At 36.1% G+C, this 72,089-nt stretch overlaps 1 long non-coding RNA gene across 1 annotated transcript; it reads right to left on the bottom strand.

Moving 5' to 3' along the window:
• Positions 1-14,458: 14,458 nt before the first annotated feature.
• Positions 14,459-60,045, bottom strand: LOC134733683 (uncharacterized). Its single transcript, XR_010117317.1, has 3 exons — positions 59,871-60,045; positions 44,233-44,310; positions 14,459-14,674 (listed from the first exon to the last, which is right to left on the bottom strand). It is a non-coding gene; the product is annotated as an uncharacterized lncRNA (long non-coding RNA).
• Positions 60,046-72,089: the final 12,044 nt, after the last annotated feature.

The following is a 72,089-nucleotide window of genomic DNA, read 5'->3' as shown; positions in this document are numbered from 1 at the left end:
CCTTAGGAAACTTACAATCATGACAGAAGGGGAAACAAACATGTCCTTCTTTACATGGTGGCAGGAAGGAGAAAAGTTAGAGCTGAGTGAAGGGGGAAGCCCCTTATAAAACCATGAGTTCTCTTGAGAACTTATTCATTATCACTAGAAGAGCATGGGAAACTGCCCCCATGATTAAATTACCTCCCACCGGGTCCCTTTCACTACCTATGGGGATTATGGGAATTGCAATTCAAGATGAGATTTGGGTGGGAACACAGTCAAACCGTATCACCCCCTTAGTCTCCTTTCATCTATGATAGTTTCTCAGGTTTTCTTTCATTAAATAATATTGATATTTATGATAGTTTGATCTATGATAGTTTTTCAGTTTTTCTTTTATTAAATAATATTGACAGTTTTGAAGAGTAATAATTAGGTATTGTGTACAGTGTTCCTGATTTCAATTTGTCGGATGTTTTCACATGTGTTTTGAGAATGCCATAGAGATTAGTTGCCCTTCTCATCACATTAAGGTACATAATATCAACATGACTGATCACTGTTGGTTAGCGTTGATTGGTCACTTGGTTAGGATGGTGTTTGAAATATTTTTTCACACAAAGTTATTTTTTTCCTTTTCTTTATTTTTGAAAGATAGTCATTAAATGCAATTCACACTTAAAGAGAGAAACATATTCCATTTTGAATATTAGAGAGCCTCGAATGTTACTTCAAGCTTTTGTGAGGTTTTCTCAGAGTTCCTTTGGTTCTCAAGAAAGATACTGTTATAGGTACTTGATAGTGAAAGTGTGTCAGCAAGTTATCATGGAGGCTTTGTAAAGGTTAGGAGGAAATCTTTCCTAGGATACACCTTGTGCATTCCTTCCTGGAGATGGGGTAAGGACATAGTTAAAATACCAGTGGATGGGCCATGGCACAGACAGCCAAGTGAAAGCCAAAGTTAGACCCACAGATTCTTCAGTTATCTCTCTATTACATTGCAAATGACCTGATAACTTAGAAATTGAAAAAAAAAAAATAGAAAGATCAGGACAGAAGTGAGACAGAGGAAGATGAAGATAATACTTCTATATTCAATCAAATTTCTGAAACGGCATCTGCTCAGAATTTCTTCAGGGAGAAAGAGTCATTGAAGATAGAATTTTAACACTTAATGAGACTACGTAGAAAGACTATAATGACCGAGAAATCACTCGATTAGGTCATGAGAATTCAGAATTAAGTAGATAGAAATTTTTTATCATGCAATAACAGCAGCTCATGTTAGAAATTGAGTTGAATTACATAAATATTTTTAAAAACAAGGTTTTTTTTTTTTTAACATCGGAGTTGTTACTATCAGGTTTGTGCTCCTCACACAAATGTGGCAGCTTTATCATAGGATACAAACATGATGTAAGGCTGGCTGGATAATAAGCAAATTAGTACAAGATATTAAAACCATGCTTCTGATCAGGCTAAACAAAATGTATTTGCCATTCGTTTATGATCTGGGAAGACATAAATGACATTTTGTAAGACCCCATGGAGATAAAAGTCAATAAAAGGGGACGAGTATAATTTAGTGTTGATGAGTATAAGTTTTGAAGTCAGAGAGACCAAGGTTTCAATTCTGATTTTATTCTTCAGTAACCCCATGACATTGCTGAATTTACTTAAACCATTTGGACCTCTATTTACTCATTTCTTAAATAGAAACAATAATGCCTGCTTTACGGGATTAATATGAGAACTAAATGAGACCACATACATGGAACATCAAGCACAATATGCCACACTTAATAAGTAATCAATAAATCATAGCTACCTACCACTCTTACTATTGTTGTTCTGAGTGTCTATTTTGATTCCCAAAATGATAAGAAATGAAAACCAAATTTCTGAAGTCTAGCCATGAGGAGAGATGGCAAAGGAGAAACAGAATGAAAATAAGAATAAAAGTTCATAGAGTATTGAGAAAGAAGAGGTCACTTGAGGCATAGAATTTTCATCAGGAAAATCATTTCCAAGGAGAAGACCTAAGTTGTGAGAAGAAAACTGAGTGTAGTTTGACCGAATTGATACTCTGTACAGATATCCAGGCCTGCTCTTCTAAGGAGTAATTCACACTCAAATATAGGACAGCCCTTTATTTAATAGCTAAGGCAATTACAATTTATTTTACCTTACATATTTTAACTTATTAAGCCCTAATTAACATTATTTTACAAATGTAATGAGGTATTGCATGCCAAACATACATTCACATATGTGTTTTTAAGATTTTTTAACATTTTATTTCTCATGACTGACCAAGCATAAAAGATCAGTTGAAGTAAATTTTTAAAAGAATGCTTAGCTATTACTTTTCCAATCTTTATTGTTTCTAGATAAAGAGTTGTCATTGCTATAGGAATGCTGGAAGGTAGTTAGTTTCTCTTTACACTGAGGATTACAGGCTTTTAAATTTGTAGGTCTATTTCAGGCCTTATTTAGCTATTAAGAAATTTACACTATTTTCTTCACTTTTCTAATGGCCAGAGATGCTGCAATATAAACTGAAAAGGGAAGGATAAGAGAAAAAAAAATCCTTAAATTTTCATTACAGTTATACTCTCCTCTCATCAAAGGACCTCAGAGATCCCTCTGCTGTATCAGTATTGCTAGATAGTTAATTTCTCTGCCCAAGCAGGATAAACAGATGTGCTGACATAACAATACCCAATGTTTCAAGATTCTCAAGGATATTAATAAAAAGCTATTTCTTATGGGAACCTTGGATTTTTTTCCTGAGGAAAGATTACAGATCAGGATTTGTTGTCTCCAAATATTAAGGCAATTAGTGCTGAGTGAATTTTTAAAAATGCAACATTCACACTCATCCAGATAAATACTGAAATTTGGAGGATGCTTACTTGAACTTTATTGAAACCATGGAATTTCTGTTGTTTGCAAATTTGAGCTGCATATCTGTGGGGGAAGGATTTATCTTGCAAGATTTTGAGAGCATCATGTTGCTGGTTGAAATGAAAATACTACATGCATGGCCATTCCCTACTTTTTCATCATTCTCTGGGTCAACTTAAAAAGCGATGAAAAAACCCAGAAGTGCAGAGACATTAAAAAGGCAAATGTGAGCGTTCAAAACCTTCATAAGTGAGGCATTTTTTGTTTTAGTTTCATCGAATGTTTCATTGGTCTTTATTTTAGGGAAATGACAGTGAACCAAATACCTTGCTCATCTGTCTAGCCCCTCTCTCTGCTCTACTTTCCATTCTTTAGTCTGTTACAAGCAGGGAGCCCCCTTGGAAGTCCACAGGAACTCCATGCTTGCATCAGCTCAGGGGGGATCCAGAGCAAGGTGAGAAACAGGCCTGGAGACTGCAGTGGCAGATTGAGCAGATTGTGCAGTATCATTTCACATGCTATCGTATCCCCTTATGTCACATTTTTCTGTTGCCGACAAGAAATCAGCTAAGGGCAGAGTGAGAGAAAGCTGTTGTAGCAAATGGTCTTCTTGCTGGTTTTAACAAAACAGTCACACTAGTGAAAAGCTGCCTCCTCTTGCATTCTGCTTCCACTGTCTTGAGTCCATTTCTGAAACCCAGCCAACTCCCAGCTGGTAGTATACTACAATGCTGTCATGTCATCAACCCAGTCAAGATGTTCTAGAGTTTTGTTTTTTTTTTTTTTTTAAATTTGCCAACTTGGCTGTTTCCTCACAAATTGCATGGAATAATAATTTTTTAAAGAAAGCTTAGCTTCTATTACTCATGGGTGAACAGGTTTTTGGAGATTGCTGGGTAAATAGAATTCAGGTCAAAAGAAAGTGACAATGAATAGGCACTCATATTTTGGTATTCAATGAGTCATATTTGCATACCAAAAGTCCAATATAAGGTAGGCCAGAAAGAGAATCTGTTATCACAAGTAAACTTAAATATGCTGTATTTCTTCACTATATAGTAACACCTTACTTTTTGGCAGTTTACTTTTTGTGTATATGTGTATGTGCATGTAAAGTAATTGATAATAAATTGTCCACAAGAAGAAAATCATTTTCTGCCCAACAATACAAGATAGTTTATTTGAGAGAAGCCTGGGTTTGTTAAAAGAAAAACCAAGCGTTTGTGGATATTTTTAATAATTTGAACATATGGTCTGAGCAGAAGCAGAAAAGGCACTTTTAAAACTTGATGTCAGATCATATCACATTATGTTGATTTATACTGTATAATGTGATATGTTACAGATTTTTAATAAATGGGCTTTCTTCATCATCTCAACCAGGAAAGATTTTGGGGGTGCTTGTTCGGTGACGCTCTTTGGGATTATTGAGTAGTACTCAACTAATACCCTTTCAAGATCCTGACAGGTTTCTTGTATTTTACCTACTTCTTTTATCAGGTAAGGCAGCAAACAGATATAAGAAAAATAAAGTTTTAGCAGAAAAAAATATTTTTTATTTTTATTTTTGCATCAACTAGGGGAAATAAAGTTTCTTTATCTAGGTCTGGAGTAGAAATCTGGCAATAGGAAAAGAGTAGTTTTTTTTTTTTTTTTTTTTGATGGAGTTGTTATGAAAGGTGTGAGAAGCTGTGGAATGAAAGGGGAAGGGAAAATAGAAGCATTGCTGTGTTGCAGTCCTGACCTGAATGCCATGTGTACTGAGTGTGTAGTGAGCCAAGGTGCTGATATATCATATCCTTTCTGAGAATTATCTCTGAGACAGAAGCTGCTCAGATTTTTAAAATATTGTTCACCTTTAATATTCAAACTGTTTTTCTAAGAAAAAAATAAACTTTCGAAGTTTATTATTTTTTCAAGGAGAAACAGTAACATAAGTAGATTAAGTCATCAATCTGAGATTTTGCTGGAATCTTCTTGGAAAATTAATATAAAACTACAACTTTCAGATCATTATTCAAACTTTCTCTTTCTTGTATTTATAGATTATCATTCAAATCATCAGATATCTTTAATTAAATGAATATCTTTGAAGCACTATATAGTCACATACATATACCTAGAGAAATGAATTAAAACAAATTAAACAGTGATGCACCATTTACCTAGATGATTACCGTGAGACAGTGTAAAAATATGAAAAGAGACTGAAGAAAAGCACAAATCACTTGAGAGAATATTAAGTCAGTAATGCACATGAATTATTTGGCTAGTAGATTTTATATGCAAACAAGCAAATGAGAGAATATTAAGTCAGTAATGCACCTGAATTATTTGGCTAGTAGATTTTATATGCAAACAAGCAAATGAGAAGGCGTGATGGCGGGGCCAGGTTTGTCTGTTACACAGTACTTCCAGTATCTGGCACAAAAATAAACCAAAAATATTTGTTGAATAAGTGAATTTGTTCATTCTGAAAAGTATATATTCAATGTCATGTGAATAAAAGTAAAGGAACAGAAGATTTTATTATTCTCTTTTAAGAATGCAAGGTGAGAAAGAAAATCTATTACTATCTTTAGTTAGTATATATAGCGCATTTATTCTAGCAGGGCCTCAGCTAATTGCTTTATGTGGGTTATTTAGTGCTATTTGCATTAATGTCTCTATTTTAGAATTAAGAAAAAATAAAGGGAAGTTTTAGAGTTGGCAAGTAATTAATCTAAAGTCAATAATTAGTAAATGGTGAAACTCAGGCAGTAAGACCGCTGAGTCAATTCACTATATTGCCCAAAAGCTTTCGAGAAGACAGCAACATTTTTGTAGTAGTAAAGTATCAATTGTTTCAGATCCCTTGGATGAATGAAAGTGGAAATCTTTGATGGTATAGATTTCAGGGCTTGAGAGAAATGTGAAAAGATCAACCAGTAAAATAGCTAACTATATTAAATATGATTCAGTTTGAGATGGTGTAAGCAAAGACATTGAAGCATGGGAGGGTCCGAACATCCAAGTTCTGATCTACATTTTGTCAGTAACAAAGAACAAGATATCATGGTATGGCACTATGATGCCAAGGGAATCAACAAAAAAATGACCAAAGTAATTCATCAAAGAAATTGACTTAATGACAGAACAAAGAACATGTCTCTGGCAAGGAGGAATGAACATCAGTAGCCTGATATTTTGCTAACATTTAACTCATTTCTACCTACTTTTCCGGCTAGTTTTTCGCTGCAGGCCCAACTTATCCTGAGAAAAGAAACAGTAAATTCATATATCACATAGGATTCAGTTTGGCGATGAGGAACAGACCAAGGAAGAATGCTATTTCTTTTTCACATTAAAGTCCAGAAGAGAGAGTCTAGAGCTGGTATGGTGACTTTGCTCTACAATGTCCTTTGAATACTGATGCCCCTCTATCTTATTCTGTTATGTTCCTCATCCACTCCAAAGGTCAGTTCATAATACCCAAAGAGCAGTCCTTTCCAGCTATTTTGCTTACATTCCAACCAATGGAAAAGAGGAAAGGATGATGAAGAGGAGACAAGTGTACATTCTAGCTGTATTTTAAGGAAGGTAAGCAGGAGAAACACAGACAACTTTTTTTTTTTTACATGTCAATGGCTAATACTCAGTTACATGGCCTGGAATGTTGGGCAATTATAAAATTTTTTTATGGTAGTCAGCTAAAAATAGGCAATTTCATAAATATCATTATAGAAGAAGGGAAGAGTGGTTGTTGAAAGATTATTAGTAGTCTTTGCCAGAGTTAGTAGTTATTTGGAAAATTACATTTCTTCTTTTTTTACTGTCTGTCTCTCTTTTGTTTTTCCAAAATTAACCTAAAGCTCACTTCTTCCAGAGCTACCCCCCATGCATAGGAAACATGGGGAATCTGCTGCTGTTTCCAGTATTTGCTGAGGGTCATGAGAAATATTTGCCTATATGGGCAAGTTTTGCCTCAGAAGCACAAAAAACATGCCACAAGTGACATTTACTATAGAGGTTCATGAAGCCATGTGAAATGACTTCTATATTTTTCTCATACATGATCTTTTTTGTACAATTTGTGAGTTCAGTGATACACTAAATGACAACAAACCCAGGCTGAGTTGTTACTCTTGAAACATTATTATATGTGATCTAGGCCATTTCTTACTTTTCATCCAACATACTCAAATACTGTTGACCAGACTCATTCTTCACAGGACTCTATTTGCATCATACTTATAGTGTAAAATATTTTCCAATTAATTTATATCCACCCTTCACCACTCTGGCTTCAGTTCTTCTCTATCTTGACAAGAACCCTCTCCTCCTCTTAGAAAGCTAAGAAATTTCACCTTTATTGTCCTTAAGATAGGGCTATTACTATAGAAGTTTCAGGAAAATGAGCAACCAGAATATTTAGCTGTGGGGTTCAAAAGCATAGAAGGAAGTAATAATTATTAGTAGGAAAAAAATCTCTGAACATAAGGCATCTGTTTTTTGGAACATCTAATACCCATATCCCAGCCTAAGCAGTAGGTACAGACAAATGGTGATTGTTTACATACTATAAAGGTTGTTTAATCCAGGGAAGGGTAGAGAAAGGTTAAAGAGAGGAGCAATAACGTTAGTCACTATTATGGGTCTCTGAAAACACACTCAGTACTCCTCCAGGAGTCAAATATACAGTATGCTACCATAAAGACATTTGGGGATCCAAAAGCAAAGGGATCTTTTGCATCATTACCTTGTTGTAATCTAGGAAACAAAGACCTTTGAGATTTTTTTTCCCATTACTTTGGTTGTCAAAGAGTAAAACAGAAACAGTGGTCATGGCAAGTCCATATAGATAAGCCCTGAGACAGATCCTGGAATATTCCAATAGTTTAGGTGAGCATGCAAAATTCCCCCTTCTTTACTGAGAACATTATAGAATTAGCCGAATGAGAGAACAATCTTGGAGGCTTTGTAGTTGCACAAGAGGTACTTCTGCTGCTGTATGATTTGACTGTGCTACTACAGAACACAAGGAAATACATCAACAGAGCCCAGTGGAGATAAATGGAGGAACACAGGAGACTCTTGCTGCTCACTTCATCACCTAGTAGCTTTGGAAACCTGGTGAAGGCACAGAGTAGGAAATCAATGGCTGAGCCTGGAGAAAAAGAATGGCTTAGAAAAATAAGGCATTTCTTAGCCCTGAGGTCCCTGTATTTCTTCTTCCTAAATGACTTGCTTTTATGTAAGCACTGATTCCCAGTATGCAGATACAAACCCCAAACCTGGGGTGAAGAGAGAAGGATTAGTTTATACTACCAACCTAGAAAGTTATTTAACATAAAGTTATATTTAAAACATTCAAAAAGTATATAATTATATATATGAGGCGACTTCAAAAGGTTCATGGAAATGCATATTATGAAAAACCTATGCATGAATTTAAGTTTTTTTGGTAACAAAATAAACTCATATTAACTCATTATAACATATCTAAAAAAGACCTAGTTTGAGGCACTAAGCAGGGTAAGACATCAGTTTAAAAAGATAGGCCGGGCGCGGTGGCTCACGCTTCTAATCCCAGCACTTTGGGAGGCCGAGGCGGGCGGATCACGAGGTCAGGAGATCGAGACCACGGTGAAACCCCGTCTCTACCAAAAATACAAAAAAAAAATTAGCCGGGCGTGGTGGCGGGCGCCTGTAGTCCCAGCTACTCGGAGAGGCTGAGGCAGGAGAATGGCGTGAACCCGGGAGGCGGAGCTTGCAGTGAGCTGAGATCGCGCCACTGCACTCCAGCCTGGGTGACAGAGCAAGACTCCGTCTCAAAAAAAAAAAAAAAAAAGAAAAAAAAAAAAAAAAAAAGATACCCTGGCCGGGCGCAGTGGCTCACGCTTGTAATCCCAGCACTTTGGGAGGCCGAGGCGGGCGGATCACGAGCTCGGGAGATCGAGACCATCCTGGCTAATACAGTGAAACCCCGTCTCTACTAAAAATACAAAAAATTAGCCGGGCATGGTGGCGGGCGCCTGTAGTCCCAGCTACTCGGAGAGGCTGAGGCAGGAGAATGGCGTGAACCGGGAGGCGGAGCTTGCAGTGAGCCTCAAAAAAAAAAAAAAAAAAAAAAAAAAAAAAAGATACCCTTTCAGAGTAACATGAATTCTGCTAAAATAGAAGCAAGAAAAACATAAAGTTTATGGGTGGAAGAATGGTAAAATATTTGATGCTTTACAAAAAGTTTATGCAGACAATGAACAAGGTAATCAGCAGTTCACAAAGGAATAACTCATCTTAAGAAGCAATGAATTCAAGCCTGTGGTGGCGGACTTCAATCCACATCAGTCTGTAAGGAAAAAATTTATCTTGTTTGCGCCCTAATTGAAGAGGACCAACAATTATCATCAGGAACAATAGTCAACACCATAGACCTCTCAAACGGTTCAGCTTGCACAATTCTGATGAAAAAATTAAAGTTGAGCAAACTTTTCCACTTGATGGGGTCTAAAACTGTTGCACCCAGATCAGTTGCAGACATGAGCAGAGCTTTCAGTGGAAATTCAAAACAAAGTTGGATCAAGATCCTGAAACATTTCTTCGAAGAATAGTATCAGGAGATGAAACATAACTTTACCAGTACAATCTTTTTTTTTTTTTTTTTTTTTTTGAGACGGAGTCTCGCTCTGTCGCCCAGGCTGGAGTGCAGTGGCGCAATCTCGGCTCACTGCAAGCTCCACCTCCCGGGTTCACGCCATTCTCCTGCCTCAGCCTCTCCGAGTAGCTGGGACTACAGGCGCCCACCACCACGCCCGGCTAATTTTTTGTATTTTTTAGTAGAGACCGGGTTTCACTGTGTTAGCCAGGATGGCCTCGATCTCCTGACCTCGTGATCTGCCCGCCTCGGCCTCCCAAAGTGCTGGGATTACAAGCGTGAGCCACTGCGCCCGGCCACCAGTGCAATCTTGATGACAAAGCACAATCAAAGCAATGGCTAAGTGGTAGAAGTGCTCCTATCAAAGTAAAAGTAGACCAGGGAGCAAAGGTCATAGCAACAGTTTTGGGGGATGCTCAAGATATTTTGCTTGTTTGCTTGCTGGAGGGCCAAAGAACAATAACATCTGCTAATTATGAGAGTGTTTTGAGAAAGTTAGCCAAAGCTTTAGCAGAAAAATGCCTGGAAAAACTTCATCGAAGTTTCCTTCATCAAAGAGTCCTCTTCATGATGACTCTCTTCTTCAAAGAGTCCTTCTCCACCACAATAATGTTCCTGCTCTTTTGTTTTATTAACCAAAGGCAATTTTCTAACAGTTTCTATGGAAAATCACTAGGGATCCACCTTATAGTTCTGATGTGGCTCCTTCTGACTTTTTTTTTTCTAATTCTTAAAAATCTCTAAGGGGGCACCAAGTTTTCTTCAGTTAATAATGTAAAAAGAATTGCATTGGCATAGTTAAATCCCCAGGGCCCCCAGTTTCTTAGTGATGCACTAAATGGCTATCATTCCTTACAAAGACGTCTTGACTTTGATGGATCTTATGTTGGGAAATAAAGGTTACATTTTTATCTTTTAATTCCAATTTTCCAAGAAACTTTTGAAGTCTCCACCTATGTATGTATGTATTTATTCCAATCAGGTTTGTGAAATAAGCAACTATTACCTATTCATTTTCCTCTCTGTTTATTACCTCTCTCCTAAATCAGGTTGTCATCAACATATACTCCTGGGAGCACAGGAGTACAGCTCATGGAGTTTTCTGAGTGCCTGACTTACACATGCCTCTTCACAGGTTACCAAGAAAGAAAAATAAAGGTCATTATATCTTTTGACTCTTCTCCTGTGAGTTTCAGACAGCATTTAGTGATGTCATTGGCATTACCCAAATCTTTTGCAGTAGAATCTCTTTTTGGCTCAACACATTTGTTTTGACTATAATGGTTGCACTTATCATGCTGAATTATAATGAATGTTAACTTGTTTGCTTTTCTTCGGTAGAAGCTCTTTGGGATGAAGAAGTATGCTTTACTGAATTAATTCCATACCTGATATATAGAATATGACCAATTTTTAGTAAAATTAATAAATGAATGAATGAGTGAATGAATACCTGCTGTATTCTTTTTGACTTTGACTTTTGATAAAATTTTAGAGTAATTATTATAGTTCCAAGAGAGAAGACTAAGAAAAGAGAAGCCTTGGCTGAAGTTCAGAAGAAAAGGCATAGACCTTATAGTAGGCTTACAGGAAAAACTCTCTAAATCTATATTTGTACTTACTAGCAACGGTAGAGAGAAAAATGAAACAGAAAGTGTTTCTGAATACTTCTGAATTTTGAACTATACATGTTGTTTAAAAATTTAGGTTCTCACATTATAATATTTCAAACGTTCCATTTAAAATAAAGTTTGAACATTTGTTTACTCCACACTCTTTAAGTAGAAGCATTAAAAATGACAGTGCAAGAATTTTTTTAGCCAAATTCATAGCCTAAAAGCAGATCAGAAAAACAAAACAAAACAGCAGACATTTAGCTAACTCATACAACACTTATTCAAAGAGTAACATATTTTGTTACAATTTTAAAAATTAAGAAAGATCTGTGTAGCAGTTGCTAAAAAGGTGTTAAAAATCAGATTGTTAAAAATGGTCCAAATGGTCTCCAATGTCTCATCCCTTTGATTTGTCCTGGCTTTGTGACTTTTCTTTTTTTTTCACCAATACAATTCTGGGAGAAATGCTCTGGGACTTATGAGACCAAAATTCCAGAGGTTTTCTTTCAGTTTCTGATTTCATACAGGGGAACCATAGCCACTATGTAAAGGAGTCCCGGCTATCCTGTTATGAAGAGAAATATCCTGGGGGATAAAAAACCAAGTGGAGAAGAAGGTCCAGTGAAGGCCCAGACACATGAGAGAGCCGAGGCCACACCAGAGAAAGAGCAACCCACCTGTGCCAGCCAGCTCACATCCATTTTGTGCCGGCACAACACAGGTAATGCACAGTGAGTTAAGCCATCTTGAATGCCTGCCTTAGTCATATCAGCCATAATAAAACCATGGTGGAGTAAAGATAAGTTGAGTCCTATAAGTCTTCTTGTCCCAAATAATTGTGGGCAAGAATGTCTGTTATAAGCTATTGATTTGCGCAGTAGTTTGCTATGACACAATAAATAACCAATATGATACTCCAAAGTTTATCATAGTTTTATATACCTTCCAGAAATAGGTGTAGGCTCATAACGTACCAATTACTGTATCGGCTATAGCGGTTAACTAAAGGTGTTCTGTAACTTATTTTGTTGTTGTTTTAAATCTAAATAATTGCGAGATTTTGTTTGAAAGCTGATATTTCATATAATATATACAAGTAGTAGTGTATCTCTTAATGTTGAGTCAAAAATTTATCTAATCTTATAAAACTGCTATACACATAGAACAAAATAATTTAACTTTATTTAAATAAAACATATAAACTATATTTTAAGAATTTTGTATATCATAATAATATATCAAATAAAAATATATAAGTACCATTAGAAAAATAATAACATAGTGGGCCTTCACGTATAGTGGACCCTCATTTATATTAATATTAAGGAATATAGTTGCTGTTTAAGTTAGATTTTCCTGTGTACAGATTTTGTTACCCAATTTAAAATGACATGGCCAATTTTCAGTATGGAGCCAAAAATATTTAAAAAGTTGGAAATGTTATATTTAACCACAAAACAAATGCCCCAGCCAAGTTAATTTAGCTCATTAGTGTTACTTGTCTCATCAAAAGGAATAAATTAGAAAAATAGTCTGAATGGAGGCAAAGAGCAATGTTCAGGTATATATTACCTTTTCTAGAGTCATATGAAGGACTGTGTCATGGATTTTGTCTTTGAAGATTTAAAGAGAAACTACCAGAAAAATAGCTCAGGATGAGTAGAGGGAAGTAAATCAAATGAGACTTCAATGTTTTTTACCATGTTTATTTGATGTTTTATTATCTTTGACCATTGATCATTTCGTGTTTCAGTTCACTATTTTGACTTGCTCTTCATGAGTAAAGAGTGAAGTGTTTAATGGTGTCACTCAAGGATCATCACTTAGATTTAATCGACCTTGCTAAACATCACACCATAAATCAGAGGATCTTTCATTTCTCCATTCTACCAAAAAAATGTGTCAGAGATAATCTGATTTTTACTAAGGCAGTTTAATTTAAAATCACAAGAAGATATAGAGGTTCTTATGAAAATGTTTTATAAAAGCTTATTTTAAAAGGGTTCATTTTCTATAAAAATGTTTATAGATCTTTAACAGATAGTCTCTAGGGAAACACGTTTTTTCTTGAGTCTATTACTTTTTATACTTTCAGGTAATTTGGTGTCATTTTCATTCAGTGTAAATTTTTGAGGGAGAAGTAATCATAGCTGAAGTCTCTGAAAAACCATCCAGTTGTTAAAATTAAGCTGATTGTCAGTCTATATTGTTCATATAAGAAGACTAAAATTTGCCACTTTGTGAGTAACGCAGCAATGATGAATGACACTCAAGTTAGCATACGTAGTTATAATGTTCACATAATGATATTTCTTCTCCACGTCTAACCTTTACTTTGCCTATTATTAGAGAACAACAAAGTCCAAACAATCCCCAGCCCTAACAAAGACAGAGGACATGGTTTTGTGGCAGGAAAAAATAAAGCAAAAGCAATAAATTTTGTCCAACCCATTTTCTCTTGTGCTCATATTAATATCATGCAAATAATGAGGCCAGAGTTCTTACTTTCTGAATGCAATATTAAATTGGATTGCATATATCTTAAAATTAAGTCCAGCTTAAACAAAAATAATAAGTAATTGAAACAATAAAAAAGTCATAAAAACATATGAAGTAGAAATTTACAAACTAAGATCCCATACACATATAAAGAATGGGGCCGGGCGCGGTGGCTCACGCTTGTAATCCCAGCACTTTGGGAGGCCGAGGCGGGTGGATCACGAGGTCAGGAGATCGAGACCACCTTGGCTAACACGGTGAAACCCCGTCTCTACTAAAAATACAAAAAATTAGCCGGGCGTGGTGGCGGACGCCTGTAGTACCAGCTACTCGGAGAGGCTGAGGCAGGAGAATGGCGTGAACCCGGGAGGCGGAGCTTGCAGTGAGCCGAGATCGCGCCACTGCACTCCAGCCTGGGCGACAGAGTGAGACTCCATCTCAAAAAAAAAAAAAAAAAAAAGAATGGACAGATGTCTGCAAGAGAGTTTTTTTTCTGAAGGGTCATTATAGTCTTGATGATACTTAGAAGAGTTTTCTTCATCTACTCCACAGTATTCCATCGAATTCAGAATATTTTTTGACTATTTTCTTTTTATCTGTGAAATGGTTTAAAAAAAGTGACAAAAGCACATCAGTTTGCATTTAATATGGAACAAAAGACTATCTATTTTTATGCATTGGATGGCTTTGGCAGCATAATTCCAAGGCTATTAGGATTTGTTTCAGTAATTTATTGCTATGGAAGAAATCATACTTCTCACCATGCCCAACTTAGTGGTTGAAAACAGCAATTTATTATCTTTAGTGATTCTGCGGGTTACTGGACTCAACTGAGCAGTTCTTCCACTCTACATGAGGTTTCATGCGGTTGCCATCATCTAGAGCCTCAGGCTGAATTTCTGAAATTGCACATTCACATGGCTTGGCAGTTGATGCTGATTCCTGACTGGGAGCTGCTCTGGGGGTGTTCACGGGAGTGCTTCATTTTCTTTCATATTGCTTTTGTATGCGGCTTGGACTTCTTACAGCATGGGGGCTGTGTGTCAAGAGAGGATAATCCAAGAATAAGCATTGAGAGGAAAGTTGCAGAAGCTACCAGTCCACTTAGGATCTCGTATCACTTAATTCCCAGGATGTCACTTCAACCACATTCTGTTGGTTAAAGCAGCACACATGGCCAGCCCAAATTTAGAAAGAGGATAAATCGTTTCATTATTTGAAGTGAGGAGTAACATCTCTGTTCAGAGATGGGAGGAATTGGGGAAACACTTTTGGAGAATAACTACCAAAGACGCATGTACTGAAGTCTAACCTCTCCCCTACCAACGTGTCGCCTCTTCATTTATTTTATCTTTAAAACAGAGAAAAGTTTAATGGAGGCGAACTTGCTGAGCACCTACCACGTGCCAGACACAACTGGATGTTGTAATAATGGAGCCTCACCAGACTATGTCTGTAAAAGTGACATATTTTGAACATCTAAATTATTATAGTTAGAATTCTCACTATCCTGTATGTCAAAAATGTGGAGTTCTTAAAAATGCACCACATACTTCCAGGGTTTCCCTGGAAAGCTTCACTGATGCTCCAGAACAAATCTACACTTGCTCCCATATTCTTATTTTGCCACCACAGTCCTGCATTTACCTCAGGTCAGCTGCTAGATAGAGTTTTCTTCCCTGGCCATGGACATTGACAATTCCAGTCTTCCACCTAGTTTTTCATGCACTACTCACACCAGAAAGCAACATGTATCAAGAATTTATAAAGGCTGATACTAAAGTAAGTACAACAGAAAAGTGGCTTCAAACCACTACTAGAGGGGATTATTCTTCTGTCCCACACACCAAACAAAACTCTCAAGTCATCCCCTGACTATGCATAGGCCTTCACATGCTGGGCTCTGGCTCACCTCACACAAATGAGAAATTACATAATCTCCATGCCTGGAACAGTGGGTGCAACTTTACTTTACTTTACTCCCAGAGACAAGAGGGAGACTCTTCCTGAACCCATGACTTCCTAGAATCCAAGTTCCAGCTCATTTCCTGCTCTTTAACTTACTTTCAGGATGACTGGCAGTGAGAATTCCCATTATTTTAGAGTATAACTTCCCTGAATATGATGAGGTCTGGGTCAAATGATCAGGAATAACTGACAGTGCATTCCCAAATCTGTTCTGTTACATTAAATAACACCTGGGAGGTAGCTCATTCTAATTCCTTTGATTGCCTTTCAACTGGTAGCACTTAAATAGACAATCAGATCTGAGGATCTATTCTGGGTAAAGATGGTCTAGGTAGCTAATGAGAACAAAGCAACTGCTTAAATCAAAACTCTCTGTCTCTTTGTTTCTGTCTCTCTGTCTCTCTGTGTTTCTCACGTATCTCCCCTCCACATACGGATATTCTAAATACATATTCAGGGAAAATTAAATTCAACTCAACTGAAATAAAATAAATTTGACTTGTATCAGTTTTTTTAAGGCATTCATACTAAAGTACTACAAATGAGGTGGCTTACAACAACAGAAACCTATTCTCATAATTCTAGAGGCCAGAAGTCAGAAATCAAGAATTAGACCTTTCTGAAGTCTCTGACGGAGACTCTGTTCCACGCCTGTCTTCTAGCATCTGGTGGTTACTGGCAATTCTTAGTGTTCCTTGATTTGTAGACCCATTTGCGACCTTCACTGGCACATTCTTTCTTCCCTGTGTCCAGATCTCCTCTTTTCTCTAAGGATACCAGTCATTGGAATAGGGCCCACCCTAACTGGGTATGACCTCATCTTAACTTGACTATATCTGCAAAGACCTTATTTCCAAATGAGGTCACTTTTACAGATTAGGACTTCAGCATATCTTTTTGGGGGACACAGTTCCACCCATGACTCACTATTTGCATCTAAAAAAAGCTGTTGCCTTGTAGATGAACAGAGGTCATCCTATTAAACAGCCCATTTCATGTTTATTACAAAAGCATCATAATTTGGATTCCTTTGTTGATTCAGGACTTTGCAAGAAAAATTGTAAGTGTTTGTTTGCCTAAAATCTGTATGACTTAAAAGGTTGAATTGTCCAAGTTGTCCCTCCCAGAATAAAATAAAATCTGCCCCAAGACAAATGCCAATAAGGCAGAAAATAATTGTAATCTTCGATTTGGCAGGTTTCTAATTTCAAAAATCTTAAACTCCAGTCTCTACTGGGCACCCGTTTATGAGGACAAAATGAAGTAACAGAAGGGAAATCCTCAGTGTTCCTAGGAAGAAACAGTGACATACCAATCCATGGCAGTTTTATTATTCTCTTTTCTACACCACTGAATTTTTTTTCAGTAGGAAACCCTTTCTACCTTTCTCTTTTTTCTACATTTTTTCGTAAATCAGAGCTCATCTTTTGTATACCCCTTTCACATATATTGTTTTATTACTTCTAAGAGCAAACTTTAAAAGAACCTAGATATTGGAGCCATTGCTGTACTCTGGAGAAACTACCACCTTCTCCACTCAGAGAGAACAAGTCCTCCTGTGAAGACTCTCCTTGAGGTGAGATGACCTGAATCATTGTCCGGAGCTTTGCACTGCTAGTGGCTAGACAAGACCCAGAAAGACCACCAGGAGCTCCAAGAGCCTAAGCTAGAGAAATCCTTCATCATCAGGGCAAAAGTGTGGTAATTCCAACTATTGTCTCTTCCTCGTGATTATTTTAAAAGATTTAAAAATCTGACAGCTGATACTTGCAGATTGTAATTCTAGCCATGGACATTGCTTGACCTGGGACAGGAATGACGAGTACTTGCTGAGAGTTATGAGTGAATTGAATATTCCATCCTAGAGTGGAAGATTGTGAAATATTAGATCTCAAATTTACTTACTTTTTTTACTGTGAAATAATTCTAACCTAAAATAACTTTAGAAAACCATAAAGAAAATTCCACTATTAATTTCCCATTCAATGGCATTCACTGCTTTTCCATTTTTATGATATGTCTTGAAGTTCACATTTGTAACTTATAAAATATACTCAAAATCTTCACTCTTTTGATTTTTGGTTTGTGTTTTTGTGTCTTATTTAGGAAAATATTTTCTTACTTTACAGCCATAAAGATAGTCTCCTATATTTTTAAAAAATGTAACGTTTACTTTTTACCTATAAAAATATATTCATGTCTATGTCATGGAGAAGGAAGAAGGAATGCTTTTCTTTTTTTTAACCCAAAAGTTATAACCTATTTTCTAAGGCCCATGTATCAAATGGTCTCAATTTTCCCATTTGACTTTTGTGAAAGGCAAAATTTACTGAAATTTTAGGAGATGATTTTATCTAAGTCATTGCAATTAGAAGAAAATTAAGGAGCATCTCAAAGGAAAAGAAGCAGGCTTGGGGTTTTAAGCAGGCAGGTAAACCAGAGTCATCTGGGAGTCTTAGGCAGCCATGAGCAGTGCTGCAGAAGGATCTCTTTTGAGGCTATGCAAGGATATGTTTTGTATTTAGGTATTTGCTTAACACAAAAGTGTCTGGAGATTTCGGAGAACAAAATGGTGGGGTGAGGGATTTTTTTAACTATCGTATTGGTAATACACAGCTTGGGTAAAATTCAACATTGACACTTTGATCAAATTCCTGATGTACGGCGAGTTTCTAGAGGCCTAAGCTGTTTCTAGATTATCCATTGTTCTATTCATGTGTTAATAACACACTTTCATAATTAAAATAGCTTTTCAATAATTTTTAGTACCTCATGAGGTACAAAAGCCTTGTTCTTCTTCTTCAAAATTATCTTGGCTTTTTTTCTTTGTCAAGATCCAAGAAAGAGCAGTTATGATTTTTTTTTTAGCATTACTTGAATTTATAAATTAATTTTGAGAAAAGTGGCAATCATGTCACATTAATACCTTCCATACATAAATTTGATTTTTAAAAGAATTTATTCAAGTTTGTTTTCAAATATTTTGACTACATCCCCAACACAACTTGTTTTTTCTGATTTTTAATGAAATTCCATAATCAGCTAAATTTCCTCTGAAGATCTGCATATTGAATATTTCTATATGTAATAAAATTGGGATCCTACTATATGCATAATTTAATATTCTACTCTATTCTCCTAATATTGTAAGTTTAAACAGACCAATATTATGCCATTAGGTAGATTTGTAATAATTATTTATTTCCATTATTTTGGGAATGTTGGTTGTGTTTAATCCTTGGTTACTATAATAACATGTTTTTAGGATATCTGTATAATAAATCTTGCTAACTCTGCTTAATGCCTTAGGACAGAGGTTGGCAAACTATGACCTACTGCCTGTTTTTGTGAATAATATTCTATCAGAACACAGCCATATTCATTTGTTTGTATTTTGTCTATGGCAGCTTTGATGCTATCAGAGCAGAATTGAACAGTTGGACACAGACTCTATGGCCTGCAAAACCTGCAAAACCACATATTACTATGTGGCCTCTTATAGAAAAGGATTCTGACTCCTACCTTAGGGTAAAGTCCTAGACGTGAAATTTCTTGGTGTAGGTGTATGCATAATTTTATAATTGTAATATACTATAAATTTTATTTCTGAAATTCTGAAGTTTGTGGCAATATTGTATCAGTACCTGCCTCAACACACAATTACTAGGATTAAATTCAACCTTTAAACTTTCAGAGAATACCTTTTATTCCGCTCTCCTACTGGATTTTTCAAAAATTCTGATACAAACTGCATGCTCATATGTTGAAAAATAAACTGAGATTTCCTTTTTCCAAGAGATATTTTGATCTTTTAAAACCACAATACTGACTTTTAGTTGGCCCTCCATAAGTATGTGTTTCTAGGGCATTCCAGTGAACTCATGCAACATGAGGTGATGCTTGAAGTATTTGACAGCAACCAAGGGAACAATTTTTCATGAGAAAACTGAGGCTGTTTGGATCTCACCCTTCCACTATGTGCATATGCAAATCCCCCGGAATGTTCCAGTAAACACTGGAAAGTTTGTCACTTTTCTGGCTCCAAGAAGACTTTTATCCTCCACCATTAGTTTTGCCATGCCAAATCACCAGAACAAAAATTCTAGATCTGTGTGTTTTTGCCCAAGAGTTTGTATTTTATTTTCTGTAGACAAGAGTAAGAGATATTTATGTATCTTTCTGTGTCTGCCTTATCAAATGCTCCATCCACAAGATTTATATCTGTATACTTATACACAGAATAATTTTATTGACAAGTGAAAGACTCAAATAATGGGAAGCTTTATTTTCCTTTCAAGTGATATAATAACTCTATTATACTGTAATTATCTTATACAACAAAATTGTTGAGAAAATGATGTCTGTATAATATCTTGCAACACATAACAACCGGTATGTTCTTTAGAGCAGAAACTGCATCAGAGAGACAAGAAGTTTTCCACTCTTTGTCCTCCGACTTCATCTTACAGTGATGTTTAAATTTATAATTTACTTGTTTTTTCTTTCTGTCAAATATTATTTAAAGAATGAGAAATGAATTCTTAAAGAATTAAATGTCTTTATTACCATCTTAAAGTGTCCTGATTATTGATTAGTTTGTGTTAGGTGTGAGCATGAAGGGCTATCACTGGACTGTTTCAGAGAAGATAAAGGCTCATTGGTATTTGACCTCTTGCTTTTTGTCATGATACCAAATAAATTCATTCTACAACTTATTTAAACTCTGACCACGATATTTATTCATAAATGAGATACTCAGATGGTGGGTTTTTAAAGAGGAGATGACATTGTTAAAGAAAAATGGTGTGTTTCTCTGAGTCTGGGGGGCGATGAAACAATTGGGATTTGGGTATATTGAGAATTTTACACCTGAACTGACACCAAGGTTTCTATATGACACCAAGTAACTTCCAAGTGATATTATCCCTTTCCACCACCCGCACCCATCCTGGACTAGAAAACAAGGAAACTCTTATTCATTGTGTTTGTGTTGCCTTTGCTAAAGACATCGTGCTAAGTGACGTTCATTTGTGAAAGGTGGAAAGCGGCTCAAGCCGAGCCATGGTCCTGAGTTGAGAAGAAGCATTCGGCCTCAGTGATTAACAAGGGGCTTGGGTTTTGATTTCACTGAACAGCAAACCCTGATGATCTCTCCCATTGGCGTGTTTCAAAATGTAAATGGGAAACCCTATGTCAGAATTGCACCCTCACCTGCTACTACTTTATACTTTAAGTTCTAGGGTACATGTGCACAACGTGCAGGTTAGTTACCTGTGTATACATGTGCCATGTTGGTGTGCTGCACCCATTAACTCATCATTTACATTAGGTATATCTCCTAATGCTATCCCTTCCCCCTCCCCCACCCCTCCCATCACACACCCCCGGTGTGTGATGTTCCCCTTCCTGTGTCCAGGTGTTCTCATTTCTCAATTCCCACCTATGAGTGAGAACATGCAGTGTTTGGTTTTTTGTCCTTGCAATAGTTTGCTGAGAATGACGGTTTCCAGCTTCATCCATGTCCCTACAAAGGACATGAACTCATCATTTTTTATGGCTGCATAGTATTCCATGGTGTATATGTGCCACATTTTCTTAATCCAGTCTATTATTGTTGGACATTTGGGTTGGTTCCAAGTCTTTGCTATTGTGAATAGTGCCGCAATAAACATATGTGTGCATGTGTCTTTAGAGCAGCATGATTTATAATCCTTTGGGTATATACCCAGTAATGGGATGGCTGGGTCAAATGGTATTTCTAGTTCTAGATCCCTGAGGAATCGCCACACTGTCTTCCACAATGGTTGAAATAGCTTACGGTCCCGCCAACAGTGTAAAAGTGTTCCTATTTCTCCACATCCTCTCCAGCACCTGTTGTTTCCTGACTTTGTAATGATCACCATTCTAACTGGTGTGAGATGGTATCTCATTGTGGTTTTGATTTGCATTTCTCTGATGGCCAGCGATGATGAGCATTTTTTCATGTGTCTGTTGGCTGCATAAATTTCTTTTGAGAAGTATCTGTTCATATCCTTCACCTACTTGTTGATGGGGTTGTTTTTTTCTTGTAAATTTGTTTGAGTTCTTTGTAGATTCTGGATATTAGCCCTTTGTCAGATGAGCAGATTGCCAAAATTTTCTCCCATTCTGTACGTTGCCTGTTCACTCTGATGGTAGTTTCTTTTGCTGTACAGAAGCTCTTTAGTTTAATTAGATCCCATTTGTCAATTTTGGCTTTTGCTGCCATTGCTTTTGGTGTTTTAGACATGAAGTCCTTGCCCATGTCTATGTCCTGAATGGTATTGCCTAGGTTTTCTTCTAGGGTTTTTATGGTTTTAGGTCTAACATTTAAGTCTTTAATCCATCTTGAATTAATTTTAGTACAAGGTGTAAGGAACAGATCCAGTTTCAGCTTTCTACATATGGCTAGCCAGTTTTCCCAGCACCATTTGTTAAATAGGGAATCCTTTCCCCATTTCTTGTTTTTGTCAGGTTTGTCAAAGATCAGATAGTTGTAGATGTGTGGTATTATTTCTGAGAGCTCTGTTCTGTTCTATTGGTCTGTATGTCTGTTTTGGTACCAGTACCATGCTGTTTTGGTTACTGTAGGCTTGTAGTATAGTTTGAAGTCAGGTAGCGTGATGCCTCCAGCTTTGTTCTTTTGGCTTAGGATTGATTTGGCAATGCAGGCTCTTTTTTGGTTTCATACGAACTTTAAAGTAGTTTTTTCCAGTTTTGTGAAGAAAGTCATTGGTAGTTTGATGGGGATGGCATTGAATCTATAAATTACCTTGGGCAGTATGGCCATTTTCACAATATTGATTCTTCCTATCCATGAGCAGGGAATATTCTTCTATTTGTTTCTATCCTCTTTTATTTCGTTGAGAAGTGGTTTGTAGTTCTCTTTGAAGAGGTCCTTCACATCCCTTGTAAGTTGGATTCCTAGGTATTTTATTCTCTTAGAAGCAATTGTGAATGGGAGTTCACTCATGATTTGGCTCTCTGTTTGTCCGCGATTGGTGTATAAGAATGCTTGTGAGTTTTCCACATTGATTTTGTATCCTGAGACTTTGTTGAAGTTGCTTATCAGCTTAAGGAGATTTTGGGCTGAGACGATGGGGTTTTCTAGGTATACAATCATGTCATCTGCAAACAGGGACAATTTGACTTCTTCTTTTCCTAATTGAATAACCTTTATTTCTTTCTCCTGCCTGATTGCCCTGGCCAGAACTTCCAACACTATGTTGAATAGGCGTGGTGAGAGAGGGCATCCCTGTCTTGTGCAAGTTTTCAAAAGGAATGCTTCCAGTTTTTGCCCATTCAGTATGACATTGGCTGTGGGTTTGTCATAAACAGCTCTTATTATTTTGAGATACATCCCATCAATATCTAATTTATTGAGAGTTTAGAAAAAGAGGGAATCCTCCCTAACTCATTTTATGAGGCCAGCATCATCCTGATACCAAAATCTGGCAGAGACACAACAAAAAAACGAGAATTTTAGACCAATATCCCTGATTAATATCGATGCAAAAATCCTCAATAAAATACTGGCAAACTGAATCCAGCAGCACATCAAAAAGCTTATCCATCATGATCAAGTGGGCTTCATCCCTGGGATGCAAGGCTGGTTCAACATACGCAAATCAATAAACATAATCCAGCATATAAACAGAACCAAAGAAAAAAACCACACAATTATCTCAATAGATGCAGAAAAGGCCTTTGACAAAATATTCAAGTTCTTTTTGTCCTATGAAAAGAGGATTTCTGGAGTTTAGTCTCGTTGATTTCCATTTTTTACAAATGTCCAAGATATTTTTATGCATACAGAGAATTATTAGTAAAAAGTGTTTTTGTACATTTTCCTTTACTGTAGAGTTTGAGCTTTTGAATTTATTATGAAAAAGTGTGAGATCCTTGTATATATTCAATTTTTCATAATATGTAAAATAAGAATTTGTAACATACTTAATGTACAGAATACACTTAATATAGAGTGCCATTGAGTGGAAAATTTTGTGGCTATCGATTCAAATGACAGAGTTTTGAATTTTCATTCAGGTTTTCTAAGACTAATTCCTCAGCTATAAAACATTGAAATTTAAGTCAAGGACCATGTCTAAACATCTTTTTATTCCAAGGTTTCAATATAGTGTCTTTTATCATTTATCACCCTGCACAGAGGTAGTCATACTTCCTCTCCGCATATATGAACTAACAGATATACACAGGCACAATTGCCTCACCTGGAAGAAATAAAAGGACTACAGTGCCCTTCTTCTCATAAGAATATTAATCCTGGAGAATGATGGAATAAGGTATAATCACAGGATGAATCTCACTAATTTGATCTTTGTAAATTTCTAAGAAATGTGACTTAGTAAGTACCTTCTTTGCCCTGGGATTCCTATGAGACCAGTTGTTTCTTATCCTTCATTCCTGAGGCAAATCAGTCATAAAAAGTTTTTTTCTGGTCTGGAGTGAGGAGCTTTCCATTTTACTTACTACTAATCAGTAATACATAGAATAACTGATACGTGAAAACACTGTGATAGAAGAGACTCTGAAGAGTCAACTATTTCACCTGTTGTGATGGAAAATGTTCAAAAACTGGCTTTCTGGGATAAAAAGCCCTGATTTTTAGCTTTGGCTGATTTCTGTGGTCTAAATACATCTGGCATGACTGATTTATAATTAACCTTGAACCTGGAGTTGGGAATTAATGAGCACCAGTCACTCTCACCAGCAGGTACAAACCTCCGAAGCAGAAAAATATATTAATAGCTCAACACAGATGACCTGCAGGCAGGAATATTACCTACATCTTGGCTTTTCAGGTTACTATGGTGTTTTGCAATATTCCTTTTATTGTTACTAAAACATCAGCGGTTTGGTCTAGGCCTTGCTGTTCACTGCACAGAAAGCCAATCACTGAGAAGACAAGTATTACCAAGGAAGAGGGCTTTAATCTGGTGCTACAACCAAGGAGATGGGAGTTCAGACTCAAATCCATCTCCCGGACTGACTAAAACTAGGGGTTCATACAGCAGGGAAGAAATATAATAATGTGTAAGAAAGCAACAACTAGGGAGGGGCAAGGAGGCATCTGGTGCCAATTTGGTGAGTTTCAGTTCTTTGATACCTTTTTTGAGAGGGCTGAAGGTCCTTTCCTGAGGAAGGAACTCAGATGAAACAAATACAAGTTTCAAGCTTTGACAGCAGAAGGGTCAATTTCTATGTTTATCTGAAAGAACAGTGTATGGGAGTATTGAGCTGGTTTCATTACTTAGGAGAAAGTTCCTCTACTTTTTTTTTTTTTTTTCAGACAGGGTCTCACTCTGTCACCCCGGCTGGAGTGCAGTGGCATGAACCTGGCTCACTGCAGCCTCAACCTCCTGGGCTCAAGTGATCCTCCTGCCTCAGCCTCCCAAGTAGCTGGGACTAGAGGCATGTCCAACTAAAAGAGTTCCTCTAGTAATTAGTATGCATTGTCAGAAATACAATTTCCCTAGTGAGTGATTTCACTAATTTTTTTCAGATCTTTGTAGCTATACTCATTAGTGATAGTCAGTGAGCCGCTAGTTAAGATCAAAAAAAAGTTCTGATTTAAATCTTTCAGTTAGGTGGAAGTTCCTTTCTTCTACCTTCTCTTTACTTCTTTGTCCTCTGCCATTCTCTCCTTTGTTCCCTCTCTTTATTTCTTTCCCTCATTCACTTTTCCCCTGCCTACCTGTCTCCCTCATGTTCTTCTCCATCATTTCTTTCCTTTAATTCATTCACATACATATATTAAACTCCAGAAATAGTCTTTTGCATAGAATTGGATTATAATAAATTTGGAAATAAATGTATATATAAATCAACGATGATTACGTTAGAAAAAAGTTATTTGTCTCTGGTTGGCTGATACAATAGTTGCTGCAAGTTCAACCAAACCATGGCTTTCATATTGGGTGTCTTGCCAAAGTATGCAGGCTAATTTCATGTCTTAATGTGTTCCTTCAATTTCACCTACAGAGCAGGCCAAATTGATGGTATTTTAGAAAAATGTGTTTATTCTACCTTTCTAAACCCTTAGAAAATTCATTGTGCCATGTATATTTAAAACATTTTATTATTTAAACTATTTCCCTTCACGATTCTTTAGGTAAGAATTTTAAACGTTATCATGTATGACATTTTTGTTGAAACTTTGCTAACCTCATTATTCTTTTTATTTGCATGTCTTAAGTGCTTTTGCTCCTGTCTTTTAATAAGAAAGTTAAAAAAGAAAGTTAAGATTCTTCGGAAACCTGAGGAAATTGATATGAAAGGTCATACTAGTTTTACCAGATATATATATTAAAGTTTTATTTTGAGCATAGGCCAACTGCTAGTTATTCTGAGACTTTAAGGCAAAAAGCAAATAGTTACTGTGATGTTTTCTTTTGTTTTTTTTTTTTTAACTTAAAAAATTGTATTTACTGAGAAAGACTCAGAATATCAACAAAATAGCTGCAACTTTTTTCCTGCAATTAGGGAGTGATATTTAGTTAACAGAACAGTTATTTCATATAAGCAGCATCAGAGACAACTGAAGTTGAAAAGCTACAATCCCCATACCCATATATAACTAATTTGTACTGTGTGCCATCAAGAACCTACTTTAAATTTCCATGCCAATTTACTAGGCAAGGCCAATGGCTATTGAAAACACCATCAGAATGAGGCTATCTAAAAACACATTTGGTAGTGTGTTAACTATACAAAAAAAGACATTGTATAGTTTAAAAACAAATCTTATACAGCCTTACATTTCAATGTTTTTGTTTAAAATGAGTGAATTCTGTACAGGGGGTTTAAATGCTTTATAGATCAGAAAAAACGGCTTTAGAACCAACTTATTCATCATCATCATCTTCTTCTTCATCTTCTTCCTCCTCTTGCTACTCATCCTCTTCATCTTCTTAATCTTCCTTCTTTTTCTTCCTTTTTCAGCCTTGACAATTCCCTTTTTTGCTACATCAGGCTTTCCTTTAGTTCTGTATGCAGCAATATCTTTTTTGTATTTTTCCTTCAGATTTGCAGCCTCTTTTTTCATAAGGCTGCTCGTCATCTGCAGCAATTATTCCACATGTTCCCGTTTCTTTGAAACATCATCAATGGATAGGCCGGAATGTTCTCCTTTGATTTTTGAACACTACTCAGAATAGAACCAAAAAAGTCAGGAGGCCTCTGGGGTGGATTGGGATCCTTGAACTTCATTTTGTTTCCCCTTTAGGAGGGATATAGGTTTTCATTTCTCTATCATAACAAGGCTTGTCTGCTTTTGCTGTGTCTTCAGATTTTCCCTTCTCTTCAACACACATGGTCTTCCACCTCTCTAAGCACTTCTTAGAAAACTGTGAGAAGGTGACAGAAGTATCTGGATACCATTTCTTCGTTTCTTGTGCTCCTCCTGACAAGTTTGCACAAAAAAATACATATGATGACATTTTGCCTCTCGGCTTCACAGGATCTCCATGGCCCATGTTTAGTTATTTTTCCTCAGTGAGGCAGAGCATTGCCCAGTGCCTCTGCTGCTCTCACTTGCCCTGGCACCATCTCTATGGAGCTCAATGTACTTCAATCTGTGATGGTGTTTTGATGGTTAAATGTGGCAAGGCTAAACTACAGTAAATGTGGCAAGGCTAAACTACGGTCCCCTTTGTAGGATGTTTCTGGGATGATTGATTCTAGAATGTTATGATATGCTACTAGAGATCCTCTCTTGTGAGAGCTGGAGGATGGAAGGGTGGCCATTTTGAAGCATGTGCCCACCTTCTCATGGCTATTCAAACACTAAACTAGATGCTACAGTGAAGCGATTTTGCAGAAGTAATTCAAGTCTTTAATCAGTTGACTTTAAGTTAATAAAAAGGGAGTTTACCCTAGGTGATTCTGATTAAGTTAGAAAAATTTTAAAAGGGGGCTCAGGCCTTCCCTGAGATCAGTGTTTCCAATGAGAAGTTGAGTCAGCAGCTCCTCTCCCTTTCTTTCTGTATCTTCCTTCCTAACTGCCCGTAGACTACAATGTTCGCATCATGCCCATGGGATTTCAGCCTAATTATGACTTTCCCTTCCAGACTGACTGCCCTACAGATGTTGGATCTGCTTAGCCAGCCCCTACAACTGCATAAGCCAATTTCTCGAAAGACATTTTTCCATATTTTCCTACTTTGTTTCTCTGGTTGAATGCCAACTAAAACATGACCTAAAAACCGTGTCCCTAAACTGGAGATTCTTTCAGAGATTGCTCTTAAAATAATTGCATTTTATCTATCATCTATTTGTGAATTGTTATTTTAAAGTTTAAATAATAAAAAATTAATTTATGTAATAAATATGAATTATTTTGTACAAAATATGTCAGAATGCAGGTAAAGCATGATCAATTTTAATATGTTTTCAGGTGAGATTATACTTAGTTCAGAAGAAGTAAAATGAAACTGGAAAATTATATTTTTATATTAAAAATTTAGTAAATGTGTTGAGTAAACAGTATAGTCAGAGAAAAATTCCCATAACATTAATGCTTTGAGGTTCTTTGGATCAGAATTGTTGAAAGATCTAATATATAACACAGTAACTGTAATGTAATACTTTCTCATCATTTTTGCTATACGTAATCACTTGCTACTCAGCTAAGGTATGTTTTTCATAAAAAGAGAATTTAGGCTAACGACATAGTTATCCTGATTATCCCCTAAAGAATTCGCAAGATATAATAAAAAGATAGGTCTGTATTAGAAAATTGGAAGAAAAATTTGTTTCTGGCTTTATATAGAGAGGACCCATTGTTCAAGGAGTAAGGAACAGATATATGAGATCAAATCACTATTTTTTAAATAATACCTTGTCTCTGTATTGGGAAAATGAGCTAAGCTCAATTGAATAGTACAATCTGTTTGATATTTTTACAATCTTCATATAAGATCTGTGTGTACAAATGCCCATTGGTAGACCAGGAACTCCTGGGGTTTCTAATAACCAGCACTGAAGTCAATTAGAATAACAACTATTCTATTGTTGTTAGCAGAGAACAACTGTTGTTGTTAAGAGAACAATTTTCTAAATATTAATCGAGCACCTACTACGGCCAGACATTATTTTAAGTACTGTGGGGTTAGAAGTACTAAATAATAAACACGAAAAACATTGTTTCTCAGTTTAAGCAAAGTATAATCTAAAAGTCTTTAGTTCTCATCACCAGTCCAGAAAATTTTATATTTCTATATAATTAATTGCTTTTTATTTCTATGCAATCTATAAAGTAATAAAGTGATGCAAATAGCACAAATAAACTTATATTTTAGCAAATAAATAAAATAAACATTAATTTAGATAATAGAAGAGATTATTACGAATTGTATAAGTAAATATATAATTCTCATTACTATATAGCATAACATGATAATAGCAATGTCTCTAGTGTTTGCTAGTGTCCTCATGTTAGTTAATACTTGGCTATAGAGATGTAATTTTTTTTTTTTTTGTAGAAACTCTGTCACTTAGGCTGAAGTGCAGTGGTACCATCATAGTTCACTGCAGCCTTGAGCTCCTGGGACCAGGCAATCCTCCTGCCACAGCCTCCCGCGTAGTATGGCTGGCTAATTTATTTTTGTTTTTATTTTTTGTAGAGACAAGATTGGTCCTGGCCTCAAGGGATCCTGCTGCCTCAGCCTCCCAAAATGCTGGGATTGCAGGTGTAAGCTACAATGCCCAGCCTAGAAATGTAATTCTTGATCTATCAGGAATTATTTGTACTTTATTTTTTCATTTTATAATTGCTTAACTAAATTGTGTCTTCTCACATTACTTTATGGAATCACTAATTTCAAAGACTCCTGACCCATAGTTGTCTAAAACTTGAGGATAGCACTTATAAATGTCCTCTGGTTGTCACCTTTTATAGAAGCTCTCTGGTAAGAGCAGACACTTATTATGGAACTCAGAATTTCACCTTTGAAGGCATTTTGCTGGATACAGAAGCCTCATTTTCTAGCATTTTCTCTCAAGTGAATAATTTGTGATATTGCAGATACTTGACATAATGGTTCTTATGCCCAGAATTCTCTTGTCTGGGGTTTGTTCAGCTGGCTCTCATTCAGTATGCATTTAATGTGAATCTATTTCTATTGATTCTGCTTTTACTGTTTGACTAGACCAGGGGTTGGCACTATGGCCCATGGGTGATATCTAGCTCACCTCCTGGTTTTATAAATAAAGTTTTATTGGAAAACAGCCATTCTCATTTATTTATATATTTTCTCTGGCTGCTTTTGCACTACAGCTTGCAAAGTTGAGTAGTTGTGACAGAAACCATATGGCTTGTGAGTTAGGCAGAATCCGAAAATGGCCTCCCATAATTTCCTATCCTAATTCCCAGGACTGTGAATATTGAGGCTGTCTGGCCTGCATTGCAGCCCAACTTCTCCCTCTGCCCAATCTTGATTCTTTTTCTCTGGTCCACAGGCTTTGATTCAAAGCACACTCCCCTAGTCTGCTTCTTGGAAGACACAACCTGCATCACAGAGGTTGATCATCAAAGTCACTTATTTTCAAGGGTCTAGGCTGGACTCCCTTCCAAACTCTGTTATCCCTGCCACTTGTAAGAAACTGACAAATCCTTAACCATTCATGGCAATATGGTAATTTTCCTCTGGATTTTTTTTTCCGTGAATGACCTTCTTCCTTGGTTTGATTTTTTTTTTTTTACTTATGAAGGATTCAGTCTTATGGTTATAATTAAGACTTAAAATGCCTAAATCTTGTACAATTGAGATGAGAGTCAGGAGTTCCTTAAGAAAATGTCCCTGCAGGGAAGAAGCCCTGAAGCTTGAACTCCATCTTAAATCCTTCTTTGCTCATCAGTACTAGAAAGCTAGGGTTTTAAAGGAACCAAATTAGCTCTTGCATGTTTCACCTTTTAATAATTTGTCTAGAGTGGTATTCTTGAAAGGGTTCTGATTTGGAGTCAGAAAGCATTGGTTTGGGTCTACAATCAGACAGACCTTGTCTGAACTCAGATCCTCCCATACTAGCTGCATGATCTTGAATAGGTTACATAACTTCATTGAATCTGAAACGTTCAGCTGTGAAGTGGAGATATTAACATCTACCTCATTATCTTCCTCTGTGTATTCTATGGAGAAAAATAATGTACAAAAGGACATAGATACTGCCTAGCACACTATAAGTCCTCAAGAAAAATACAGTAATGTGCTGCATAGTGACATGTCGGTCAACCACGCACGATATTTATGAGGTGTTCCCATAAGATTACAATGGAGCTGGAAAATTCCTGTCACCTAGTGATGATGTAATTTCCAACAGAAATGGTGGTTTAAATCAATTCTACCTTATTATTCTCAAACAAAATTTGAACTATGTTTGCACAAACTCTTTCTTTACCTGACATTTAATTGATTTCAACTAAAAATTGATATGATGATTTTAGACATGGCTATTAATTCCACCATACTGAAAACAATTTGGTAAATTTACTCTCTGGTGGGCACAAATCAAAATAGTTACTCTATTACAATTAATTCCAAAATGAAGCTGCTATGAAAATTTATTTTATTATTATGATTGCACGGCATAAGTTGACATAACAATTACATACAGTTATAGAGACAACAGAACTCTTTAGCATAGCTATAGGTCTGCTCCTTGCAGCTGTTCTTAAATAAACAGGGAGGGACAAAGGGCAGCATGGATGACTTTTGATGATTTCTTTTCAATTCACATCTATTTATACTGGAATTTTATATTAGAGTCTCACTATAATTGATAAAAGATTTACCCACTTTGATGAACACAGCATTTATTTCATCAAAGATTTAAAAAAAATATTGTTTGAGTGATCAACCTCCAATGACATTTTGAACCTACAGAATTTTTATTTTTCTTGTGCAGAATCATGTCAACTGCCTTCACTGAACTAACCCAGCATATACATATTACCACACAACATTGTTAATGCTATCACTTTTTAGGTACCCCAAAGTGTGAGAGTTTATACAGATACTTATAAGATTTCCATGAAATGTTTAAAGGTTAAATTTAGGAATTATGTAAGTAGCCTAAATCATACTTGTATGAATTTTACATATTGAATTTGGAATAAACATTTTATTACGATGTAGAAGAAATGTGTACAATAAATATTTTATGACAAGTCATAAAGTCTGTTATTATTTGTACTTCTGTAATACAATAGACTTGTTTCACAAGAATTTTTATGAAGATTTATCTCTCTTTTTGTTTAAATGCAGAGGTTCTTTTTAATGCATCAATTTTACACAACAATCATGCATATCTGATCTGTATCCATAATGGCCCTTCATAAAATCAGCATTTAAACTCTTACCTAATGCAGAGAAATTTGATTTACTAGAATATCTACCTTGATAGCAGCAGGAAAAATGTTTACAGAGGTTTTGCAGTATTAAAATTGTATTAAATTTTTTGTACTTAACTGTAGGGAGAATGCAGAAAATAAAGACAAATGATTGACTAACATCTGAAGGTTCTATATTTATAAACATATGACATACTGAAAAAATGGGGATGTCATTAATCTACTCTATTCATGTGTAAGTGTTAACTTTCTATGCTTCTTATGATACATAAAAGAAATTATTATAACAGTAGAGAAGGTTTGTTGCATCAATACTAATGCTTAACAAATAGTGAGCTCTATGGGCCAGAGAAGTTTATCATTGGCACACCATAGATCAATATTAAGTATGGAAACAAGAAAGAAACATTGCAGTGCTTTTTCTTTGTAATCATTTTCCATTTTGTCCCCTGTACTTTATTGAACTAAACTGGACTAAAAGCTCCAAATGAATTGAAAAGAATTTTTGGAAATAAATGATTGATAAATTAGCCCAGACTATTCGCATAGATAAGCAGTTTAATATTAAGGTGACATTTTTAATTTTTTTGGACACTGTTGACTTCGTTCCTTCTTAAAATTTTGTATTTTGTTTTTGTGCGTGTTTGTTTCTTTCACTGGTTTCTGCCACATTATCCTTTTCTAGTTCTTCTGTAAATTTTTAAACCACACACCACTCCTTATTTTTATTTCTCACAAAAACCTCTTGATCCACTCATTCTTTATAGTGTCCCTCGTTCTACTGTCTTTTCACTCTTCTACTTTTGCATACTTACCATAAGGAATTGTATCCATTCACATGGTTTCAACTATCAACTCTTTGCAGGTGACTCTGAACTCTATAATTCCAGACAACATTTGTTGAAAATCCAGACTAACGATACCCAGTGCTTCTAAAAATTTCTGTTTTGACATGCCAAAATAATCTGAAAATCTGTCCTGATCTTTTGCTGTCCGTTTCCTTAAAAAATATCTCTGTAAGAGGAGAAGAAGCTAAATCTTCAATTGTAGCCCTATAGTTCTTCAGTTACTGCAGAAGAAGCAAAGAGAGGTGGGAGAGGAAAAAAAGATGCACAGAATTTTGGGGGTATGAGAAGCAATCACATGTCCAGCAAGAGGAGTGTTCAGATGTGTCCAGGCAAAGTCATGAAGCTTACCAGGTTCCTGCAAGAATTTTCCCAAAACAAACCTAGGTAAAGCTGATTCACTGGGTTTGCCATTCCCTTGTTGGACTGGCAGAAGCAAATAAACAATGCCCAAAACACGGGATTCTAAAGCATCATGTAGATTAAAAATGCCCATTATAAGACGTTAGAAATTTTTCCCATTTTATTTTTCTTTGTACTACCATAACATTATATTGGTAGAAGCTGAGAATAAGAAATACCCTTAAGTTGGTAGCAGCAAGTGAGGCAATGGAAATAAATAGGTAGAATTGAAACAGGAGAGTTCCCTGACCCCCCTCACAGGATATGCAACAGGGGTGTGGCTCATCTGCTGGAGAGGGGGAGCCCACAGATGAGTAGGTGCAGGAGCTGGGGAGAGTGCTTTTGGGCTCAGGCACCGTGGTAGTTCCTAGGGGTGGGTACCTGCGACTTCCGAAGCCCCAGTGGGCATCTTACAGTGCTCTTTTAGCTCTGCCTTCCATAGACGGCTTAAGTGTTAGCCAGCTTAGTGCCCTCTTGGTACCTAGGTTCTTGTCTGGTGTCCAGGAATAATCAGGTCACTCATGGACCTGAAGGATGGTGAATGTGGGGGTTTTACTGAGTGTTGGAGGTGGCTCTCAGTGAGATAGATGGGGAAATGGAAAAGAGATGGAGTGGGAAGACGATGTTCTCCTGGAGTTTGGCCCTCCCGCAGCCAATCTCCTCTCCGACTGTCCCCAGCCAAACTCCTCTCGGAGTTCAGATGCTCCTTCTTTTCTTTCTCTGCTGCTCTGCCACTCTGCTGCTTTTCTTTTTGTCTCATCTGCTCACCTGCTTGTGGAGCCTGGAGTTTGGGGTCTATATGTGTACAGGATAAGGGGGTGTGGCGGGCCAAAAGCCAACATTTGGGTGCAAAAACGGGTATTCCTGTTCCCATTTAGGGCTGTGGGTTTCTGGGCTTGAGGGTGGGACCTTTGCTGGGGAACTGCCCTTTTTTATCCCAGTATATCCTTGCCTCCTGTCTGTATCCAAATGCCTCCAGTACATGGCAAAGAATTTCTTAAGTTCAGCACTAACAGTGATATCAAAAATACACACTTATCTCACACTGAAAACTTACTATTATGTTGAAAACCAGAACACATTAAGGAAAGTAAAGAACTATGGCAACCCAAACTATACTGTTGAAGACCTAAGTCAGAACAGCTTGTTTTTGTAAATTACCTATACCACCTCCACAGTTGTTCTGAAGACTATTAGAGAGTGGCAATGCTATGTACCTATTCAGGGGAGAAAAACTGAAATCATCCTAGGTTCCTTTTAAACTCTCTTTCTCCATGTTCTTTTCATTACCAAGACCTATTTATCTTACCGCTAAAATATTTGTGGATCTACTCTTGTTCTAATTCCCTTTACTACTCTAGTGGCTCAGAGCCTCATCACTACTACCCTGGATTTTGACAACAGCTTGAGTTTCTGGACTTTGAGGTTATCCGCTTCCACTTCATCCATCCACATTTCTGTCAGTAATCTTTCTAAAATATAAATTGAATTATTTTAATACTGTCTAATGGTTTCTAATGTTTCTGCATAAACTTCAATTGTTTAGTATAAGACTCTTTATGCCATGCCCTGTGACTAGTCTTCCAATTCAATTTCTGTTAATTGCTGCCCTTTCAAAACATAACATGATGTCGGCCTCGTTTTTTCTGGACTAACTACCCTGGTCCACACCCTGTATATTATTATCTATTTGTATTTCAGTGATTTGCTCACCTACCATCTCCAGGAAGAGGTCTTTATTTAACTTTCCTCTCTTTCCTTGTTCTTTTAGGCAGAACTAAAGATTTTCTTTTCTGTGCTTTACTTGTTCCAAAATAATTAACAAGAAAAACCTCAAAAAGTAAGGGCAGAAAACACTGTAACAAAATGTAAAAAGCAAACTACGAACTGGGGAAAAATAATTGCAGCATAAATGACACCCAGTAATAACCTTGATATATAAAGACCAATTTAAAAAGCGGAATAAAAAAATGAGTAGACATTTATAAAACAAGAAATATAAACAGCCATGCACATACAAAAACACGTAAACATATTAATAATATAAAATACCGCATGTTCAAATATCCAAATACGACTTTTTAGTCAATCAAAATGTCCATCTAAAAAGGTTCTATAAATAAATATTGGGAACAGGGGTACACTTACATGCTGTTTTTTTCATAGGTAGATTTGTACATTATTACCAAAGGAAGTATGGCAGTATGTAACAAAAGATTAAAATATGTTCAGATCCTGAAATCTGGTATTTACATTCCTGGAAATTTGTTCTCCCAAAATAGTAAGAATGAATATTTTTATTCTGTAATTTCTTGTACAATTAAAATTGAGAACACTTTAATAGTCAGAGAATAAAAAAATTATTAAAAAATTAAGAAATAAACATATTATATGTTATTATGTGTCACTAAAATCACTTCTATGAGTTCTGACACAAAGACATTGTAACATAATAGTAAAGTTTTCAGTGTGAGATAAGTGTGTATTTTAAATAATTTTAAATATTTTAGGTCGGGCGCGGTGGCTCTCGCCTGTAATCCCAGCACTTTGGGAGGCCGAGGCAGGCAGATCACGAGGTCAGGAGATCGAGACCATCCTGGTTAACACGGTAAAACCCCGTCTCTACTAAAAATACAAAAAATTAGCCGGGCGCAGTGGTGAGCGCCTGTAGTCCCAGCTACTCGGAGAGGCTGAGGCAGGAGAATGGCGTGAACCCGGGAGGCGGAGCTTGCAGTGAGCCGAGATTGCGCCACTGCACTCCAGCCTGGGCGAAACAGCGAGACCCCGTCTCAAAAAAAAAAAAAAATATTTTAAATAATTCAGTGAATTTAATTCAGTGTGAGATAAGTGTGTATTATAAATAATGATGGTTACTTAAAACAAGACTCTATTTGAGGTACCACACCAATTTAATCAATGCATATATACTAGGAAGGTTTACTTCATTAACATCTGGATACACATTTAACTTTGTTAATGTTAATATTTCCAAATGTTGGATTTCAGGAATCTTGAGTTACTAGATTCTTTTTCACAAAATAATTCAGAAAATTATAAAGAGCAATTATGTGTCCAAGTATTGGCCCCAGACTTTCTATAGAAAAACCCAGACTGGCACGGTGGCTCATGCCTGTAATCCCCGCACTTTAGGAGGCTGATGTGGGCGGATGACCTAAGGTCAGGAGTTCGAGAGCAGGCTGGCCAACATGGTGAGACCCCATCTCTACTAAAAATACAAATATTAGCCTGGCATGGTGGTGGGCACCTATAATCCCAGCTACTCGGGAGGCTGTGGCAGGAGAATTGCTTGAACCTAGGAGGCCAAGATTGGCAGTGAGTGAGATCACACCACTGACCTCCAGTCTGGGCAACAGAGCGAGACTCCATCTCAAAAAAAGAAAGAAAAAAGAAAAACCCTGATCTTTGACACTTTATTCAAGTTGCAAACAATGTCTTCTTCCTTATCACCACTTACATCACTAGTGTAACTCAAATATCTGATGTTCCAGTGTTAGTCAAAGAGTCAGTCACATTATAGCTGCATTGAGCCTGGTTATTTAAGCCCCCAAAAGGTGTTTACACATATAGCTGTTTCAATTCATACACAGCTCCATTTTTCTAGGGCACATATATACCTGTGACCAGGTTGCCTAAAATAGCATGAATGCTAATATTGTTGCTGTGCTATACTGAGAGCTATTTTTCTATTCCAAATTTATTGTCTTATTTCGCTCTGTCTGCCATCATAAAATACCACAGACTAGGTGGCTTAAACAACAGAAATGTATTTCTCACAGTTCTAGAGGTGGGGAAGTCCAAGATCAAGGGTACATCTATGATTCCTGGTAAGACAGCTCCCTTTCACTGTGTCCTCACATGGCTAAGAGAAATCTGGCGTTTTGTTTTGTTTTCTTTTTTTATACAAGCACCAGCCTTATCAGATGAATGTTCCACTCTTATGGTCTTATTAATGGCTTAATTATTTTCTAAAGGTCCTGTTTCCAAATACAGTCACATGGGGGGTTAAGGCTTCAACATATGAATTTTAGGGGCATGCATTTTAGTTCATAAGACTCATTGTAATTTATTCATGCATTTATAAAAATTAATTTGGTACATAGAATCAGAGGACACCAGAAACAGATCAAAATTGGAATCAGAAAAGCTTACAGCCTAAAAAGAATATACCCTTTTAAATGACAGAAAAGTCTATGAACCAATAATCGATAGAGTATAATAAAGGCTATAACAGAATTATGCACAATGTGCTTTGAAAGACAACAAGTAATTATTTTTTTTTTTTTTTACTGAAAAGTGACATTTCATGTAGAATTTGAGGACAAATAACAGAATAAGAGATGAATATTGGGAAAATGGTCATGGGAAACAAGAAAAACATAGATTGGCTTAGTGTGGTAAAACAATTGACATATTTAGAGATTTCTGTGTAGTTTATTACGTTGAAAGCAAAACACTGTTCACAATGGAGAGTAGCATGACAGAAGCAAAAAGGATTTGTGATGCCTAATATTATGAAGTGCAGTGTACGGCTTGTTGAAATATTAGAAATTTCCACATAGGCATAAAAATAATCACTAAAAGTTTCTTTTTTCAATAGAACTAGTCACATTTGTATTTTAGACAGATCACTATAGAATCAATGAGGACAATAACCTGGTTAGAAAGAACTGGAGAATGGGAGCTCCATTAGCAATTTATTGTAATCCTTTGGTTAGGAAACTAAGAGATCTTAAACGAAGGTCATGGCAGTCGTCAGGCAGAGAAGGTTCTAGCTTTGGTACCTAGATCTAATAATAGATTTGGCACAGTTACTAACTGGTTAGTAGATCCTAGATTGGGCAAATGACCTATTGGTGATGTCATCTTTTTATGAGAAAGAAAAGGAACCATAGGCCTGTGTGAAAAAGAAAAAAAGAAGAGTTTGATGTATTTCATTTTTGGGGGGAGTCATCAAAGCAATTATTTTTACTAAAGAGTTGGTGATGCTGGTCTGTACTGCTTGAGAAGCTGAAGCTGGGGATTTAGAAACGGGAGTCTTTAAGTGTAAGTCATAGTTTAAGTGCTATATTTTTAACTTTAAGTTATTTAATTAAGCCAAGATATTAAAATCCATGAGAAAAGATTATTGTAGGACATGAGCTTAGAAAACTGTGGATTGGATAAAGGTAAAGTGTGTGAAAGAATGAAGAATTGTGAGTTCTGAGAAAAAATGAAACAGTTAATTGCTGTATACTTTCTAGTACTTCGCCTGCTATCTTTAAAGCTAAATAAGGGCGTCATCTTCCAGATCTTCAATAATGACTTTCAAAATCCTTGTTAAAAAGGTTGTTGTTCTAATAACCTTTACTTCTGTGAAAACCTTCCAAAATTTTGTGCATATTTTTTTATTTTGTCCCTATATTTTTGCAATCTATTCTTCCTATGCTGCTTCTTTTATTTACTCAATGAATATTTGATGAATATCTATGCAGATACTTTTCTTGGGTCTGGATATATAAAATTTAAATATATATCCTCCAAAATTTTACATTCTAGCTGGAAGGAGGCAGTCAAATGCATGAACAAAATGTAAAGAATTATGAAATTCTTCCTCAGCCTTTATTCCAAAATAATAATATTCACTGTGACTTCATCTTTTTCTGGCACAGGCCAGATGACAAAGGACGGCCATAAAGAGTCAAAAAACCTCTCAATCTAAAAAAGAAAATAATTATTTCTCTACTTATCACATAAGAAGTTCTGTTCTAATGACTGAGGCTAAGCACACACTTTTTCAAATGGCTGATTTCTCCACAGAACACAAATTGAGTTTCCTTTCCTTATATGAAAGAAGTGATAGTTTCAGTGAAAAAAATACATATTGTATTTTTTTAAAAATGTAGTCAGTGCCATATTGCCCTGCATATATTTCACTTTGTTAATTTTGAATGCAGATTAAAATGCCTTCTTTTTAGCCTTAAAGAGAATTTTTTACTGATGATTTCCAACTGAAAAATCAATTCCAAACTAATAATCTTCTAAATATATCCATTAGAAAGTTCAATTGCATTCATGATTAAATCAATTTATGTTCTTCTCCAAAAGATTTTTATTATTTTTTTTAACATAGAATCTTTTGTCTTAAGCTTGTTAAGCTCTTTGCATACCAATTTTATTTTAGTGAAATATTTGATTTTGCAAGGCAACAGATTTTCAGGTTAAGCAAATTATACACTATGTTTAATGCCTTTGGGTGAAGTGAGATACACTCTCTTTAAGTGATCATCTTGGTAAAAAGTTTCAAGAGTGCTTTTACTCAATTTTAGCAGCAACAATTTATGGGTTGTTGAGTGACCCATGCCTTAAATTAATTTAGTAATATAGCCAGGCTAAATAATACAACAGACAAGACTACTAAAGTACCAAAATTACCATGAAGCAATCTTACTAACAGATTTCATGAGAAAGTTAGCCAAGTTTATTATTTCACAAACTTATATTTGTTAATTCACCACATCACTGAAGATTAGCATTATTAACAATTCATAGCTTCCTCCCACACCTAGTGTCTGGCCTCATCTCTGGTAGTTATACCAAACTGCATGCCTTCAATACTCATCTTCCTTTCCTCTACTTGGAAAAGACAAAATCATATCAATGATATTAGTGAAAAATCACTTCCTTACATACATACATCCTGTAATTCGGGCAGAGTTTTTCTTCTCTGGCACTTGTTGCACCACAGAAAAATAAATAGTTGAGAGAACCCAGAGAGACAACTCGAGGTGTGGTGCAGGCATCAAGGGTTTCCAGAATGCACTTCTCATTTGGCAAGAAGCAAAATGCTCCTTCTTCTGGTCAGAAATAGGGTGTAGAAGAATGAGGAGGAAAGCACTTTCACTGTGAAGTTGGCTATGGTGGGGAATGAAATTCAACTTTTGTGTGTCCTTATAAACACATTAATGTTTTCTGCTTAAAGTTAAGTATGTTGACTTGTAAATTCTCAAGGATGGCATCTGCCTTCAGGGGATTCAGGGAAAAGAGATTCATTCCCATTCCAGTGCGAGCCTCAGGAGTGCTACACTCTCTGCCTATAAGGGTAATGGGAAAGGAGGCAAGAGGGCTGAAGGAAGGTGCCCTTGGGATCAGGGATGTTGAGGAATCTGAACTAGAAATGACCCTTCTTAGTCTTTTCATTCAAAACCTCATTTTTACAAAGAAGGCCATATGATTATATTCCCACCCAGAACACATGCAGAAGTTGACATTTTTTTTTTTTCAAATTCAGTGTTGCTATATTTGTCTACATTTTCATGCCTATCAAAATCTTTCAAAATTATGACTCTGTCATTCAGCTTATTCAGTTATTTATCCTAGCCTTTATACCGAGTTGGTCACTCAGTGCATCACCAGTGTCTTCATCTAAATGTTGATTGTGGTAATTGAATACTGCCCAGTTGTATGACTCTAGAAAACTTCACTTTGATTGGTATACATTTTATTGTCTGTCATGATCTTCGTGTGTGGTCAATCAATAACAAATGACACAATGTAAAGTTGTGTCACAAATCCACACAACTATATTTTTGTTTATTCCATGCTGTTCCATCTGACCCACACGAATGTCATTCATTAATTCATTAACTGAACATGTAACAGAAGTTGTCACTGTCTAGGTAAAATCCAGGTGTCAAAGCTACAAATTTGTTCAGAAACCCAGAAGAAATGTTTATATGGGATCATTTCATGAGCAGTTTTAAAAAATAGATTTATCTTGTTTGTACCTTATCTTTAGTATGTCACTTATTAACATATGACGTTCTTATAATATCTAGTGAAAAACATTGGATACATTACATTTTTAACTTAAGATATATTGTACTTTGATATTCTAAGATTCTGATGTGCATGATTTTTTAATCTCATTTTCATTCTTGGTGTATTTCCTTCTTATAAGCTATTATTCCTTAAACATAATATGCCATTAGATATAAAATAAATGAGGTTGAAATCAATTTATATCTATCTTTTTGGTGGGTAGTTATTTTATTTCAGTTGCATGGGAATTTTATAGAATAATTTTTCCTAAGGCCACCCTGTGATGTTATTTGTCATATTGCTATAAAAAGGCTAAAACTGACATATCAATTTATGGTTACCAAAATAAGTACCATTCATAACAAATGCACTTTTTCGTTATTCTTTATGAGGCTGGAAGAAAAAAGGACTGGGTAAAAGTCAGTACTGCACCGTATTTACCTATTTCATGGAAAGATCTATACTAATATATATATATATATATATATATATATATATATATATATGCATGTATTTAGTGCCAAATTTACCAGTGAAAACTATAATTAGTTAGTAGAGGAATTACTTATCAATAGAGAAAAGCAATGGAAATAATGGCTCCCAGAAACAAATTCTAAGGTTGTCACTTACATCTGGACATGCACTTTTTAAATATTTTTTTTGTAGAGACAGGTTCGCACCATATTGCCAGGCTGGTCTCAAACTCCGAGGCCAATCCTCCCACCTCTGCCTCCTAAAGTGCTAAGGTTACAGGTGTAAGCCACTGTGCCTGGCCTGGACATGCACTTTTAATTCTTCGAACATGGAGTCAGAAAAATTACAATTAAAAAAAAGAGAAAAATAATCAAGGAGGTAAAGAATAAGATATGTGTAAGAAGAAAGAACAAGAGAAATTAAGACTAGCATTTGGACTTAAAATCTACTAGAAACAATGAAAATCTAAGCATATGACTGTGTCATCAGCTATAATAGAGGATCTTTATCACTGACTTTTGGGATTCCACAGGAAAGAATGGTCAATCGTGTCTGAGTGGATCAGAAAAGCGTTCACAGGTAAGAACATTCTTGCAATAGGCTTTGAATATGGGCAGAAGTTCAACAGGCAATTAAGAAGCAGTATGGGCTTTCTAAACAGAAGAAAATATAGTCGATAATGCGAAGGCAGGCATGAGATAGAGCAGTAAGTTTTGGAAATTGTAAACATAAGAATGGACCATACTGTGACCTTCAGAAGAGCAGTGATGCTAATGCAGTGAGTGAAGCATGACCCAGAGTGTGAAAGCCATGGAAGCCATGTCAAGATCATACATTTCATTCTGGATTCAGAGAAAGGGTCCTGAAGGATTTTAATATGGAGAAGTCAACGTCATACAGCAGTCCCCACTTATCATTGGCGTTGCTTTCCACAGTTTCAGTTGCTTTCTATAATATTAAAAAATGTTCCAAAATATTAAATGGACAATTCCAGAAATAAACAATTTCCAAATTTTTAATTGCAGGCCATTCTGAATAGTGTTCTTAACTCTTCCACTATCTCACTCTGTCGCCAGACATGAACAATTCCTTTGTCCAGCATCTCCACACTGTCTACATTCCTGCTCTTTAATCAGTCTGTAGCCTTTTTGGTTATCAAGCCCACTGCTTCAGTATCACAGCACTTGTGTTTATGTCACTCTTACTTTATTTAATAATGGACTTCAAAGGGCAAGAGTAGTGATGCTGGGAATAGAGATCTACCAAAGAGGAGCCATAACTTACTTCCTGTAAATGAAAAGGTGAAAGTTATTGAAGTAAGAAGAGGAGAAAAAAAGAAGAAAAAAAAAAAAAAAACATAGATTGAGTTTGCTAAGATCTCTAGTAAGAATCAATCTTCTATCTATGAAATTGTGGAAAGTGTAAAATAAATTTGTGCTACTTTTGCTGTTGCACTTCAAACTGTAAAACTTGTGGCCAAAGTCCATGAAAAGTGCTTAGTTAGGTTGGAAAATACATTCAATTTGTGGGTAGAAGACAGGAATAGAAATGTGTTTCAATAGACAGCAAGTGGGTTTGGTACTATTCACCCCTTCAGGCATCCACTGGGGTCTTGGAACATGTCTCTCACACATAATGGAGGACTACTGCATTTACATATTTATACTTACAATGTCACATTTACATTACTTTATATTATTTTTCCCACTCCATCTCCCCCATATAATGGTCTAGAGGATGAAAAAAATAATAAAGATACTTAATACTTTCCAACACTATACCAAGACAACTTACTCTTACCCAATGTGATGAGTCTTAATGATGAAGAAATGTGTGGATTAAATTTGAGTTTAAGAAAATCTTAATTTAAAAAGTTAAATAAGGCTGGGTATGGTGGCTCATGCCTGTAATCCAAGCACTTTGGGAGGCCAAGGCTTGCAGGTCACTTGAGGTCAGGAGTTCGAGAACAGCCTGACCAACATGGTGAAACCTTGTCTGTACTAAAAATACAAAAAATTAGCCAGTTGTGTTGTCTCACACCTGTAATCACAGCTACTCGGAAGGCTGAGACAGGAGAATCGCTTGAACATGGGAGGCAGAGGTTGCAATGAGCCAAGATGGCACCATTACACTCCAGCCTGGTCAATAGAGCAAGACTCCATCTCAAAAAAAAATAAATAAAAGTTACATAGGACTATTAGTTACTTATGTTTCCCAACTAGGTTACAGAAGTTTTATAACCTAATGAATTACTAGGCTACTATGCTCTCATTCTGACGATAGCTCCTTAATGCTAAAAGCTGAGTTGGTTTTTCTACTGCCAGGATCTTTTAAAAAATTTTTTTAAAAACATTTCCTATCACTATATCCTAAGGCACCTTCCCACCAGTGCATCTGCCATAGTGTTTTTCCTCAGCATCTCGCCTTGTTTTGCTGCTCCCTGTCGCAGTAGTTTCACACCTGAGGCCAGTTTGTACTTCTCTCCTGTAGTTAAACCAGCTGCTTTATAATAACATTGTTGGTTTCTCTGAATGAATAGTACAGAGAGCAGTCTTTTACAGTATCTTAACATTTGTAAGACATGAGCACTAAGGGATCTGAGAAAATCTATAATATGAGAGAACATAAGAAGTTTCTCTATTTTTGAAATGTTTTGTTAACATGGAAATGCATTAATAAGAAATAATGGCAGTCACTCACCTATTACTGATTCTGAAGCATTTTGGTATTTAAAGTTAGGTTAAAACAGGAATGTTGGTCCATCAAAGTTGTATATCTCTTTAAATCCCAGAAAATGCTGGCAGGCAAAGAGAGAAAAGGAAGTGGTAAAAGCTGAACTATAGCTGCTTAAATAAAAAGGTATCTGTTTTGATAATCAGCATAATAGGAGTAAAGACACATTTAAATGGCATTTATATTTTTAAACTATATTTCATTTATATTTCTTCATTAATAAAACCCATGTTTTTAAATTACATGTAACACTTCTTAACCAGATATGAAATCCTTAACACTTCTACACTATCATGCTTTTTAGAAGGATTAACATCTTGGACAAAAAATGACAAATATTACATTGGTTTTTCATGTGTCTCTCAAAAAACTAAGAATGATAATATTTTTGTTCTAGGTCTCAAAAATATTTTGTATCATATATTTTCTCTAATATAAAAGTTGATATCGTATTTTAATTATTATAATATTTAATAAAGTTAGAATATTTAATTAGAAACCCTTTACAGATAAGTCACTGGGGTTATTTTATCCCCATCTCTGTTGACTAAATATCAAAATAAAATATACTCCACTTGAGTTCATGAAATGGTACAGTAAGCCCTTTGCTATTATGATTGATGAATTAAATTACTTTAAGATTCTGCTCATCTACTATCATGTTTCAGATGTTAAATATGATAAGCAGTCCCAAGTATTTATAACAATAGTGTTTTAGAAAGACACCATTATTAAATTTTAGAGAGGAAATTCAAAACTGAGAATGAATTTAATGTTTATTTCATATTTATCATTTTTGTGTTTAATATTTTTTTCAACTTTCATTTTAGATTCAGGGGGCACATGTACAGGTTTGTTACTTGGATATATTGCATTATGCTGAAATTAAGATCGCATCAACCAGATACTGAACATAGTACCCAATAGATAGCTTTTCAACCCTTCCCACCTCCGTCCCTCCTGTCCACTCTAGTAGTTCCCAGTTACTACTGTTGCCATCTTTATGAGTACCTAATGTTTAGTACCAACTTATAAGTTATAACATGTGATATTTAGTATTTACTCTTCTGTTCCTATGTTAATTCTTAGGATAATGGCCTCCAGCTCCATCCATGTTGAAGCAAAGAACATGATTTTATTCTTTGTTATGCCTTTGTAGTTATTCCATGGTGTACATGTACCACATTTCCTTTATCCAGTCCACCAGTGAGGGGCACCTAGGTTGACTCTGTATCTTTACTATTGTGAACAGTGCTGCAATTAACATGAAAATTGTATGTGTGTTTTTGGTAGAATAATTCATTTTCTTTCGGTTATATACCCAGTAATGGGATTGCTGGGTTGAATAGTAGTTCTGCTTTAAGTTCTTTGAGAAATCTCCAAACTCTTTTCCACAGTGGCTGAACTAATTTGCATTCCCACTAACAGTGTATAAGTATTTCCCTTTTTGGCAGTCTTGCCAGCATCTGTTATTTTGTGACTTTTTAATAATAGCCATTCTGACTGGTATGAAATAGTATCTCATTAAAGTTTGGATTTGCATTTCTCTGACAATTAGTGATGTGGAACGTTTTAAAATATATATTTGTTGGCTGTTTGTGTTACTTTGAGAAGCATATGTTCATGTCTTTTGCCCATTTTTTAATACTTGTTGGGTTAAGTTCCTTACAGATTCTGGATATGAGACCTTTGTCAGATGTGTTGTTTGCAAATATTTTCTCCTATTCTGTAGGCTGTTCATTATATTAATAGTTATTTTGCTGTGCAGGAACTCTTTAGTTTAATTAGGTCCCATTTGTCAATTTGTTTATTGTGGCAATTGCTTTTAAGAACTTAGTAATAATTTCTTTCCCATGACTGATGTACAGGATGGTGTTTCTTAGGTTTTCTTCTACAATTCTTACCGTTTGAAGTCTTACATTTAAATCTTTAATCTATCTTTCGTTAATTTTTGTATATGGTAACATGTAGGGGTCTATTTTCATTCTTCTGCATATGGCTAGCCAACTATCCCAGCACTATTTATTGAATAGGGAGTCCTTTTCCCATTGCTTATTTTCGTCAACTTTGTTGAAGGTCAGATGGCTGTAGGTGTGTGGCTTTATTCCTAGGCTCTGCATTTTGTTCCATTGGTCTATGTGTTTGGTTTTTTAATTTTTTTTATTTTTTTACCAGTGTCACGCTATTTTGGTTTCTGTAGCTTTATAGTATAAAGTCAGGTAATGTGATGTCTCTGGCTTTGTTCTTTTTGCTCAGGATTTCCATGGCTCTTCAGGCTATTTTTTTGGTTCCATATAAATTTTATGGAACCAAATTTGTGAAAAATAACATTGGTAGTTTGAAGGAAATAGCATTGAATCTATGGATTGCTTTGGGCAGTATGGCCATTTTTTTTCAACATTGATTCTTTCTATCCATGAACATAAAATATTTTTCTATTTACTTGTGTAATCTCTGATTTATTTTAGTAGATTTCTAGCTTGTGGGCATGGAGGTATTCATAATAGTCTCTCAGGATCTTTTCTATTTCTGTGGGATTGATTGTAATGCCAACTTTGTTGTTTCTGATTTTGCTTGCTTGGATCTTCTCTCTATTGTTTCTTGTTTTTTTTTCCTTAATCTAGCGAGTGGTCAATGAATCTTATTTATTTTTTCAGAGAACCACGTTTTGGTTTTGCTGATTCATTGCATGAATTTTTGTGTCTCAGTTTTATTCTGTTTTTCTCTGATTTTAGTTATTTTTTTTCCTTCTGCTAGCTTTGATATTAGTTTGTTCTTGTTTCTGTAGTACTCTAGGTGTGATGTTAGATCATTAGAGATCTTTCTAACTTTTTGAAGTATGTGGTTAGCACTATAAACTTTCCTTTTAACACAGCTTTTGTTGCACCCATGAATTTTGATAAGTTGTGTTTCTGTTTTCATTATTTCAAATAATTTTTTGAAAATTTCTGATTTAATTTCATTGTTTACCTAAAAGTCATTCGGGAACAAGTTGTTTAATTTCCATGTAATTGTGAAGTTTTGAGAGATCTTTTTGGTGTTTATTTCTATTTGTATTCCACTGTGGTTTAAGAGTATGGTTGGTATAATTTTGATTGTTTAAAATTTATTGAGACTTGCTCTATGGCCAAGCATGTGGTCAATCTTGGGATATATTCTGTGTGCAGATGAGAAGAACGTATATTCTATGGTTTATGAGTGAAGTATTCTGTGGATGTCTATTAGATCTAATTGGTCAAGTGTCGAGTTTAAACCCAGAATTTCTTTGTTAATTTTCTACCTCAGTGTACATTCTGTCTTGAATGTTGTCACTGGGGAGTTGAAGTACCCCACTATTATTTTGTAGTTGTTTACATCTTTTTGTAGGTCTAGAAGTGCAACTTTTTATGAATCTGGGTGCTTCAATGATGGTGCATATATATTCAAGATAGTTAAGTCTTGTACTGTGTCCCGTATCATTAAGTCATGCTTTTCTTTGTCCTTTTTTACTTTTGTTGGTTTAAGGTCTGTTTGATCTGATACAAGAACCACCTCTGCCTTTTTGTTTGTTTTCCGTTTGCATAGTAGATCTTTCCCCAACCCTTTACTTTGAGTCAATGGGTATTATTACATGTGAGAAGCGTTTCTTAAAGCAGATGGATAGATTGTTCTTTTAATCCAACTTGCCACTCTGTGCCTTTTAAGTGAGGCATTTAGACCATTTACATTCAAGGTTAATATTGAAATTTGAGATTTTTATCTTATGAAATTGTTAGCTGGTTGCTTTGTAGTTTCCATTGTGTCATTGCTTTATAAGGTCTGTGGGCTATGTACTTAAGCATGTTTTTTTTTTTTCTTTTGTGGTAGCAGGTATTGTTATTCTATGTATAGAACTCTCTTGAGGATCTCTTATAAGGCTGGTCCAGTGGTAACAAATTATCTTACTGCTTGCTTGTCTGGAAAAGATTTTATTTCTCCTTTCCTTATGAAGTTTAGTTTGGTGTGATATGAAATTCTTGGTAAGAATTTATTTTCTTTAAGAATGTTGAAAATAGGCCTCCAGTCTCTCCTGGTTTCTAATGTTTCTGCTGAGAAGTCCATTGTTAGCCTGATGTGTCCTGACCTTTTCCTTTAGCTGCCTTTAAGATTTTTTTTCTTTAGCGCTGACCTTGGACAGTCTTGTAACTATATACCTTGGTGATGTTGATTTTCAACTTGTATAGTTTCTCACAGGTGTTCTTCAGATTTATTGTATCTGGATGTCTACTTCTCTACCAAGATTAGAAATATTTTCTTGAATTTTCCCTCAAATATGTTTTCCAGGTTGTTTACTTTTTTCCTTCTCTCTTAGGAATGCCAATAATTCATAAGTTTATTTGCTTTACATAATTCCATATTTCTTGAAGAATTTGTTTTTTAAAATTCTTTTTAAAATTTTTATCTGACTAGGTTTGTTCAAAAGACTGGTTTTCACTCTCTGAACATTTTTCTGCTTGGTCCAGTCTATTGATAAAGCTTTCAGTTGTATTTTGAAATTCCTTAAGTGGTTTACTTAAATCTAGAAGTTTTGATTCATTTCTTTGTAAGATATTTATTTTCCTTCATTTCCTGGATTGCTTTAGAAGTTTCTTTGTGTTAAATTTTAATCTTGTCTTGGATCTTGGAGCTTCTTTGCAATCCATGTTTTGAATTCTTTATCTGTCATTTCTGAGCTTCTATTTTGGTTTGGGACCATTGCTGGAGAGCTAGTATAAGCCTATGGTGGTGTCACTACATTCAGATTTTTCATGGTGCCAATATTCTTGCATTGATTTCTTCTTATCTGTAGATGCTGGTACTCCTAATTTTTATTATTATTTGTGTTTGGGTAGAATATTTTCTTTTTCTTTCTTTCCCTATGTTTTTGTTTTTCTTCTTTCTCTTTTTCCTGTGCCTAGAGGATGTGACTGTAGAAAATGCTGGGTAAGGTCTTTGAATCTTTTTGCTTCTTTTTGCACTTCTCTTGGCAGATTTTATATTGGGCTGTGCAGTCCAACTGACAAGCCAGTAAATGGTACAATAGAGCTGGCTGTGTTTGGCATGGCTTGATGCTTGTTTATTGGAAAAAATTTTATGGTGCCTCAGGTAATGGGCTGATTCATGAAATGCACAGTGGTCTGATCCCCCTGCTCAGCCCTGGAGGGGGTGGGGGCAATGATGGGTGGAGCCAGACCAGGCAAGTCTGCCCTAAAATTTCCCAATGGTAGGCACAAGCACCAGCACAAAGGGAGAATCCAGTTTGTGGCCACGAAATACCCAGAAATATGCCTAGGCATAGAGGTGGGAAACCTGCTTGGCTCCATGTCCTCTTCATGGGGCAGCCTAACTTCTAATCCAGGAGAGTGAATGCTTTGGATGCCTGTAGATTGGTCTGGTCATGGAACCAAGAGGGTCCCACCTTCACTAAGATCTCTGCACAGGAGGGGTAGGGTAATTCAAGCTGTTGAACCAGGCAGTCAGGTACATTGAATGTCTGGAGATCTGCCTTGGCATGTAGCAGAGAAGGTCTCCCTGCACCAGAATCTCTGACCCAGATGAGCTGGTGCTCCAGATGCCTTGCAGTCTGCCTGGGCATGGAGCAGAGAGAGCCTCACTATACCACAATCTATGCTCATAAATGTTGGCTGACTCAGGCTGAACCAGATGAGCAGGTGCTCTGAATGACTGGGGATACATCTTGGTATGAAGCAGAGGGCCTCCCTGAACCTGCACCAGATTCTCTGCACAGGAAGGGTGGCTGCTGATCCAAGTTAGTGGGTGATCCAGATGCCTGGAGTTCTGCTTGGGCATGGAGCAAAGAGGGCCTCACTACACCATGTTGTATGCCCAGGAAAGGTTGGGCATAGATCATGGTATAGCATACACCTGGCTCTAGCTGCTGAACCAGGAAAATGGTGCTCTGAATGCTTGGAGATCTGCCTGGGTGTGGAGTGGAGAGGGCCCCACTGTACCATGATCTATGTCCCTGAAGGGTGGGGCAGCTCAAGCTGCTGCTGATCCAGGCAAGTGTGTGTTCTCAATGCCTGGATTTCTGCTTGAGGAGAGTGGAGTGGCCCCTGATGTACCATGATTTCTGGGGAGTAGGCTCTGACACCCAGCAATGGCATATGCAAACTGGTTCTAGTTCACCAAGCTGGCTCTGGCTGCAAGTCTTGCTGCCCAGGAGAAATGCAGCTGTAGCAACTCTCCTTCCACTCTAGGCCTACAACAGAGGAGACCACAATTCCAGTGCCTACTGTTCAGATGCTTTCACAGTACTGGCTGTTGAGGCCCTTATTCTGCTCCAGAGCAGGTGCTTCGGCCTCTGGTCCAACACTAAAATACCTACATGGCAACATTAAAATGCCTACATGGCCAATTCTGTCGTTAAAGAAAGGCTGGCTGGCTTTGTATGAGTCTGGATTAAAAACGGTGTCCTGCTGTCAGTCCCAGGTTTGGGAAAATGTTGCAGCATTTCCCACTGTCTTTTCCTCACAATGTCTCCAAGCCTCTCCCCAGGTTAGCTCCAGTGCTTGGCCTGGGTTGCTCAGATACCCAGAGTCACAGAGGAATGCTCTCTGCCTCTGTCACATACTGGGGTTTTACTCATTTTTATCAGCTGGACACTGTCACAGGGGCTGTTTGCAGGCGTTCTCCTCACAATTTTGATGGATTTCCATTTTTCTTCTTGAATTAAAGCTCACAAAGTTGATCTTTATGCACAATATTCCAAATGGCTGAGGCACACTAAGAGCTTCTAATCCACCTTATTGGGGAAAAATAATATTTAAAATATACTATCTTTTCTTAGTACATTGTATCATAAAGAACTCATATAGCTGATATTTTCCTTGTAGTAAGTTTTATGGAAAAACTGGATCAAATTTCTTCAGGTCATTTGTGAGAGACCAATCAAATCTGTCACATGAGTAGGTAGGAGGGTCAGTAGGCACCATAAACTGCCTTTCTCTAGAGCTAATAGAATTTTCATCTGGAAGAAGAAACCCTCCCCACCCCACCCCCCAAACAAATCCTCATTTAGATTCTACAGTAACTTGTGTAGATTGACATATGCCCATATTAACACATCCCCTTCCATATCCTTCACAAGTTTTATCTTTTTATAAAAATAAATGTACAGTAGTTTAATTACTTCACCATTATAACGTTTCTTAAACTTCTGAATACTTGAGAATTATCTAAAGGGTTTGTTAAAAGAGTTTATTGGGCCCCAACCTTAGAGTTTCTGATTCACTAAACCTGGGATAAAGCCTGATAATTTGCATTTCAAACAAGTCCAAGACAGTTAGTGACCACTGTTATATTTTAAATTTTATTGCCTATATATAAGGCCCACACTTTAAGAACAACTTTTTTAAATATTAAAAAGTAAGAAAATTGTATTAATTTGACCACAAAATTATGGCTTTCTCTTTACACTGAGGGATATTTTTCCCCTTGTTTCCGTGTGTGTGTGTGTGTGTGTGTCATAATTTTTTTACTTAATGGCAGACATCATGAGTATAAGCAAAAGAGGCAGAGGCAAATATGACTAAGTCTGGAAATGGGCTTGTTTCTTCTGTCAAGCTGTCAGCATTCGGGTTTGAGTTTATCTAGTTGGGAGATAATCTAGTTTGGGCTTGTGGTTGCTATGGTTACCTTGAGAGCACCACAACCTTCAGTCACACATCTGTAATGACTCCTTGTGCTGGGGCCTTCAGTCACACATCTGTAATGACTCCTTGTGCTGGGGCCTTCAGTCACACGTCTGTAATGACTCCTTGTGCTGGGGCCTGGAATTCCAGGGATGTTTTTCTCAATCTTCATGGTCCACTCTCAACTTTCAGCTTTTCTATATGCCCATGCCAGCCACAAAGGCCATCTCTGTCTATGATCTTTCAATTTTCCCCGCAGTAGACTGCTGTTGTTTATCACTGGATGTTTGATAGATGAATGGAGGGGATTGAGAGGGTAGAGCTTTCTGTTTTCCTGGTCCAGGGACAAATTTAGTCAGATCTTGTGTACCTGGGCCCGAGAGGTGGGAATTTATCTGTGCTCTCAGACCTCCTCCTCATGCCAGCCAATCTCCTTCTTGGCTTTGTGGCGTATTCATGCAAGAGATGATTTGCTGGCACCTCCCTCACCAGTGATACAATACTGCAACAGTGTCAGTATGGGATTTTCAGCCCAGGATTGTCTCCTGTTTCTCTTGCAGGTGTGTATGTTCATGTGTGATAGATAGATAGATAGATAGATAGATAGATAGATAGATAGATAAAGTCGGGCATAGTTACCTAACCCTCCATTCTTGGGAATGGCATTCCCTTCATTGCTAATCTTTTATTACAGGACTTTTTTTTAAGTTCACTGGAGATATTGGCTTCTTTTTTATTGCACAGTACTTAATAAATACTGGACTGTATAGCATCACTGTGTTTATTTTCTATTCTCCAGAGCTTCTAGAACACTCCCACAAAACACCTGTGCCTGATTTTTAAAAACTATTATAAATGACATGATAACCTAGTGTAGGAAGTTTACAATGTTAATTTTCTTAATTTTTATTGGTCTATTCCACTTTCCAATGTTTTCTTTCTAATTTTGGCAATGTTGTACATCTTCCTAGAAAACTGTTTCTTTTAGTTCTTTATATTTCTTTTTACTTTTTCATATTATTTTATGATTTTGTATTTGTAATATGTGTACTGATTTGCTCTATTTTTTCTTTGATTGTTTGAATTTTCTTCTATCTTTATCAGTTTGTGAGAGAATTGTTTGTCTTATTAGTCTGTTCAAGGAATCAACATTTGTTAGTCATCTCAATTTTTTATTTTTATCCCCTCTTTCATTGACATCTGCTCTTATCTTTTCTATTTTTATCCACCTTGGTCTTGAGTAACCATCATCAAGGTTATTTTTTTCCTTTGGCATCTATATTCTTGATTTAAGTGTTTCCTTAATGAATTTTAAGCTTTCTTGTCTTTTTACTAAATGCAAAAAATATTTTTAGCATGGTTATATGATTTATTTCACAATTTTGAGCTATAAATATCCCCAATGTTACAAATCCTCGTGTCATAATGTACTGCATGTAATTCTTATTTTAAGTGTTATTAAAAATTATATTTACAAATTTTCCAGATATTGAGAAGTTTTGAGTCATGCTTCACTATTGATTTCTAATTTTATTACATTGTAGTAAGAAAATATAGTGTTTTATGCTATTGATTAGGAGAATATGTTAGCTTTTCTTGCTGACCTGGTACATATTTAATTTTTGTGATTTTTTTTTGTTTGCTCAAGAACAAATTGCATTTTTGTTCAATTGTTTTATAATTTTTATTATCATTAGATCGAGAAAATAATCACGTTATTCAATTTCCTATATCTTTATTATTTTTATCTTAATTTTATCAATTTTTGAAAATAATATTTTTAAATGAGTACAATTTTTTTTCTTTAGACAGGGTCTTGCTCTGTCAACCAGGCTAGAGCGCAGTGGCATGAATACAGCTCACTGGAGCCTTGACATCGCAGGCTCAAGAGATCCTCTTACTCAGTCGCCCAAGTATCTGGGACTACAGGTGCATGCCACCACCCTGGCTAATTTTTGTATTTTTTATAGAGAGAGGGTTTCACCATGCTGCCCAGGCTGGTCTCAAACTCCTGAGCTCAAGCAATCTGCCCACCTAGGCCTCCAAAAGTTCTGGATTTACAGGCACCCAGCCAAAATAAATATAATTTTTGATTTCTGAAATACTCTTTAGTTTTCTTAGTTGTTGTTTTATGTATTTTGAGCCCATACTATTGAGTTCATATATGTCACTATATTTTGTTTTTCATCAGTCTGTTTTTCTAGTATATAATATCTAAATTTCCCTTATGATGGTTTATAGCTTAAATTTTAATTTGATTGATAGTGACCAGTTATGTTTTAAATTTTATTAATAAAGTTCTTATCAATCTTTCATTTTAATATTTCTTCATTCTTTTTCTTTATATGTGCCTACTAAAGATAATATATTGTGCTCAAGCCTGTAATCCCAGCACTTTGGGAGGCCGAGGTAGGTGGATCACAAGGTCAGGAGTTCAAGATCAGCCTGGCCAAGATAGTGAAACCCCATCTCTACTAAAAATACAAAAATTAGCTGGGCGTGGTGGTGCGTGCCTATAATCCCAGCTACTTGGGAGGTTGAGGTAGAGAACTGTTTGAACCTGGGAGGTGGAGGTTGCAGTGAGCCGACATCGCGCCACTGCACTCCAGCCTGGGCAACAGAGCGAGACTCCATCTCAAAAAAATAATAATATATTGCTACTACTTCTTTATAATTCATCCTGGATGTTTTTCTTTTATCTGACATGTTTAACATATTTACATTTATTATAACAATTACTTTGGGAATTATTTCAACTATCTCATTTTATGGTGTTTATTTACAATGCATTTTTTTATCCTTTTATGTCTTTCACACTGTGGACAGAATACTCTCCTGGATTTAAAGCCCAATATTCTATTTCTTCACTGCTGTGGGCTATCATTACTTATTAAGAGCCATAAGTACGCTTTTCTTACTGTGTGAAGCTTTTTCCCATGTATGTATTCTATCTGAACAAGAAAACAATGTTGGCCTACCGTCATCTACCTCTGATCTCTTCTCCTCCCCCTGGCCACAGTGATATCATCTGGAATTTTAGGTTTGAATTGTTTGAATGCGCTTCATCTTGTTTGTTGCTTTTTTAAGAAAATAGTAAACCTCATTATGCTCTTTCTTCACTGTTATTTCCCATATCAGTGCTTTTTCTGACTGATTTATTTATTGCTTTTTATTACTAGAATGCAAATTTTCTTTGTTTCTTCCCTTTTTTTTTTTTTTTTTCAAAAAGAGTCCTGCCATGATATATTATCTCAGTTGTTGTTTGCCTCTGATTTTTTATTTCTTTTAACTACACATGATGATTTTCCTGGATGTAAAATTAAAGTTACTTACTTACGGCTGTTCTCTCACCTCTCATTTATATAAAGATGTTTGATATTAATCAAACTTACTCCTTTTAGGCTGATTTTCTTTCCTGAAAGTAATTAGATTGCCTCTTGACTTTGATGTTTTAAAACTTCACTATCTTCTCTTTGTATGTGATATGTATCCTTACATTCTGAATGCCGCAAATTTTGCTATTTTGAGAAATTCAGGCTTTCACTGATACAGGTAGAGTTTAGCATTTGTTGGGTTTCTTGATTAGCATTTGTGCTTATCAGATGTCTTCTGTTTTTTTTTTTTTTTTTTTTTTTTTGTCCTGTGAGTTCATCTTTTAATCCCTTGAAACTATGAATTTACTAGTGATCGCTACCTGAGGGTATGGAAGAAAGCTTGGATTCCCACCTTTCCAGATGATTTGGGAGTAGGGGAAAGGGAATGATATTTTTCCTTAGGGCTGAGAAGTTAAAGTTTTGCTATTTGGGCTTAATCACTTCTGCTTTTACACTCCAGGTCTCTTTATGCCCCAAGGAAATGACTGTATTTTTATTCCAAGGACCATATTCATCATTCATATTTGGCACCTTTGTTTAATCCTCGGCATGGAGAAGATACAATAAGACAGATAATCCTCCAAGACTGCTAATTCAGAGCCTTGATAGAGGATAAAGATACTGCATAAATCTGTACTTTGTTAGGAAAATGTAAAGGCCAGTAAAGAAGCTAAAATTTAAGAGGAACTTCATTATCCCAGAAGATAGTGAGCTGCCATCAGTTGCTAATTTTTCCTCTCTAAAGAAATCCTGTGATGCCACAGAAGTTAAAATATTATGATTCTCCAAAATATGGTGAATAATTTATTAAAATTCTGAAGAGAACTTGGGAAGACAGCAGTCATTGAGTTCATGGAAACAGCAGCAAGAGAAAAGCCTAGAGCAGATGTTCAGGGGTAGGTTAGGAGAGGCTCCTTTCCGTCCAGTCCACTCCTTCCCCACACACATCCCTCCGCCTACCTTCGATGCGCTTGGCAGAGCATTGCACAACCAGCTAGAAGGGAGCAAGGAACCCAAGCCATGAATGCAGGTGGCTGACACGTAGGGCTCTACTTGTTTTCTCCTCCCAGCTTTTTCAATCTAGGGCCGGGCAATTATTACAAGAATGCTTCCTGCATGTATTCTTCCTGTCAGCTTAGTTTACATCTTTGTGTAAATAAACTGCCTTTTTTTCTTTTGAAGATTTTTCTCCTTATCACTGAAGTTTGAAAGATTCACTATGACATGTCTAAGTATGTTTTCTTTAATTCATTTTACCCAGAATGTGATGTTTGATTTCTACATGAGGCTCATTTTTCCTTTGGTCGAAGTAAATTCTTGGCTATAACCCATTTAAAAAAAAAAAAAAAAACTGCGGTAATAGCACTTAACATGCAATCTACCCTCTTAATGAAATTTTAAGTGTACGTTATTTTTTATTTTAGGCACAATCTTATATAGCAGATCGCTAGAGCTTATTCATCTTCCTTGACTGAAACTCATGCCTTTTTATTAGTAACTCCTCATTAGTAAATCCTCATTTATTAGTAACTCATCCCCCAAGTCCTTAACAACTGCCATTTAACTCTGATTCTATGAATTTGATCATTTTAGGTACCTCATATAAATAGAATCATGAAGTATTTATCTTGCTGTGACTGGTTTATTTTACTTGGCATACCATCCTCAAGGGTTCCTCCTCTTGTTGCATATTGCAAAACTTTCATCTTTTTAAAGGCTGAATAGTATTTCATTGCATGCATATATCACATTTTCTTTATCCATTCATCTGTTAGAACTTTAATTAGTTTCACATCTCGGTTCTTGGAAATAATTTGGCAATGAACATAGGAGCGCTGCTATCTCTTCAAGACTTTTATTTTAATTATTTTAAATTGTGGGATTACTGGATTATATGGGAGTTCTATTTTACATTTTTTGATGACTCCCACACTACTTTTCATAGCAGTCGCACCATTTTGCATTCTCGCCAACCGTGTGCAGGGATTCCATTTTCTCCATATCTTTGCCAACACTTGTTCTCCTTCTTTTTTAACTTTGATAATAGCCATCTTGACCTGTGTGAAGTAATATCTCATTTTGGTTTTGATTTGCATTTTCCTGATGATTAGTGTGTTAGCTTTTTTTAAATATACACCATGATTTCTTTCAAATATTCCTTTCTATACAGTTGCCCTACTTTTTGGTTCTAGAACTCTAATCAGATATATGCTAATTCTGTCCCCATTTATCAGTCAGCTATCTGATGGAGCTATAAAACTCTTCTTGTATGATCAAAGACATTAGTTTGTCTATGTGATTTATATTTTTCATGGATATATCTCTCCTGGGGCTATTTCCAAACTGGACTTTTTTGATCTTTAGATGTGTTGTGTTGGCCAACTATCTTCTTGTTTCTTCTTTTCTCTGCCTCCACAGATATTCATTTTTCTTCTCTCCTATATTCTATCTCCTATTTCTTGGATCTTGTTGGATCATTCTCTCTTCATTTTATGGACACACCCTCCAGCGGCATCCTCATGAAAAGTGGATCATATGATTGGAAATGTATAATTTTATACCTGCCTTTGCTTGAGTTTCACTAAGCCTTCCAAATTGAAAAATATTTTTCCTTAGAGTTTTAAACATCACTCCATTGCTTTTAATTTCCAGTGTTGCTATTTAAAAGTGTCATGACATCTCAGTTAATGCTTTCTTATATGTGCTCTCCATTTTTTCCTTTTCAAAACTTTTAGGATCTTTCATTTATTAATGATGTTCTGAAAACCCATAATGATGTTCTTTGTTTATCTTTTTCATTCATTGTGTTGGGAAGTTAATGCCCCGTGAATAGGAAAATTCTTATTTACCACTGCTAGTGTTTGTTTTCTACTTCTGATCCAATGAGATATTTGTTTTATTTTGATTATTGTTTTGTCATTTTAATATTTTTAGAAATAATTTATCACTACTATGTTTTAGAATTAAAGGTGATGGTTTAGTCCAGAAAGTTATCGCACCATGACAGCCATAAATCATTCTAATTGGTTTCCATTTGTTCACTAGGCTCTCTTCCTTAATTTTCCATAGTGATCTTTCTAATAGTTGAATGTGATTGTGTAACTCCTGTACTTGAATTACTTTAGAAGTTTAGGAGTTTGTAAACTCCAAATACCTTAACACAGAAAGCAAAACCCAAATACCTTAACATAGAAGACAAGACCTGTTATGATCTAGCCCTGATTAGCTCCTTCTTAACATGTAATTCAATTTTCCCCATTGACCTACTCAACTGTTCACCACACCTGAATTTATTACGTTATTTGACAAATGACTGCCTTCCCTCATGCTGCTCCCCACGAATGTAATTCACTTCTAGATTATGTCCATTGAATTCCTGCTCATCAAGTAGGATTTAACTCAAGCATTGTTTCTTCTAGACAGTGTGATTTGACTCTTCAATCTAAACCAAACAAGTTTTCTAATAACTTAGGTGTGCTTCTATTATGTTTTCTGAGGACTTTAAATGGGCTTACTTGGCTTTTTGGCAAAACTACAACCTCACTGAAGTTAGAGACTACGTGTTGCACATTGTTGTGTACTTCATAGTACCTACAACATAGTAGACTACTACATTTAATGCATGCTTTTTGAGAACAAGAAGAAAAAAGAATAAATTGACGAATTTGCAAAATGATGAATGCCAACTTGCAAACCACCTTTATTTGATACAGGGCCCAAATAAAAAAAGTTGCTAATGAGGTTATAAAATTGTGAAAAAAAATTGAGATAAATTGCAAGAATAATTTCATCTTATCATCTTGCTTTAAAGGTCGTGTCACAGAATAAAGAAAAACATGGGCTATCACCACCAATATGTGCATACCAATTACTAGAATGAAAACATAATCCTTTTCAGATCCCAGAGAGATTATAATTTAAATAACTTTTGAAAGTTGTGTTCCATTAAAATCCATTGCCTATCTAGAATAGGAATATCATAGAAAATGTAAGAACTTCTAATGAAATATATTGGAAATAAAGAAATACCTATATTGTATTTTTCAGTAAAAAGAATGTTGAACTCTTATTCTATGTACATAATAACATATTTAGTTTTACTTAAAGAATAGTGTTTAATTTTTTCACTTGCTATAATTTCATGATTTTACTACTAATTATTCATTATGGTACAGCATTTTCTTTTGACATATGTAATGACATTCTCTCATACAAACTTTAACTGCTTAGGAAGAAAAATGTAGATGGAATCTCTTGTTTTCTTTTTAGCTCAAGTTCGACCCTTTTCTCCTGACAAATATACTCAGATTTTGCCTGGTGACCTACTCCTCCTTCACTGAGTACTCTCATACATAGGCATAACGGACACTAACACTCAAAAGTACAAATTAAAAAACAAAAACAAAAAACAATAAGATTTTGGCCAAAAACTTTTAAGGAAAATCAATAGAGGAAAATATATGCTTCTTCGTATTCTCATTAGCCTAAAGGGAATCGTGCCTAGATTGGAACTGGTTGAATTACAGACAACATTGAAGGAATTATAGTAGAAAAAGATCTTAATTCTGAAATAACTTACATGTTTTAGGTACAGAGTGTCATGGAATATCTATGCAGCTGTGTAACAATGGAGATGCCCTGTGTGGAAATAACGACCTTGTTAGAAACAGGAAGCCCTCCAGAATTCAGCCTCTGGTATTGGCTGATTCTTCTAACTAATTCAATCAGAATTGCTCAGTCTGCTCCAAGCCTACTTCTTATTAAGTTACTGCAAGCAAATGAAGGAAACAAGTCTCAAGGCTATTGCATTTGTCTCTCTTAAGAAACGATATTCATGGGTTTGGCAAACAAATTGTACTGTTCTAATCTTATGCATAAACAAAACAAGACTGTGTAAACTTATAAAAACTATTTATTAACTACTTAATATATGCCAGTCATAAATTGTACCTAAAAGCTAAGAGTACAACAATAAACAAGACAGACAAAAGCCCTGTCATTATGAAGCTTTCATTCTTCTGAAGCAAAGCCACAGAGATATTAATTAATGCATGACTAAAGGAATAATTAGTAAACCATTAAAATTTGCTTTGTGCATAATTAAAATTAGATAATATAATAAATGTGAGTGGGTAACTACATGGTTAGGTGATATGCCAAAGACTGCTAATAATCAATATTTATCTTCCCCTCTTTATCCTGGGGAAACCACTAAGCCATATTTCCCAGCATGTCTTGACATTAGTGTGACTATATGACAGAAATCTGGCCAATAGAATGTGGGAATAGTGATAAAAATCACCTCAGAAATGGTCCATAAAGGATTCTTTGCAATTCTCCATAGATTCTCTCTTTTCCGAAGGAGATAGAGGCCAGATACACAGACTTCAAGGGAGATCTTCAGGCCCTATGAGATAGTGAAGCCACTGCATTGAAGAAGCCCCTGAATAACTACATGAAGCAGAGCAGCTTCTCGCACTATACACACACACACACACACACACACACAGAGTGAAACTGAATTGTTACGTAGGTAGAACATAAGCCTCTGTGTGTGTGTGTGTGTGTGTGTATCCACTAAGACTTTGGACTTTTGGCTGATAGCTATATAAGGATATGAATTTAAGTAAATGATCAAAAGAAGGAGGCATCTATGTAAAATTCATGGAGATGAGTCTACCATGAGACTATGTAGTTCAACTAGATAGTAGAGAAGACTGGTAGGGCTGGTGAGAAGAAAGCTAGTTTAAAATAAGGTCAGAAAGGTAGCAGGGTTATATCATAGGCCAAAGCAGAATAAAAATATGATTTTAAATAAGTTGAGAGATCATTGGAGAATTTTAAATAAGTACATGACACTACAAAAATATTTCTAACATACTTTTTTTTTCTATGTGAAGAGAAAGGAATTGTTAAGCTATGAAATGAAAAGCTACTTAGCTTAGTCCATGTGAGAGAAGTGGTTTAGTCTGGGTGGCCTTAGTAGAGACTGAAAAAAGTGGATAGATTTTGTATACGTTTTAGAGATACAATCAATAGGATTTGCTGGTGAATTAAATGGATGTCATGATGGAGAAAGAAGCATCAAGGACTCTGAGATTTTTGGCTTTGCCAACTGGATATATAGAGATGTGGTTTACTGAGGTGGGAAAAACTGAAGAAAGACCAGGGTGGAAATGGGGTGGTTTAAATGTTCTGTTTTCCACATGGTGAATTTTAGATGGTTGTTGGTGACGCATGTAAAAATGTCAAGTAGACAACTGCAGCATGAGAGTGCTGAGGGAAATCAGGGCTACAGAGAGAAACATGGGATTTGCTGACATAAGGAGTAACTGATGAGAGAGAAATGAATGAGGTCATATGTGGAGAGTGCTCAGACAGTGAAGAGGTGACTCAGACAAAGGCCACGAGGCACTTTAACTCTTAGAAGTCAAGCAAATGAGCTTGGGAAGTAGTAGCCTGTCAGTTAGGGTGAAAATAAAGGACATTTATCCTGACAGGTAAGAGAAGATGTGTTTCTAGAAAGAGGGTATGGTCAACAAGGTTAAACCCTGCTCAGAGGCCAGAGAAGGCAAAATCAGAGAAGTGCCCATCAAATCTGACAACAAGAGAGACTTGGTATTCTTGACAAAAGTAGTTTCTGCAATGTAGGATCCTGAAATAATGCAGTAAATTAAGGAGAGGATGCTATGTGAGGAAGCAGAAACAGCAACGATTAACCACTGTATTTAAGAAGGATAGAGAATGTGGGGTACTGGTGGCAGAATGATGGAGAAGAAATTATTTTTTCATAAGATGGATATTCTAAGTATCATAGAGGTGATATTCCCTTCATCTTGCATACTGAAGGGAAGGAGTACAAAAGTAGAAATTAGAAAAATACCCTGGAAAGTACAAAATTGTCAGAGTTCAGTCATGGAGAAGGAGAGAGAAGGTGATACTAGAGTCTCAATGGGGAGTTTGACTTTTGATGGCAATAGGACACTCGCCCCAGTGTAATAGCAGAGAAGAAAGAGTTTACAAATGGTTTGATCAAATAGGAATGACTTGGAGAGATATTTCCATTGTTTCTATTTCCTAGTTTCAGGCAGCTGCTCTGATTCGTTCCTTTATAATAAAGCCTGGTTCCTCAGCACTTACTTTGATTTTGTGAATTATTTCACATTCCATCAATAAGTTTCCTTTTACTGCATCTGACTAGAGTAATTTTATTTGTCTTAGTAGGGAAAATCCTATTTAATAAGATAGGTAGCATAATGTAAAGATATATCTTCATGAAAATTTGGGAAACATTAAGTAGATAGAGTCCTCTATCCTAAAATACCTTCCCAAGCTTCCTGGTATAGTGCCCAAGAATACAGTGACAGAGAGTTTCACGATGGTTTTAAAGATTGTATAGTATTTTATTTTATTTATTTTTTATTTATTGAGACAGTCTCGCTCTGTTGCCCAGGCTGGAGTGCAGTGGCACCATCTTGACTCACTGCAACCTCCGCTTCCTGGGTTCAAGCAGTTCTCATGCCTCAGCCTCCCAAGTAGCTTGGATTACAGGCACCCGTCACCACACTCAGCTATTTGTGTGTGTGTGTGTGTGTGTGTGTGTGTATTTTTAGTAGAGACAGGGTTTCACTGTGTTGGCCATGCTGGTCTCAAACTCCTGACCTCAAGTATCTGCCCACCTCGGCCTCCCAAAGTGCTGGAATTACAGGTGTGAGCCACCACACCCAGCCTATATAGTTTTTTTTTAATGTGGTTGCAGAGGGCTCATTTTTGATGCATGGCGTCAGTGTCAGGTAGACAGATAATGAAGCAGCGAAGTGGTTATTTCTTCTGTCTCTCCATTTAAATAAGTAAAAATTAGTTACTAGACTTTATGTGGTCTCTACTAACAAAGATAAATGCTATTTTCCATAAAAAATTTCTATAAAAAAAGCAATCATCATTGATGTTTCAAAGCAGAAAAATTTCAGGGAAGTGGATTTATCTAGGGCACTAGTTTTCCTGCTACTTTGGCTATGAAACTGATTCTACAAATGAAAACATTCAAAAATATATTGTGTAAAATTAAAAATAAAGCATTTTGTTTAATTAAGAATGGATATGTCTATAAGATGTATGCTCACCCATAGCCCTCATAAACCCAGGGCTCTACTATAGAATAGAGTTTGGGAATCCATGGATCTATGCAAAATTATTTATTTACTGATTTAACAAATGTGAACATAGTAATATACAAGTGAATATTTTATATGTGTAATCTATGAGTAGGTTCCTTGATTATTTCTACTGTAAATCACAATTGTAAATGCTTAATGGTTGTACTTTTAATTTTACAACTATAGCTATATTTTGAATGATTCGAATACCTGTTTAAAACCTCAAATTAAGTAATACCCATTAATTCAAAAAATTATATGGATCATTACTTGCTAATCGTGTGCTTTTTAAAATTTTATCATTTGTATTTTCTCTTCCTGATGATACAGAGTAACAGTGTGCAAAGTCATGTGAGGGTAATATAGTGGTATCCCTTAGCTCCATGACGGATAAGGTTGGTTAAAGGCAGCATTAGCTGGCTGTCTTTTCTCCGTAAGCGTTCAGTGTGTGTGCTCTAAACTGTGTGCTCATTCAGAGTGTTAGTTTCTCAGAAAGATAAGGGCATTATTCAGTCACAAATAGGGGTATTCCAACATATAAAATTATTTTTTCCTGCAATTTATGCTAAATGTGCTTGCATTCTAAGAGAAACCTTTATGTGGACAAGATCATTGTATTAGTCCATCTCATGCTGCTAACAATGACACACCAGAGACTGGGTAATTGCACCCTCTGAAGAAATTAAAAGAGATTTAATTGACTCAGAGGCCAGCATGGCTGGGGAGGCCTCAGGAAACTTACAATCATGGTGTAAGGGGAAGCAAATACGTCCTTCTTCACATGATGGCAGCAAGGGGGAGTGCTGAGCACAAGGGGGAAAAATGCCCGTTATAAAAACCATCAGATCTGGTGATGAGAACAGCATGAAGATAACTGCCCACATGATTAAATTACCTCCCATGATAACGTGGGGATTATGGGAGCTATAATCAAGATGAGATTTGGGTGGGGAAACAGCTAAATCATATCAACTATTCAAGATGAGATTTGGGTGGGGAAACAGCTAAATCATATCAACTATTATTACATAGTTATTTTCAAAAGAGACCATGGAAGCTGGAGGGGTTAAAAACTACACTCTTAAAAAAAAGTAATTAGCTATGGCATTTATTTTAAAAAGAGCTAAATCAACATGCCCACTCTTATACATAGAACCATTCATCAGAGAACAGATGGTCCCCTAAAAGTGAAACTAAACAGTTCTTGAAACATGACAATCCATTTATCTTAATGTGAACATCCTCTAGCAGATATCAAAAAACAACCGAGGCAGATTTATTATTTTTGGAGAGTATTATACATGCACTTGAAATCCAAGAAAAACTGTTCACATTTAATAATCTGATTCATATTGTTAAATGGCACATGAAAATATATAGTAAAACAATGCTTAAATATTGTGATTATATTCAAAACTACATTAGTAGAAAATGTAACATTTATCAATATTTCTTTAAGCTTTCTATTCTGTAGTGTGGCAAAATTATCTGAACTTCTCTTCTGAATATGTCTATCTGCCTAGATATTTAAAATCTGGATATCTTTTGTTGGGCTGCATACTTTTACATTAAATTGAATAATAAATGTGTATATATTCTATTTTATCTTTTTAATTTATGCATTTTTTATTTACTCAGCAAGCAGTTATTGGGCAACTACTTTAAATGGTGCCAGAAAATGGAAATAAAGAGATAAATCAATGATTTCTAGTTCTGCCCTTAAGGAACTTACCATGTAAGAAGAAGAGAGAAGAGACAGGCATGTGAACATATACAGTCATATGCTACATAATGATGATTCAGTCAACAATGGACCATATATACAATGGTGGTCCCAGGATATCATAATACTGTATTTTTCCTGTACCTTTTCTATGTTTATATACACACATACTTACCATTACTTTATTAATACAATTGCCTACAGTATTCAGTTCAGTAACATGCTGTACAGGTTTGTATCCTAGCAGCAACAGGCTATATCATAAAGTCTGGATGAGTAATAGTCTATACCCTCTAGGTCTGTGTAAGTACACTCTATGTTGTTTGCACAATGACAAAATCTCTTAATGAGCCATTTCTCAGAATCTATTCCTGTCATCAAATGATACATGGTTGTAATTATAATAAAGTAAAGTAAGAGTTTAAAAAGTGTAGTGGAGGAATGTTAAAAATATTAACTAATGTTTTTTGTTTCTTGCTTATTCTCAATTCTTCCTTGATACCTCAGTCTCCCAAGTGCAGGGATTAGAGTGTGACCCATTGCACCCCAGACTAGTTTTTTTTGTTTTTTTGTTGTTTTTTAATTTTTTTTTTTTTTTTTTGAGACAAAGTCTTGCTCTATCATCCAGGCTGGAGTACAGTGGAGCAATCAAGGTTCACTGCAGCCTTAACATCTTGGGCTCAACAGATTCTCCCACCTCAGCCTCCTGAGTAGCTGGAACCACACCAGAGGCATGCACAGCACCATGCATGCCTGGCTAGGTTATTTATTTATTTATTTATTTATTTATTTATTTATGACTTCTGGGCTCAGGCAATTCACTTGCCTTTGCCTCACAAAGTGTTGGGATCATAGGTGGAAGCCACCACACCCAGCCCCTAGGCATTTTTTGTGCAAAAAAAAAAAAAAAATCTAGATTGCTGGATAGAGAAGACTGACTGAGGAATAGAGAATGCAGGAGAAAAATCTCTGCACAAGGTCATTCTTTTAAGAAACACATTATAATAGGATGTAGGAAATCAGTCAGGGTGGTGGGAAAAATTGTAGAAACAGGCAAACCTTCTTGGCAGGCCAGGAGGTTTTACAAAAGCTTTGGAAAAGGATTTGGCTGAAGGCAGCCAGATTCTCTTATCCAGTGCCTGAAAGCTTAGGTTAGATAAGAAGGAGATGTAAAGAAACTGATCCAAATAAGCTAGTTTACTTAGGCCTCGGAACCTGGCCTCTAATCATCCACGCACAGGACTGCTGTCTCTGGGGGGCAACCCATAAGTGTGTTGATTCAAGGCCTTTGTCATTAAATCTGTTCTAAATAAATCCCCACAAAGCCAGCTTGTCAGGGCCATGGCTACTGACTCTTTACAACACCCTTCTTGGGGTCTGTGAGCAGCCCGGTCCCCTAGCCTGCTCTTTCACTGGATACCTGTGTCTGAGTGCATTTTTTCAACCGGCATTCAGCCAAGGTCTGCGGGTCGGACCTGGCAATAGGAAACTTGGGAACTTTTAGCTAAATTGTAGGTTTACTGAGTTTTTGCAGAAATATTGGTTATGCTATGTATCTCTATCAGATATCCCTGTGTACAACTAGTCTTTTTTGTTATTGTTTTTTGTTTTTGTTTTTGAGTCAGAGGCTCACCCTGTTGCCCAGGCTGAGTGCAGTGGTGCGATCTCAGCTCACAGCAACCTCTGCCTCCCAGGTTCAAGCTATTCTCCTGCCTCGGCCTTCTGAGTAGCTGAGATTACAGGTGTTCACCACCACACCAGGCTAATTTTTTTATTTTTACTAGAGACAGGGTTTCACCATGTTGGCCAGGCTGGTCTCAAACTCTTGACCTCAAGTGATCCACCCGCCTTGGCCTTCCAAAGGGCTAGGATTACTAGTCTTTTTTTTTTTTTTTTTTTTTTAATGGAAAAATCCCCTAATGTTTGGCATTTGTTCAATATACTTCTAAAGAATACATGAGTCAAGGACAAAAATCATAAGGGAGATTAGAAAATAAACCAATTGAAAGTAAAACACACTAGGTCTATTGAAAATGAAAACAAAAACACCAGTCTGAGAGAAAATGTTAGAGATACAGATATCTGGCAAGGTACTTATGTGTGTCATATTTTTTTTTTAAATGCTAGAAGTCATTTTTTCTTTAGAGGCAGGATCTTGCTTAGTCACTCAGGCTGGAGTGCAATTGTGCAATCACAGCAGCCTTGAACTGGCCTCACGTGATGCCTCAGCATTTATAAGTAATCGTACCTACTTCCATCTATTCTTCACCAGCTGCCAGTTATCTTTCAAAAAATAAATCTAGCTAGATCACCATTCTTCTAACAAAACTTCAACTCTTTTTGTTGCAATAGCATTAAAACTAACAACTCTTTTTGTCTTGCACATTGTGTCTCCTCTTCCTGAAATGATCATTTTCCTTCTTGACCTTGCAAGGTCCAATTAATTATTGAGGAGTCGGGAAAGACTCACTTTCTCTAGGAGATCTTTTCTTATAACCCTGAGGGAATGACCATAGTAGTTCTATCATTAGATTCCAATGGCATGATTTTAGCAGAAATTGTTCATGTTCCACCATATCCATTGTTCCCTTCTTCCATTTGACAATAAAACTGTCCAACATTAGCCTGGTAACATGATGAAACCCCATCTCTACAAAACAAAACAAAAAATTAGCCAGGTAGCCAGGCGTGGTGAGGTGTGTCTGTAGTCCCAGCTACTGGGGAGGCTGAGGCACAAGAATTGCTTGAGCCTGGGGGGCAGAGGTTGCAGTGAGCTAAGATCATGCCACTGCACTCCAGACTGGGTGACAGAGGAAGACTCTGACAAAACAACAACAACGAAAACCCAGCTCCCAAACATTTATCACATAGCTACCAAGATAGAGGGTTGGTCAACCTTCCTTTGAGGTGAGGTGAGGTGAGGCAGCTGCTGTCCAATGTAATATGAATAGAAGTTTTGTGAGCAATTTCTTGACATATCCTTAAAGGGCAGATACTTCCCTTCCACTTTCTCTTTTCCTTTTCTGTAGTTTAAAATATGGAAAAAACACCATAGAGAGTGTAGAGCAACAAGAAGGATGGAATCTAGTTTGCAGTTTCACTTTATGGAGTGGAATTACCCTATGCTCAATGGATTGTCTATCAGCTAGAAGTTTTGCATAAAAGAAAGATAAACCTTCCATTTTTTGTAGTGTTATTACACAAATAATAGAATTACCTACATAATAGTATAAAAGAATAGTGTTACTGTGTTATTTGGTTCCTACAAAGCAGCTGGGCCAATGTCCTAACTAATAATACATTTATACTCCCTTTAAAGGCCCAATTAGAGTTGACCCTTCAACAACACAGGTTTGAACTGCACATATCCATTTATACTTAAATTTTTCCTCCACCTCTGCCATCCCTAAGACAGGAAGACCACCCCTTTGCTTCTTCTTCCTCCAGAGCCTACTCAATGTGGAGATAATGAGGTTGAAGATCTTTATGATGATCTATTTACACTTAATAATTAGTAAATACATTTTCTCTTCCTTGTAATTGTCTTAATAACTTTTTTCTTTTCCTTAGTTTACTTTATTAGAATAATATAGTGTATAATACGTATAATATACAAAATATGTGTTAATCTGCCAGGTGCTGTGACTCAGTCCAGTAATCCCAGCATTTTGGGAGGGCTAGACCGGAGAATCACTTGAGCTGAAGAGTTAAAGGTTGCAGGGAGCTGTGATCGCACCACTGCACTCCAGCCTGGGCAACAGAGTGAGACCCTGTCTCAAAAACATATAATAAAATAAAATAATAACAAACAAACAAAACTCCAAATATAAGTTGAGTGTTTATGTTATCAGTAAAGCTACTGGTCAACAGTAGGACATTGTCAGTTATGTTTTAAGAGAGTCAAAAATTATATGTGAATTTTCAGTTACTCAGGAGTTGGTGCCCCAATCCCTGCATTGTTCAAGGGTCATCTGTACATCATTGTAGTTATTAGGCTATAGATTGCTTTTGGTTGTTTAAGAAAAGAAAAAAAAAGAGGGGAGATTGATTTGAAGAATAAAGAGGTATTTCATAGAAATCACAAAAATCTAACAGCAGGAAATGGAAAGCCTGACCAGAAAGCAAAATTATTATTGTTTGAGGTATAATCACTTTTTCTATGTGTCTTACTCTGCTACCTCTGAAGTCAACTTCATTCTTCGACGTGGTAATTAAATGCCTTTTCCTTTTTCACACACAATGGGAGAAGTGTCTCCCCCATACCTCTCCAGAATATATCACTTAAATGTAAGCAAAATACTAATGGAATTAGATCTTTTAAGTTCTAATTCCACATTTATTAAAAGAGAATCTCAGTGGTTGAACTTCAGTAAAATCTTCAATCCTAATCTAATCATAAAGCCAGAGAGCAGACATTATTTTTTTCTCAGGGAAAAAAAAAAAAAGTGATTGTGTGTGTACATTCATACTGAGAGACGTCTGCTGTGGAAATCATTTGATATTAAAGGCCTTGTCAAGGTTTTACTCATTTTGTTATCCTCTAAGCCTAGTGAAGTACCTGATAAAATAAATGTTTGCTGAATGGAGAGTAAATGAATGTGCATGATTCTGATAGAGCAGGCTAATGTACAGCAGCCAGAAGTAGATTTCGTCATTTTGGGTATAGTCATAAAATCTCCTTGCCTATAGACAAGAAGCTAAACTCAAACAGTGCAAAACTCCAAGAAGGTATTTTCCAGAATCAGATTTATCACCAGCAGTTCTCAAGAGGTGACCTATAAAACACACACAGAATTACCCTGGAAGTAATGACGTCATCCCATGCTAATCACTGCCCTGTGCGTGTACTTATTTTATTTCATAAAAATAATCTAAAAATGATGAACTATCTGCAGTTCTCTTTTTATCAGTGAAAAGATCTTGATTCTATTTCAATAAAAAATACAAAATGAAATATTTAACTGAGTGCGTGAACGTGACATTAATACATTATGAGCTCTACTTTGATTCTTCAGTTTTGCTTCTTCACATTCTTTGGTAGATGGGATAAAGATCCGAATTATCTGAGGTAGAAAACATAATCACCTTGGCTAGAAAGAAGAGATAGAGGATTCAGTCCAAGATAAAGACATTCAATCTCACTCCTCACATGTCAGAAAAATCATGTCACAGATGTGTATAACATATCTAGCATAGCAGACAACGATAGACTTGGGAGATGGGAAGACATAGACTATGTCAGAACAATCCTGAACAGTGCAAGATAACAAAGTGACACATTCATTCCAGTGTGTTTACACCTTCATTTCCAATGGGGATAATGACCAAAAGGTTAATCCTTCAGACATTTTGAGATTATTCCATTCTCAGAGAAAAATCATGGTAGTATCCTGTATTTCAATTCTGGCACATAGTTTGAACAGTAAACTTACTGAGAACAAATAAGGTGACATTATTCATTAACACCCCTGACTATTTTTTAAACCTTTTATTTTAAATAATATCAAAATTAGATTATAGTTATAATAACTGTACAAAGTACTTCTATTTACCCTTCAATGATAATCCCTCAAGATTCTACCATATTTGCACTATACTGCATCTCTATTTTTTGAGCTATTTCTAAGTCAACAAACTGACACCCTATCACTCCAAAATATGCTAGTGTTTGTCAAAAAAAGAACCCCAAAACCACACACATAGCACACTCTCCTACATAGCAACAATTCAACCATGAACTCTAAAAACTATCCTTAATATATCGTTACCATCGAATCTTCAGATTTTATTTAGATTTCACCACTCGTTCCAGTTATATACTTTACAACAAAAAGATCCAGTTCACAATCACACATTTCATTTACTTGACATATTTTTTTTATCACCTTTCAATATAGAAGAGCTCCTTGGCCTTTCCTCAACTTTCAGGCCTTTGGCACTTGTGAAGATTGCACCACAGTTTGGGTTTGCCTGATGTTCTCCCAAGATTAGATTTAGGTATGCACATTTTGCAGAAATAACCCCAGGAAAAATGCTATGTTCTTCCATGTGTATTATATCAGGGCACACATGGTATCTATTTTTCTTATTTCTTGTAATCGTAGCTTAGATCTCTCAGTTAACGATGCTGGTGTCTGACAAGCTTTCTTTTTGACCACTTTGTAATGAATAAGTATGATTTGTAGCATTCATTAAGACCATGTAATTGCCCTGCTACTTCTCAAATTTCACCCTACGGTTTTAGCATCCATTGATAATTCTTGTCTGAGATTATTTTTACCCTTATTCTTTTTGAACAAATCAAAATCAATTCTTTGACATTTATTTCCAAAAATCATTTAGCAATGATATATTATGTGCCGAGACCACTAGGCAAAATTCTAAGGATATTTTACCAGTCAGGAAACAGCCACTGTTAAGTACTATGGGAATATGAGATTTATTACAGGAACTAGACTTTAAACAAATGTACAGCATTCTACACAAGTGAAGGTCTGGAAGGAGATAGTAGGAAGATCAGCGAAAAAGTTACTAACTTCTTTTCCTGGAGAGATTCAGGAAAAGAAACAAGTTGTAGCTTCTAAATAAATCCAAGAAGCCAAGCTACTGAAGTGGAACACAAAGGGGAGTAACCTTTGTGGAGAAACCCATAGAGACTGTTCCAGAAAACCTGATGCATTTGTGCAGCTGTTGCCTTTGTGGTTCCTAGGCATAGCTAGATTGATATAACACAATTCAGCACAGATACCTGGTGAGGAGGCTCTCAGTTCCTGCTCACTATGAGCTTTAAGTTTATTGGCAAAGACAGACACAAGAATTAATGACAAACAAATTAAAATTGGAACTCTGAGAAGTGCTACAGAGAGTCACATGGTACTATGCATTAAAGAGATTAATAATATGGCCTCCTGATACAGTG

The sequence above is a fragment of the Symphalangus syndactylus genome, chromosome 12 (genome assembly GCF_028878055.3).
Source record: "Symphalangus syndactylus isolate Jambi chromosome 12, NHGRI_mSymSyn1-v2.1_pri, whole genome shotgun sequence".
NCBI lineage: Eukaryota > Metazoa > Chordata > Mammalia > Primates > Hylobatidae > Symphalangus > Symphalangus syndactylus.
The sequence above is the reverse complement of the archived record's forward strand: the minus strand, read 5'-3'. Positions and strand labels throughout refer to the sequence as shown.